At 45.6% G+C, this 72,089-nt stretch overlaps 1 protein-coding gene and 1 long non-coding RNA gene across 2 annotated transcripts; one reads left to right on the top strand and one right to left on the bottom strand.

The window, feature by feature from the left end:
• Positions 1 to 3,829: 3,829 nt before the first annotated feature.
• Positions 3,830 to 11,417, bottom strand: LOC146188963 (uncharacterized). The gene is made up of 3 exons (XR_014707258.1): positions 11,290 to 11,417; positions 10,049 to 10,132; positions 3,830 to 4,053 (listed from the first exon to the last, which is right to left on the bottom strand). It is a non-coding gene; the product is annotated as an uncharacterized LOC146188963 (long non-coding RNA).
• A 25,899-nt stretch (positions 11,418 to 37,316) lies between these two features.
• LOC146188962 (uncharacterized) lies at positions 37,317 to 49,911 on the top strand. The gene is made up of 3 exons (XM_084605143.1): positions 37,317 to 37,553; positions 46,653 to 46,765; positions 49,881 to 49,911. The coding sequence occupies exons 1-3, from the start codon at positions 37,317 to 37,319 to the stop codon at positions 49,909 to 49,911; spliced, it is 381 nt and encodes a 126-aa protein (XP_084461269.1).
• Positions 49,912 to 72,089: the final 22,178 nt, after the last annotated feature.

Here is a 72,089-nt window from a genome sequence, read left to right as displayed (position 1 = left end):
ATGCGTCAGTGGAAAGAGATGGCAGTAGACACATGGCACGCCTGATTACGGTCAGATTGTTCACATGGGGTAGACAATTTAGGATTTGTTCCTACGTATATTCACAGCTGCTTTTGCTGGAAACATCCACAGAAACAGGGAAGATTCTTGGGACACTTAACACCTCTTACGAGCAGCAAGGCGAAGTCGTTGAGGCTTGCTCAACTGTTGTGTTTATCAGACAGAACCCCGATGATCACACAGTGCAGGACTCTGGTTCCTTTATTGCCGTATTCGAGGTGAGTAGCTCCATGCGGCGACTATGGCACGCTAGCGGCAGATGGCGTCCACTAGGCTACCTCCAGTGGAAAATTTTCAGAGTAACGCAAAGGTGCCCACGAGCACCGTTTCCCGTCCAGACAACCGAGCCTAGCCGCTGCCTGAGCGGCGAGTGACCGCGTTCGTAGACTTGAAACATGTTTTTAAGCTGAGCAAAACAGGAAAGCAGGGCCAACAGTGACTGTACGGTCGCTAACTTTAATAGCGTATTCACCAATCGATGGGAAAAATTAAGTCTCTCGGCAGATCGGCGAAAGCTTCAGGTCGCCTGCACTCTCAAATCCGCGGCCGTCTGGCTCGGACCACATCGTATTCTACGCGCAGCTCTGTGGTATTATAAAGCGGCACTGTGCGTGAGGAGAATGTGTGCGAAGATCACAGGGGCGTGTGCATGTTGTTAGGTCATGGAGAATGCTCTATGTCGACTGCCGCTAGGCCAGAGGATGTGAACTTGCTTATTTTATTGCGCTCTGAAACGATGACTCGCATGGTACGAGCAATATAAAGTGAAGCAGAAGGCTCGCCGAGACAGGGTAAAGAAACCTACATTTATTGTAGTAGAGTCTTTGAAGGTATCAGTACCATTTACATTGCTTTTGCTGCACCAAGAACACCGAGTATATAGCTGTCAAATGTTTCTTAAGAGGAGAACTGCGAAGACCTACCCTTCCTTTGCTATCAGTCGCTTTCAATCAATGCCCAGTTATTGTAATCATCATCACTCATCGCTAAGTATTTTTATTCCTTTCCAATCCTTTGCAGCCATTGTAAGTCATCATTGGACACTCTTCGTTGCGTAGTCTTTAGCAGCCATGATGAGTTATGTCCAGTCATTTTACTCACTTCCAATCAGTGGAGGTCATTTCAAGTCGTCGTTCGACACATCGGTTGTTTCGTAGTCATGATGAGTCATGTCTAGTCACCGTAGTCATTACCACTCACAGCAGAGCATTTTACTCATTTTAATTAGTTGCGGCCATTGCAAATCGCCATTTGACAAGCTAGTCGTTTCACAACCTTTAGCAGACAAGATTAATCAAATCTAGGGACTGCAGTCATTACCTCTCGTCGCTGAGCATTTTTACACATTTCCAGTCAATTGCACTCGTAGCAAGTCGTAGTTTAACATATTGGTATTTACAAATCAATTTTCAGAAATTATAATAATCTATATTAGTTATTACCATTAGTCATTAACTCTAGCGATGTTTATTTATCACTGATTTATAACCTATCACCATCAATCGTTTTCATTCTTAATATCCCTCTTCACACGTCCGCGTTCGCGAGGGATACATGAGTGCACAGATACGACCCAAAGATCGCGCGCAGAGTTCCCGCACTCAGATTTCGCTCTATGAGCCTAGGAAGGCTTTCGCCTTAAAATGTGAAACCAGTGAAGCATTGTATCTCGCACAAAAGTGTTGTCTTTGATAGCACAAATTTTCCAGGACGATTTTTGAACCCAGAGTGGCCGCCATTGCAGATGAATTTTTTTTTTCTATCCGGAACAGAGAAAGCACCTTTCCTAACTTTCTTGTTGCCCCACCCTAATGCACAGCAGTCAGACATGCTGGCTGTGTCTGCGTGTGCCCAAAAATTTCCATCTGACGAATAATCGTAAAACGTGGATCTCCCATACTAGAAACGTAATGCACGCGCAGGCTTAGAAGGGATAAGGCGGCGCAGAGTCACGTGACCCGCGTCAGCCAGTAGCATGAAGGTAAAAAAAAAAAAGCTATGGAAATAGCGTGGCGTCATGCGATCAACCTTTGCAAGCCAAGCGTCAAGGAAGCCGTACCTAACCCCGTTTTTTCGCTCTCCGAGTCTGTCCCTAATGTTTTGATCTCCGTATGTTTTAAAGCGCCCGTCTGCCCTGGCGCGGGCGCGCGGCTGTCTGCTGTGGCGAGTATGGCTTACTGCGCTGATACCGCGCAGTTGCGCATAGCTGCACGCGCGCGGTGGACCCCGCGCGCATGCCCGCGCGGCGCCGATTTGCGCATGCGCGCGCACTGCGGTAGTATATATCATCGCATGCTATCATGTGGCTTAATTACCGTGAGACCGACTCGCTACCTTTTATTTTTTATGACTAGGCTTCAAGGGTATTGCCGCGCGCTCCCTCAGGTTTTTTTTTTCGTCCATAATAATAATAATAATTGATTCACAGGAAGGGAAGGGCTCAGTATCTGTCACACTTGCTCTATGGACACCTGAACCGCGCCTTAAGGGATGAGATGAGGGTGGGAGTGAAAGTGGAAAGAGGGAAAGGGGAGCCGTAGTGGAGGGCTACGGAATAATTTCGACCACCTGGGGATCTTTAACGTGCGCTGACGTCGCACAGCACATGGACTCCACTTCGTTTCGCCTCCATCGAAACGCAGCCGCCGTGGTCGGGTTCGAACCCGGGAAGTCCGGACAGTAGTCGGGCGTCTTACCACTGCACCACACGGCCGGTAGGCAGGCTGGAGGCGCGTTGAAAAGAAATGTGGTGGTCTAAAAGTTTTTAATCACTCTACCGTTCTGGAGATCGGAGTGAAGGCGTCAAAGTCGGACCCCTAAGTTGTCATGGAGAAAGCAGGAAAGCCAGACAAGGAGAACTAAGGTATGTTTCTCACGTTCCCGGAGTGGCGTAGTCGGTCAAAGTGTATGAATGGGGATTGAAGACGTAAGAGTTGAACTGTCAGTGGATGAGGGCTTTTTTCTAAAAGGTTTCCCAGAACTCGTCGATATCCCGCGGACTCTCGCGAACAGACCCTACCCACGCGAGATTTTCACCATGAAAAAAGGTAAGACTTTCGGCTTTAACGAAGCGTGCCTTATGACGAAGGATGGAGTCCATGCTGCGGTGTTGTAGGTATACGTTGCATTGAAAGAAGCCAGCCGGCCGGAGGCAACATTAGTGTAACTTCGTCGATTAGTAATAGGGCGGAAGATAATTTAAACAAAAAATAAAGCCAATACAATATATTAAAACAGTAGTACAAAATTGCGCGTGACTTGTTCGGAGACGAGCTCCCGGGGAACAACCAGATCGTGGTCGGCACTTTATTGAGTCTCGAGACCGAATCCTAGTACCTTGGTGCCAAACACCTTTCTTTAATGGTACTACGGGGAAAAGTAAGCGCAAAAAAAGATAAACACAAGAGAGGAGACAGGACAACGCGCTACTGGCAACTGCCAGTAGCGCGTTGTAGTCTGTCTCCTATCGTGTTGTGTCTCCTCTCTTGTGTTTGTACGATCATGAACCAGCTAGCCCAGCAACAAGTTTTACTTCAGTAACTTTAATGGTCCCCTTTCTCGCATTGTGCTGACAACAGATCAGCAAAACACAATGAAACGTGTTTTCCTGGCAAGTCGAAGATTAAAGCATTCATTTTACTAACGTATTTTCTACCCTGCGGTTACTGTCTACTGCCTATGCCGCTTTATTGGTTACTTTACGAAGGCGTGTGATGCAGTTACTGCTATATAAATGATCAGTTTCCGACAGATCCCATAAAGCCTTTTACACGTTTATTAAAGGCCATGTCGGTGAACGAAACTGAACATTTTTAAAATTGATAACCTCGTTTACCTCCTCCACGTGAATTTATTCCCTGCAGATTCTCTCTTCACTGCAGTCCTGTCTCCCCCACAGAAACGTTGGTGTCAGGCCAGAGTATTTCTGCATCTTCTTGAGGCATTTGTCATGGGCGGAACTACCGGCGTTTGGGTTATAGAATATGTAGTATGCTGGAAGGAATAAAAGAACCAGATTTTATTGCGCATTCTTCCTATTTACATTCTTCCCTTATACACTTTTAATACAAACCAAATATCCGCAATATGAAAAATTGAGACAGAGTATTTTGTGTCATCGCAGGGCAACATTGAACCAGGTGTAATATGTTAGAATATGTTATCAGTCTTGTAACACAAAAGAAGTGCATTATAACTCATCACTATTTCCATTTACTTCATTGTTCAAATATGAGCGCTAACTTTCGCTTGCATTGGGATTTCCGCGTGCGATATCTCGCGCAGCAAAGTAAATCACTTTGTTGTAAACTTCGTGTTGCGACAATTGAATGCGCGTTAGGCGTCGGCTATGAAGAGACTAAGAGAAGATGGCATTCATTAGGCTTTCTCCCATCATGAAGCCTTAGGCACCCCCTACCATTACTAACAAGTTCATACTTATTGCAGCGTTTGTGCTTATGACTACAAAGGTTCTGGGCCCAGCCAAGGAATTCGATAATGTTGAATACTGTCATTTACCAGAACATAAATCATGTCTTTTAATAATCCAGTACTGCTTCGCACTATCAAGCCAGAATCCTCAGCGTAGTGTAAAATTTGCGGGATGCAAACAGATATATATCGCATAATAAAGGCCTGGTAGGCTAATAGTGCCTTCGTTACTATAAAACAGCAAACGTTGAAAGATTGGGAGACAGCATTGTCGAGCTCAGTTCACGAGGGCCAACTAGGCTTCACGGAAAGTGACAAGGTAGCAACTTTAGCCAACGGTATCCTGGTTCAATGATCAGACCAACCATTCCATGATTTCAGTGTCCTTTATCTTTAAATAAAATATTTTCATTATTGTCATCCCGCCAGATAGGTTATTTTTGATAGAGATTATGCCATTTGCGCTTTGCAGTGCATCAGCTACCTCTCAGGACGCCGTGGACGAGCACCAGCAGACTTCAAGCGGCAAACTATCTCGAGAATACAATGTAGGTCTCGCGCCGTACTTTGAAAAAAACAAACAAAAACAAACTTGAATATGGACTGAAAAATGTTCTGGGCGCAGTCAAGGCCTCTGTGCTATAGCTGAAGCCCGAGAAGCACCGCTTCGTACACAGAGAGCTCCTTCTCGTACACGTTAGCAGCAGAGACGGCATATGCCCTGAACCAGGAAAGACAGCAGCTAGGTCCTGCAGTTGGCCGACAAGAAAGCTGTCAGCGCGTTTCTTCGACCATGCGTCGATTACTGAAGATTAGTGAAAACCTTTTCACCTCTCCTTTTTCACTTTCTCCAAAAGCAGAGGCACAATTTTAGATGAGAAGCTCCGCAAGTAGAAGACAAGGAAACATCAGAATTGTTTACTACCCCCTCCAGTACTCTGGAACTTTGACAAAAAATGCCGAAACTGATATTCATACTCGCTCAAGGGTCATGGGTCCATTTGGAAAAATCATAGTACCGAAAAAGGACGGCCTGGAAAATGTGATTCCCTACTCTAACGTTCCCCTACCAAATACCTATGTTCACTATTGCACGACAGATAAAGAGTAGAGTATTTCAAAAATTATTGTGCTGTATGAAAATCCCGCGTGTACATGTCTGCGCACCCATTCAAGATTCTGAGCAATCACCACGCCATGTGTTGCCTCCGTAATTCGGACTGCTCCGACCGCCTCGCTCGAGGGAGCCTGCCTCTTCTGAAGTTCGACATGACCGACAGCTTTAAGTCTGGATGCAAGCACACAGATGAGGACTGCCTGTCGCGAGCCCCTGACCTCTATACGTCGGAAGAAGACGATGCCGACGCATTTTGAGAACCAATAATGCCATCGATTTTAATTAACATCTGAGAAACAGACCCAGAGCTACAGCGCCTAATCGGCTCCCCTTGGAGGCAAGTCCGCCTCATCCCCCCCCCCCCCCTCCCAACCCAAGTGTTTCATCATGGATTAGTCTGCCTCGCGCTTCCTGCGCCCTTATCACGAAAATCTCACAGCCAAGAATGCCGCCACATTCTTGTCGGCTCCGCGGGCCTTCCTGATGGAGGTCGACTGGTGACTTCATAACGGGCCATCTCTCAATTATTCGTAATCTCTGCCTCATTTAAAGCAGATATTATTAGCCTTGCTTGTCCGCAGACCTCGCACACTACATGGAGTTTACGCGATTGCGAACACGACAGGGTGCTGTCAAAAAACCTCTGCAGGATTTGACAGCAAATCCGAGTACCAATGGGAGAATTCCAACAGATCGGACTACAGCGGCTCGGCTCTTGACCATATAAACATCTCAAAACAAGTGCAGAATAGTAGCAACTATGTAGCCTGCCACAACGTCGAATCAAAGGATCTGCTTACTGAAGCAAAAGTAGTAAGGGTTTTTTGAACGTGGCTGCTTGCGAAGCGGCGCCGCCGAAGTGCGCATCACGGACATGCCAACAGCATTTACGACGAAGCTGATGCAAGCCTTCTTCAGCTACAGCGAGACAAACTTCTTAAGTAAAACTTATTACCCAAGGGGCTGAAACGTGGAGGCTAACCAAGAGAGTTTTACTTAAGTTGGGGACAACTCAGAGGGCTATGGAACGAAAAATGGTAGGGGTAACATTAAAAGATAGGAAGCGTGCAGAGTGGGTCAGAGAAATAACTCGTTACCGACATTGTAGTGGAAATTAAGAAGAAGAAATGGGCGTGGGCAGGACATGTAGTGCGAAGAGAGGATAACCAATGGTCGCTAAGGATAACAAACTGGATTCCAAGGGAAGGAAAGCGTAGCAGGGGGCGGTAGAAAGTTGGGTGGGTGGATGAGGTTAAGAAGTTCGCAGGGGTCAAGTGGATGCAGCTAGCACAGAACCGGGTTAAGTGGAGAAATATGGGAGAGGCCTTCGCCCTGCAGTGGGTATAGTCAGGCTGACGATGATGCAGGGGGATATTAAATCTCACCAAGAGGCGCCAGAGCAGCGACCAGCAAGGATACTGAAACCTTCGCAGAAGGGATATTTTCAGACCTGCAATCTAAATTTGTACGCTTTAACGGGTGCAACAAGACTCGCACCACAGAAGACAGCGATAAGAAACGTTTCGTGCATCGCAAACTTCATTATCTCCGTTGCCTTGGTTACCTCTGGTTGCCGACTTCCCAAGAACCTAACAAGGCTTGGAAAGTTTCATCAAGACCGATGCAATATCAATGGGGCGCGATAAGAGGGTTACAAGAATAAAAAAAATAAGAATGTCTTAATAATGTCCTAATTCACAAGCAAAGTTAACCAAATGTCTATTCTTCTTATGTTGACTGATGCTTTTTAATTTGTAGTAGTATAATTTCTTAATCTTAATTATAAAATTCCGAGCGCAGGCCATCTTTACTGCTACAAACTACTAATATTCATACAACACCGAAAACTGTACGTCTGCGACCGGAGAGAAAATCCTGTTTATCCATTGCGACATAATAAAAGACGCATGCCAAAAACAAGAACGAACAATGCAAAACAAACATTCACATACCAAAAGGTTGTTGTTCTTAACTAATTACAAGATGCAATAAATTTCGAAGCTAATATAGGTAAGTTTAAAAAAAGCACATTAAAGATGTATTAATATCAACTGGAGTTCTGCATGAGGACCGATTATCATCTTGGCCATATTTCTGCAGAAAATATACTAGTATTGTATGCTGACCTGCTATTTAATCTATTTTGTCTCGTGTTGTGTTCCAGTATATATTATCTTTATTTTGTTATAAGTGACTAGCTATAAATTGTATAGTTATACTGGAAGAGATCTCTGTTGGATATCATTTCATCTTTGTTGTATTTATTGCTATGGCGTCGTACAATGTCATGTGATCCTGTTATTTTTGCTTATGCACATTTTTGTTTTGTGTACATTGCATTCTGTTATGCGGTAATATGACTGCACTTCAGTCGACTGCAGAGGGACAGAGGCCTTCGTCAGGCGCCACCGTATTTAGCCTCTGCCCCTGCAGCAGTTGCTGTATTTGCTTTGCTGAAATAACAATCGAAGGGATATGAGAGAAGGCTTTTAATTGCAGTAGCTGAAATCAAGCAGATGAGGATGATTTTGATTGCATGAGCAGAAAGATTCATCGCCCTATATATCATGTTGCCTTACACGAATAAAGTCAGTTGATAGAGCTTGTGTGTGTGTGTGCGTGCGTGCGTGTGTGTGTGTGTGCGTGTGTGTGTGTGTGTGTGTGTGTGTGTGTGTCGCCTTTCTCGTCCTTGTATTTGTTTGCGCAAAACCCCCTACATCAAGATTTTTGCAGGCTAATGCGGATTCGCAAGGGTAGCCCACACGTGACCCACCCTTAGAAACGGAGCATAAGTGAACCTTATCTTAATCTTCTTACTTTACCTTTACCTCGTTCCTAACTTTGGCCCTGTCGGCGTTCGTTGCTCCCTGCCACTGGCAAAATGGCTCTGTATATTTGAGAGAGTGGAGAAGAGGGGAACAGGAAAAGAGGGTGGGATGGGACAGGCAGCCTAGGTGGTTGGCTGTCCGCCTTGACTTCGGGTTCTGACCGGTTGAATCCCAACGCCGGACAAGACAGGGAACAACCATCCCATGACCTGGAGCCCACTTTCGTTACGATGCACGCTTCCAAACAACTCTGGAAACCTCACTGCAATGGCTAGCAAAGGTGGTGCGTGTTACCGCATTCGCAAGGGTTTCATGTTCACGCTATCTAGCCAGCCTGTCCAAAAGTTAGTTGTGGTTTAGCTCTGGTTAGCCTTATTTGAATTGCGAAAGCAACGGCCGAAGCTTCTTCTGCCTGCTGCATTATTCCCCTATCATGCCCTATCAGTGTAAGGTGCTACATTATTGGCGATACATGAGCTCATTCTTTAAGGGTATGACGCCAGAGCGTATGCTACCAGCGAACCTATAAAATCACGCTTCAACCAAGCCGTATAGAGGTGCCTGCGTGTCATAGGGGTAGCGAGAATGCAAAAAGTTCTGGCAGGCTGATTCTGATATCACCCTCCCATATGAAAGGAGCGATCAGAGTTGGCAGCTCCTGCCCGTGACGTGTGCGTCACGTAAATTCGAATGACATGGTAGGTTGATGATCTTATGAGGAGACCGCTGCTATACACCTTTTCACGCCTCTTCACCGCGTAGCTGCGGCCACCCGAGGTCTCGCTTATGCTGTCGTAGTGTTGCTTTCGCAATAAAAGACGTAGAGCTTAAACCTAGACCACATGTCCGGAGACGAATTGGCCGTCGGGTTTTGAGTTGTAACGAGTGCACATTACATGCAGGATCTTTCAACATTTTCAAAGTAAAGTGAACCCACTGGAAATAGTATTCCGGGTTGCACACGCTACTAATAGGACTCGTTGAACCATTCAAACGCCTTGTATGGGACGTATACTTGTATCTCCGTCGGATAGTCTTTCGCACAGTGCATTAGCATTCGATTATATGCTGATGATAAATGTTGTATAATAAAGGCTGAAATTTAGAAACTAGGGAAAACCGACCTCCAGAATGCACCTGTAAAAAGAACACAAAATGAAGCACCCGACGGGAGCCGTTAAAGCTTTCGTGTCATATCCTGAAGCCATAGCATAATTCTACTCATCCCCAATTTTTATCTTTCTGCCATTGCTCTCTTTGGAGGAACAGATTCTATGTTATAAGCTTCATTGGCTGTGCAACGGATAACAGCTAAAATACTAATGTTTACGGTAGCTCAGTTGATCCCTGTAAGGCATCAATAATGTTTTCTTCCTAAAGAGACGAAAAATGACTTGCAGCTAAATGGTGATACGGTTTTCGGAAGCACTCTAACGCCATAAACATTTTCTTTGGCGTGAAACTGAAAATTTAGTTTTTATTTTGAGCGTTTCTTCATTCGCCTTCGAAAACATGTAAACTTAGTTTGTGTAGGGTAAGTTTCAACCTGCATTCTCTACATAAGGTGTTCGCGAATGTATGCTATATTTACCCGAGATCCGGAATCACTTACGATTCTTGGTCGTATTCGCCTGCACTAAGAAACAATTGGTACCATCTATGTACACCAATTCGTCGGATGTAACAACATCAGGATCTGAAAATAAAAGAGTAATCAAAAGGCCTCGTATTTTTTTCCTCATTCTAGGCTAGCAACACTTGTGGTACGATACTGCTTGTTATCAGGTTACTGCCCCGTTTAGCGGTGCCTTTATACTTTACATCTAATACTTCAGTGGTTTCAAGTGCTTTTTCAATGAATCGAAATTCTCCTTGAAAAAGATTATCATTCACCTGCAGGTCTCACTAATGAGCGCAGTGTCGCGGCTTACATATTACGGAGCGAGCTGCCGGTATCAAACTCCTCTCAACCTAACCTAGAAAAAAACTAAGACCGATCTTATCTATTTGATATAAATGTCACTTATGCGTTGACGTACAGGAAAAATTGTCTCAAGTATTGTTTTTCCGCACTGCGACAGACTTAGACACAAATCGACGCTGTCCTGGTTTAGCGGGTTTGTTAAGCGTGAAGAAATGCTTATTTGCATATGTAATTACTTTCATATGCTGTTAATCGCAATAATGGCTATCTGATTATGTAGGCTATGCAGTACTACACGTAACATCCTACGTAAGAGAGCAGTGTCTGTTGTACGGATCTCGGACGCACAGCACTGCGGATTTCAATGGTGACATTGGTCGGGAGGAGCGATTGGAGAAACTGAAAAAAGGAAATCGCTGCTTCCGATGCACCTTACGTGGGCTATTACTTAAGGTATACGCATTTTTACTGTCTCTAAGCGCTTGCTCATGCGATACAAATTGTATAATTTTAACTAAGAGCTGGCGGAAATTGAAGCTTTCTGCTTAATTAGTAATTATATAGTGCATGATGAATTTCATTCAGTGTGCCTAAAAAACTCCTAACATCATCTGCACCGTTAGAGGGATCACTATGAACTATAGACGCATGAGAGTAGCCTGTCATTGGCTGAGTTCGGACGTATTTCTTTTAACGTACTGCGAAAATGCGTATGACTCATAACCTTAGCAATCATTCTGCATGGTTTGTTCTTATTCTTACAGTGCTGCACGTATGCCCCAGTTCAACCTCATTAGCGCCTGGTATAGAACCGTGGTGCATATTTGAAATCCTGTAGGTCTGTCAGTGTGCTTTATTAGGTTAACACGAGTTAGAAGTACATCATGCAGCCTGGTTACAATTGTGAATAAGGGTACGCACTCGCTCACCTCTCCTTTTGCTGAACCTGATTTCTAGTACATTGGCCTCTAGTTTGTCAATGCTTGTCGGCGTCCCGTCCTTGATGCCCTGCTTAGAAGACGATAGAAGGTCTAACTTCTAGATCTTTCTTTAAAAGGGCGAGCATGCACAAAGTGAGCGGCTAATAATCAGCGCTTGCTGCTTTGGTGAATTTGAGATTTTTCAGATTTACATAACAGATGGTCGGCATTATTACTCATGGCAGCAATGTATGCTCCCGCGATTATGCTAAGCAGTTGAGATCGAGACGGCGCACACTTGCCCCGGAGAGTATCTTTGTTTCCCGCATCCTTTCAGAATCTCTGGAATACATGTTACGTAATTATGGCTCAGAAAAGAGCTGCATATAGAAGTGAACATCAGATTTACGTTCCGTTTCAGTACAGACCTAGCTGCGTGACTATCCAAGCTAAAGGAGCATGGGAGTGGTTTGTTTAGGGTGTAATTATGATTGAGTGCTGGTTATAGTAGTCGGATTGGCACAACCTACGAATTAACGGAGTTTGACTAGTGGTACTGCTGGGTGTGCACTTGAATCTGGTGTAACGAGGACTGCTTCGCTTTCAAACAATGCTCAAATTAAGTGTCGAAGCCACTAATGGCGTGAGGTGTAAACAATACTCAGGTGCAGTGAGAACGCTAGCTTGTAGATCAAAGGCCATGCGGAGCTTTCGCACTTCAGGCTCGAGTCCTGCCGCATTTGTACTCACTGCTTTTGTCAATGGCGTATATGATCGTGTTGCTGGCAGCTATTAGCACAGTTCTGTCTTCTTTTCTGAAAGAACCAAGCAACGAGCACATAAAGTCGGCAAATGAATAAAGGAACAATGCACCACTGCTTCCAGCCTTTTTCTACAAAAATGGTACCGTAAAATTCAGGCATGGTGCTAGCGCACAAGAAGGACACACACGGCGGGTAGGCGGACAGGACAAACGCTAGACTTACAGCTGAAGTTTATTCCGGAAAAGACACATTTATACTTTTTTTTCCTCCTCCTTAACATGCTCGCTGGTGCCGCCTTCAGTTGCAGTCGCGTCAGAAGTGATAAAAACGACTTAAAATGCCACGTTTACAGAATGCACTGAGAAGATTAAATTCGATAATTCTGAAATGCAAATGGCACGAAGAGCATGAGGAACACAGTACGAAAAGACCTTAAAGAACCAAAATATAAACACAAAATAAAACCGTTGTGGCGAAAAAAATCTTCAAAAGGTGACGTGAAAGCTAAAACGGACATGCGTAAAGGCATGCCGAGGTGAGTTAGATGAAACAGATAAAACAACCATAAAAAGATAAAAAGTACACCGCGATAACCCAGCAACAATATTGTTACGATGAAATAGCAAAGGGGTGTTTATTTACAGTGATATGGCAGTGGGATAAGGTGAAGCCTACTAGCCCCAGGCACCAACGCTTCGTCTTCTTCTTCTGCCTCACCATCACCATCCCTCATCGTCGTCATTAGCGTGACATTTCCCCCCTACTCAGACGAAGCCCTCTGGGCGTGTTCGTGAGTCGTGCGAGGCTGACACGGCTTCAAGCGGGCAACATGACACAGTTCGGTTTTGGCAGACCGGCGACCCGATGCTGTCAGGCGGGCTATCCCATAAGTTAAATCACTAAGGCGTTTGATAACCACATATGGGCCGTCATAATGGGCCAAGAGTTTTTGATGTAGGCCACGGCGCCGAATTGGACGCCATAGCCAGACTAAATCACCTACAGAGTACGTGACCCGCCGGTGACTGGAATCGTATCGCACTTTGGAACGTTCTTGTGAAGCACCAGACCGTAATCGGGCGATTCTCCGAGCTTCTTCGGCGAGACAGAGGGTCTCAGCCAGGCAGGGGTCTTCACGGCTTGTGAAGGGCAGGATAGTATCCAGAGAGTAGCGTGGCGGTCTGGCGTAAAGCAGAAAAAATGGACTGTATCCAGTCGTCTCATGCGTGGCGGTATTAAACGCATACGTGATGAAGGGCAGTATGGTGTCCCAGTTCTTATGCCCTGCGTCCACATACATGGCTAGCATGTTGATAAGCGTTCTGTTGACGCGCTCAGTCAAGCCATTTGTCTGGGGATGGTATGGCGTCGAGTGTCGGAAAGTTACGGCGCATAAACGCATGAGCTCTTCAACAACATCAGCAGTGAATTGTCGGCCCCGGTCAGTGATGACAATTCGTGGCGGCCCGTGTCGTAAGATGACTGAGTGCAGCAAGAAAAGCGACACCTGATGCGCCGTAGCAGATGGAAGAGCGGCGGTTTCACAGTAACGTGTGAGATAGTCCACGCAGATTACAATCCAGCGATTTCCATCCACGGACTTCGGAAACGGACCTACGAGGTCAATGCCTACTTGATCAAACGGTGCTGTCGGGGTCTTCACAGGGTGCAGCAAGCCAGACGGAGTTGCAGTTGGACGTTTGTGGCGTTGACATTGCTTGCAACTGGCAACGTATTGTTCAACCGTCGAGCGCATTCTGGGCCAGTAAAATCTTTCTTGAGCACGGTGGAGTGTTCTAACCGATCCCAAATGCCCAGAAGTTGGATTATCATGCATAACACGCAATACGTCCGTGCACAACGTCTTGGGAACTACGAGTAGGTATCGCTGGCCGACAGGCGAATAACTCTTTTTCCATAGGAGGCCATCATGCACACAAAAACGGCTTGTAGGTACGTTGGCTTGGGCAAAGAGAGGCTGCAGACTGGTATCATTTTGCTGTTCCGTTTTGAAAACATTCGTGTCGGGGAACGCTGGCTCGAGGGTCGATATATAATTGTCGAAATCGTCGCTTTCAGGTCCAGTCGTGGCCATTGGCATCCTAGAAAGACAATCTGCGTCTGCATGACGCCTCCCGCTTTTGTAAACCACGGCAAAGTCATATTCCTGTAACCGGAGGGCCCAGCGTGCGAGGCGACCACATGGGTCTCGAAGGTTCCGCAACCAACAGAGTGAATGATGGTCAGTTACGATAGTAAACGAACGTCCGTACAAATATGAACGGAAACGCTGCACAGCGAAAACTACAGCTAGGCATTCCTGTTCGGTGACTGTGTAGTTTCGCTCCGGCTTGCTCAGGGTACGACTTGCGTACGCGATAACATGCTCTCGTTCATTGTGCCGTTGGACAAGGACTGCACCAAGACCGATCCCACTAGCGTCCGTGTGTACTTCTGTCATTGCAGTAGGATCGAAGTGACGTAAGATGGGTTTCGATATTAAAAGAAACTTCAGTTGACGGAATGACGCGTCGCAGTCTGGTGTCCAGTTAAAAGTAGAGTTTTTGTGGAGAAGGCACGTCAATGGGTAAGCAACGTCAGCAAAGCGATGTATAAAGCGTCTAAAATACGAGCACAACCCTAGAAAACTGCGCAACTCCTTCACTGTCTGCGGGGGTTTAAAAGACTCAACAGCGGCAGTTTTCTGGGGATCCGGCATTACACCATCACCATTGACAAGGTGTCCTAGCACCAGCGCTTGGCGCTCTCCAAAGCGGCACTTTTTGGAGTTCAGAATTAGGGCGGCGTTGTGCAGGCAATTCAAGACACGTACTAGACGGTCATTGTGTTCTTGGAAGGATTTCCCAAATATCACGACATCGTCCAGATAGCAAAGACAAATGTCCCATTTTAAGCCGCGCAATTTTAAGCGTGACAATATAAACAGCAACAATTAGATGAGACAGACAAAACAACCATGAATTGATAAAAACTATACACCACGACAACCCCAGCAACAAAACGAGCACGTCACGTCACTTTTTGAAGATTTCGTTTGCCACTACGGTTTTATTTTGTTTATATTTTGGTTCTGCAAGGTCTTTTCGTACCATGTTCCTCATGTTCTTCGTGCCATTTGCATTTCAGAATTATCGAATTTAATCTTCTCAGTGCATTCTGTAAACGTGGCGTTTTAAGTCGCTTTTATCACTGCTGACGTGACTGCAACTGAAGGCGGCACCAGCGAGCATGTTAAGGAGGAGAGAAAAAAAAAGTACAAATGTGTCTTTTCCGGAATAAACTTCAGTTGTAAGTCTAGCGTTTGTCCTGTCCGCCTAACCACCGTGTGTGTCCTCCTTGTGCGCTAGCCCCATGCCTGAATTCGTTCACCAACTAGCCCAGTAAAGAGTATTGATGGTACCGTAAAGACTTATGCCACCCTGCAAGAAAACGTGAATAGCGTTTTCTGCAACTTGTTGAGAAATGCATTATTTTCTATGCATTCCTAACGCTGCATTTGTTCACCTTACTCGGTAAATGTGCCTCAGCTAGAATAAAAGTATAAATAGCCGACATTGCTCTTTGCACTCCTTACGACACAATGTTGAAACCACCAATAAGAAATAAATATTGTGAAATCCTCTCCTTTATTACTGCAGCAAAAGAAGTAAAATAAAGCCCGGGCATGGTTTCCGCTGTTTCCAAATAGGCGTTCTCGTCATGAAAGCTTCTTATTCAGGTCATGAAGCATTTAAACGCAACTCTCATGCCCGAGTTCCTAAGGGCAGCTCTCCGCCAAGCCAGTAGTGGACGACGTCCACATACCTGCTTGACGCTGAGAGTGCAAATTTACATGGAATATAACAACTGCCCAGCCGAAAAAAACGACAGAACTGTGTCAGAAATACGACAAAATATCCTGTAGTTCTGTTGTAACCATCAGATTTTTCTGTAGTTCTGTAGTTTTTCTGTAGTACATTTCTGTTGTCTGTAGTTCTGTAGCACTTTTTTGTTGTAACCACAGGAATTTCTGATGTTACGACAGAATGTTCTGTTGTCACAACAGGTTTCCCGTCAAAAACCGCACAGAAATTCTGTCGTAACATCAGAAAATTTTCTGTAGTTTTTTCCGACTGGGTGTGTACCGTATATCATTTTTGGATTAAGAAAAACCTTCGACGCAGGACGTACTCCTGCCAGTACAAGAATATGTGCTCCGCAAAGTACCCTGAGCGAGTGAAAGTGTCATGATGGCCCCGGACATCAAGGGGGCATTCAATAACATCAGCCACAAAGGGATCCTTACAGGTCTAGATGACCTGGACTGAGGGAGCAGAATCCACGGATACGCCAAAGCTTTCTTGTTTAATAGAACTGCCACCATAGGTATGGTAGACGTATCGGACAAAATTCACGCGCCAAAGGAACACCCCAAGGGTCAGCCTTCTCACCCGTCCTTTTCAACATAGCTATAACAGACCTACCTCAAAAACTAGAGCGGATCGAAGGCTTCAGGCACACCATGTATACCGGCGACATAACAGTCTGGACGAACACCGGCCCCCTCAATGACGCAGAAGAAAAACTACAGGAGGCGACTTCCTGTGTGCAGCAATACCTCGGAGAGAGAGAGGGCCGCGTGCGCGACCAAGAAATCGGAACTGCTGCGAGTCTGGAGAGGCAAGCAAAAGCGGACCATCCCAACGAGAGAGGACAAACGCAGAATCTACATGGAAGGATTGTCCATACCGAAAAAGACAACAATAAGAATATTTGGCATGTGGGGTAAAACCACTAATGCAATACCCACACTTTTACCCTGCTAAAAGCAACAACGCTACAAGTCACACGCATGATCACCTGCATTACCAACAGACGGCACTGTATGCGTGAAGAGGACACTCTAAAACTAGTCACAATACCCTGTACTTAGCCGAATTGTGTAAAGCCTGCCTTACCAGTACCTAAACAAGAGCGAAACGCAAAAAGCGGATGCCCTGCTATGCGAACCGTATAAGACAGCGCTCCGACTAGCGCAACACGTCTACAGTAAAACGCGACACTTTGATTGTCGCAGCTTGAGTTACAAAAGCTCAGGCTGCTGCAGACAGCGACTGGAAGAGCGCTTTCTTTTGAGAGTCTCGAATACCGCGAGCAGACGCGAGAAATGGCGAGGGCAGAAACAATCCCCGACGAGCTCCGCAAGTCTATCAAGATAGCGCCAATCCTGAGGAACATGAACCCCAACTCCCACTGAGGCAGAAGAGAAGCGAGGACCGAATGAATTGAGAAAACATACGCACCTCAATACACGACCGTGTATCCAGAAGCGTCCTCGAGAGGAGGAGACACCCAAATTGCAATGGCTATGCTGGTCGACTCGTGGCTACGCGAAATGACCAGCGAGTCTATGCGAGACTGCACGTTATCAGTGGCCGAGGAAGTATCCGTTGATCAAGCGGTGGCGGAGGGCTATAGAACCAGGCAGTCGTTGACAATACTTACTTACTCTCACACAGCCGGTCAAAATTACATGAATGGCAGGATACGTCGTCAGGCGCTATGTATACTCCTCGAAGTGAGCGATAAAATTAAAAACCAGGAAGAAGAAAACAAGACCACGAACAAAATTATGAGGGTCCCGGGGCGCACAGGGGTGGTAGGGAACCAAGAGGCCGATAGGATGGCTCGAGCATACACTAATTTCCGAGCATCCGACGAGACCACAAAACTTCCTCCAGCACCCAATGAATACTCAGCCATGGTATTATAGAGGCAGAATAATGCCATATACCCCATCGCACAGACCTCTCAACAGAGAGGAGGCTGTCATTTGCAAACAGTTACAGACAGGTTCATACACAAACCTACACATACTAAAAGAAATGCGCCCTGCGATATACGCAGACACATGACCCTGGTGCGATGAAAAACCCAGTCTATATCACATCACATGTGCCTGTCATAACATGGACGGGATCCCCAAAATACAAAACGCGAGTACAGAGCCATCGGAGACTGCTGCGCAGCGACCGCTGCGAAGACGATCAAGGTCAGGTACAGCGAGCTGTACGGGCAGCTGTGGCCAGCGGATACCTAGACGGAGGGCCAAGGACCATTGGTTAGACGTGGACAAGGTCAACGGTAAAAAATGCTGGGAATGCAAGAGAGAGGTACCTTTTAAGACACACCAATACCGCCGAAAAATAACATAGAGCCAAATAAAGTTTTTTTTTTTGTACTGCCTTTCCAATTTCTCTTGCCACTATTAAGCGCTCATGTCACATTACACGACAGCAGTTACCGACGGTATTACTGCAGCAGTAGGCTTGCAGAGACTGCGCTTCTGAAGGCACCAGCGAGTTCATGGAGCATTGCTGGTTTTCCGGGCGCTTCGACTCATGCGAAGTCTGTCTTCGAGGGGCTACGAAGGTTGCGTGTGATGCATCGATCTTTCCGCCACCGCCAGCTCGCCAAGCGCTCATTTCTGCGCGCTCTCCGTGAAACCATAGACTGGAAATCTTCAATTCGTGCTGTAAAATCCTGAATTAAACTGTGTGTCGAAGCAATTTTTCAATATCCGTATAGTCTTTGCAGTGCACACATGTTTACAGCTGCCATTGGGACTGATTGGCATTGCGATGGATGGCGCGTGCCACGTCAATTTCAATGCTATTTAGTTTGCATGTTTATTTTTTCGTGTATGTGGCGTAAGGATGTCAACGAAATCCCGCTGACACAAAAACGCTGTCCAATCAAATACTGCGGTGAAAAACGGCGGAATCCAATGGGTGTTGTGTGTTATTGTAATATTGTTGCAAACAATTACGGGAAAAAACACAGCCTGCACTAATAGGTGCTTTCCTTTTGTCGGTTTTAAAAAAGGCCTGGAACGTTGATAAATCATATTGTGTGTATTTTTTGTGTTCATAGTACGGTACGTAACAATCTAGAATATTTCAATTGGCTAGAGAATTATGTGTTATGGGTTGATAACGTGGAAAGAGACAGAGAAATAATATTTATTTGCACCTGTCAAAAGAAAGGTTGGCGAGGATCCTAGGCACAGCTCTGTCCCACCTATAGGTGATTTCCGGCAGCGGGCCTGGGGTGATAACGAAGCACTACGTTGTCTGTTTGAAGGGTTGTCCGTGGGGTACAGACATTTTTATTCGTTTAAAGTTGTGAACTAAAATAACAATAATTGGTTCGAAGGAAAGGGAAGGCGCAGTATCGGTCACGCTGATTCTGTGGACACCTGAATAGTTCCATAAGGGAAAGGATGAAGGTTGGAGTGACAGCAGAAAGAGAGAAAGAGTGGAGGGAGTGGAGGGCTCCGGAGTAATTTCGACCAGCAGAGCACATGGACGCCTCTTTGTTTCGCTTTTTTTCTTTATTTCCTGTTAACAATGAAAAATGCAGAGGGAGTATATTACCACCAAGAGCGCTAGCAAAAAAAGTAAGGCTTCACAAAAGTTTCAAAAGCGCTTTAGGTTATCCAGCCCAGCCGAAACGCATCCGTTCAGGTTTCTCACTTTGGGCCTTATCGATGGCCTTCAGATAGCTTCACTTTCAATGAAATGCTCTCTCGCAGAGCGAGCATCGACATCCTCGTGTCTCACAGCCATTCTAGTTTTCTGTGTAGGCAGAGCAAAATGAATAAGTCGTATGGCACACCCACTTGATTATGGACAGGCAGGAACCGAATACCATATGGTGTAATTGGCAAGTCCTTTATTAAGGTTCTCTGGAAGATATCTGACAGAAAGTCTGCATCCCAGCTGTCAACGAAAATATGGTCTATATTTCCGGTTTGCGGAAAATCAAGCAGTCCATTCACCACGGGATGAAGTCTTTCTCCATCAACCACGGTTTAACAGGTAATGTAACCGTGTGTAAAGAAAAATTTTTCTGAACACCGTACAGGCATCTTTTTAACTCCTTTTAAGACATCTCCTACGCAGTGCAATGACCAATACTGGCATCATTACATCAAGCAAGTCCTTATACAGGTGTTTTTGGTTACAGCGCTTAGGTATTACAGTGAGAATCTCACTCCTAGAATGTTAAAGGAATCTCCGCAAAAAACACTAAGTCTTCTGCGTTTGACGTTGCTAGAGGATACCACAAAACCGGGTAAGTCTTGGCACATTCAAACTTGTTAATCCGCAAGCAGAAAAGGGTCAGTTTGCTTACGTAAGAACAAAAGCCTTTTAGTCTCGCACGCATCAAAACGGAGTTGCCGGCGGTCGGGATCGAACCGTGGTACTCCGACGCCGTGGCAGGGCATCTTAACCATAGCATCACCGCGGCGAGGCAATGTTGGGAACTCCATGAATTCCAAATTCGAATGAGGAGCGTTTGTGTTTCGCGAACTCTGCCTACTGCTTGCTGTTTATACTGTAGTTACCAAAAAGGTTGCATAAAAATTTAGGAGAGCGCTTAAGCTTCGCGTTAACAGCAGACATGACAACACCTGTAGCACCGCCTTGTCATTTAGCGCATCTCTGACATTTCGAGACCGCCACAGTTTTTGACAAAGTGTTAAAATTGTTTAATCGGTTTGGGTTTTAAGGAAAAGAGGGTGCAGTGTCTGGTTCACTTTTCGGTGGGTGGACACCTAAGCATAAAATTAGCAACACACCATTTTAAATACACATGGCATTGGTTTGAATCAGTATCACAGCTTGCCTTCAGCTTGACTAGCCAAAAGATATTAAATGAGAGGCGAAATTTTATGGCACCATTCTAAACGCTGCTCAAAGAACGATTGCGGAACAGTTTTGAGACGAAATAATGAGCGCACATTTTTCGGCACGTTTTACTACGCGATATCTCAGTTGTGGGATACAGCGAGGCCGACTCCTTTTCTGCCGACAGAGCCCTAAAAGCTATCGCGTAAGAGAGCTCTTTACACTCCGGTTAAGAATGCGACAACAAATACGTAATGAAGCACATGTTGAAAGTGGAAACGGAGAGGGGGGGGGGGGGGTGATAGACATCAAATATATTACAATGAGGCTTAAAGCTTCCCCTGCTCTTTTGATAGTTCGCCTGACCTGCTTGCGACGTGCGCGCGGAAGGACGACACCCTAACAGTGCGCGGAGGCAGGTTCTCCCAGCGAGCAAACTGGGATCTTCCACCGCCGGTGCTGAAAGTGCAATGGTCTGCATGGCCTGATTTCGGTAAACATTAACGCTTTAGGACTGAAGTAGCGCCGAAAATCCGGCATCGGTGTCACTGTTGTGAGCGCACATCCACAGGCATGGCGCTGGCAAGGTGTCGATGGCAGCTGGCGTGGACGAGCACTGATTCTTAGATGGCTTGTGTGACCTAGAGCGGCCACATAATATTAAAGTTTAGACGCGGAACAAACTCGGGTTGCTCTTTTGAGGGGAGAAGGTGGAATAAAGATCAACATTCCAGTGCTCTTGGATGACGAGTTAAGCACGCTAATCCCTGCGCAGACAGGAACGTTCTTGAGGTTCGAAAAGGGGGGGGGGGGGGGGTGCATATCGGATTGTAGCCTACGTTATCGCATCACGCCCTTACAGGAGGAGCTAAGCCACCCCTCGTAATTTTATGGAGCAGCTGTTTGGCACCCTGGGTTTCGTGGCGCCGTCGGCGTTGTCTCTCGTAACCAGATCCACTTTCACTCCCACGTTCCTTCCTTCTCGTACGGCACGATTGAGGTGTCGTGTGACATATACTGAGCCTTTCCATTCCTGTGAACCAATTATTAAAGGCACGCTTCAGAGCTCAAGTGGAAGACGTGACCATACATGGTACACACTGCGAAGATAAAACAATAAAGAGCACTGCAGAATCTGCATTGAAGTAATGCGAAAGCTCGTATGCTGCTTTTGGTTGCTTCTGGTTCCTTCTCGTTGCCTAATTCACTTCTTGTTTGCCCATTTTAGTCTTCGGTAATTTAAGATTGCACGCCAATCCCTTCCTATGCCCTTTTTCGGCTCTACTTCCGGTTACGGGACGTCACATTCTCTACATCCCATTATTTCACCTCTTGTTTATTCATTTCAGTTTTTGGTACTTTCAAATTGCGCACCAATTCCTTCCTATGCCCTTTTTCGGCTCTACTTCTGGTTGCGTGACGTCACATCCTTGACGTCAGATTAATTCACTTCTTGTGTATCCATTTTAGTCTTCGGCATTTTCAAATTGCGCGCCAATACCTTCCGATGCCCTTTTTCGGCTCTCCTTCTGGTTGCATGACGTCACATCCTCTGCGGCACATTAATTAACTTCTTGTTTATTCATTTTATTGTTTAGTACTTTCAAATATTCTGCCAATCTCTTCTATGCACTTTTTCGGCTCTACTTTCGGTTGCGTGACGTCACATTAATTCACTTCTTGTTTACCCATTTTAGCCTTGGGTACTTTAAAATTGCGCGCCAATCCCTTCCTATTCCCTTTTTCGACTCTACTTCCGGTTGCGAGACATCAAATCCTTGACCTTGCCCTAGTTGAGTGATTTAATTAACTTTTAGTATTTGATACATTCAAATGTGGCGCCAAGCCAGTCGTTAATGAGACCGATTTCGCCTCTACTTTTTCATTTTAAACCTGTAAAGGATTACCTAATTAACCTATTGGTCTAATTATTTTTTCGCACACAACATTACATCACCCTCTATCAATTGACACCACTCATTAACCTCTCCGACTTCTGAATTACTCACAACTGCTGCAGACAAACTTTTGCGTGTTTTGCCTCGAATGAATTACCTAATTACCTTATTGTCCTAATTACTGCTTCACACACACCATTACGTCACCCTCTATTGACTGACACCGCTCATTAACCTATATCTCTTCTCAATCACCCGCAACTCCTGTGGACAACGTTTACACTTTTTGCCTGTAGCTAATTACCTAATTAACTTATTCGCCTAATTATTTTTCTCCAGAAACGTTACGTCAGCCTCAATCGATTGACACCATTCATTAACCTCTACTTCTTTTCAATTACCCGCAACTGCTGCGGACACGATTTCGCGGACGCGGCCTGCGGACAGGTTCTGCGGACACGGTCGGCGGACAGAAATCTGTGAACATAGCGAAGTAACGCTTTCGCGTTATTAATTCATCAATAATGCGAGCGTCCACATAGAACTAACTGCAGGTAACATCAGCAGTAAGCGAGAATTCACACACTCTCAGAGAAAAGCATGGGCCAACGCGCTGCCTCCCGCAACCTCTCGATAATTTAATTACTCTCTTCATTTCTCCGACCCAGAGCTTCCTTCTTCATTGAAGGATTGTTAGTGGAATGTTTCTTGAAGGAACATGTGTGAAAAATAGAATAGTGGTCTGTAATTGTAAATACATGTCTTGGTCGAAATCTTTGCCCCAATCTTTCGAAAACGGTGACACAGCTGATGAGCTGCGTTCAAATTTCGCATTAGAAATTAACATAATCGTCGGCAATTTTTGTTTTCTCGAGATAGTGTCAAGACGCAGCAAGAACCTTTTTGTACCAAAATAAGTGTATTCAGAAGACAGTGAAAGTGCTCTTTTCAGCGTAGCAGAATGGACAAAGGTAATACGAACGTACTAGTGTGCCAATAACAAACCTGGTTTTTCTCTGCAGTTCGTGCTTTATAAAGGAAAATTCTTCTATTGACGACTGCTTCTATTCGTCGTATTGCATCAATGGCTCCGCAATATAGTAGAGAACTACTTTGCTGAAAACCACGCTTACAAGCTGTCAGCCGTCTGGGAACGAATAACTGTTATTTCCGTGGAGGACATGTTTCAGTGGCGTTGCAGGGGTGGTGGTCGGGAAAGGCATAAAGACGGGCCTTTGTTAGCATACCACGTGAAGCGGCCTACCCCATCACTTGTGACACCGCACGGCATATTCATTCATTCTCTTGCAACCGCTAACGCGAACATGAAGGGCTAACTACTTTCGAAGGCACTGTAGCGTTCGCTGCAGAGCCACAGAAAGTTATCCGCTAGTTATACGCAGTAAGCTAGCTAGTAAGAAAGGTATGCAGTACGGGCTAAGCGCTGACCTTAAAAAAAAAAAAAAAAAAAACGCTCCAAGAATGATTGTTTTATAGGAAAATGCATTTTTGTGTGCCCTTGACTGCATCTGGCCCTGAATAACTTGGTATAAAGGAGGGAATGAAATGTAGACTGCTAAGATGTGTTTGCTTCTAAGCTTGCATTCAGGAGGTGCCTGCCTTCTTTGAAATTGTTCTTTGTAACAAGCGATAGAAGAAATAACTGTATGTCAAGAAGCGACGCCTTTCAAGGTGTCTGCCTGTTTATATGTATGGCGTCTATACTTTGATTTTTTCAAGTGTTAAGATAGGATACGTAAAGTTCCCGGGGGGAATACACTCGTCTTATTATTTACAGTGTTGTGTGTATTTGGTTGTCTGCAAATGACCAAACTAACTGCTAGATACTTTCCTTCAATATTTTGTGGCAATAAAGATATCGTTCAATAAAGTATATTTGTAATGGCACTGACAGATTCACTCTAATACATATAGAGCTCGAACATGATTGCATGTGATTTCAGGGTTTAAAATTGGTTCCTTCAACAACTGAAATGTACTCTTCTGGTATTGTAACTGTTTCAGTACAGTACAAACATTTGCCAGTAAAATTTCCTCTATAAACTACTTGAAACCAGCTGAACCAAACTATAAATTGACTGCATATGCAGCTGAAAAGGGGTATGTAATAGCGCTGTTGGTTACATGCGAATTCAGTCAAGCTGATTATATACTCCAAAAAGACCACTTGGCTTGAGAGAAATAAAATATATAACTTTTTCAACACTATCCTCTCATTTCAGAATAGTGGTAATCCTGGAGAGTAAACGAACCACATTTCCGCGAGTGTGCTGGCCGACAAGCAATCTATTCATTTTTGGGTGGATTTATGTTCGCAACGTGCCATAATGAAAAATTTGGGTAGTTGGTTTGCAGCTGAGGTTTTAACTTTAGGCTTCACCTAAAGCCAGGCACGCTTAAAACGGTGTTGCTGCAGTTCACATAAACGCTGCAAGCTGGCCAATTTACCCACCATATTTTCAGTTTAACTATAGATCTGCGCTATGTTGTACCAAATACTTGCCTGTCATTACTGTCGGCGTTCTTGAAAGCGTATTTGTACACGCACTTGTGATTGTCCCCCGACAGCCATACATGCTGATAAGTCTCGCAAAATCGCGTCGGCTTCGCATCTGACGTGAAGTAGACGTAGGTGCAAGGGAATTCTTTCAGAACCTGCATTTGCACCACAGTAACATATGCTCAATTGGAAAATCATAGTTTTATGGTAATAGTACTGGTTATGGCTATGTACCAGGATACATCACAGTTTTTGGTGATGCTAATTTGAAACTAATACAAGCTGTATGCACTTATGTTGGAGTGAAATACCCAAAAACATATGACTGCAAATAGGGAAGACAGTTGCAACGCATTTGGGGATATTCAATGCCGTTATTGCCATTTGATATGTCTTGATGTCGACGGGACATGTTTTTTTTTTTGGGTCTAGTTAGTGAAGACAACAGTTATCGCTTTATGCAATGAACCAGAATTTATCATAGGACGTTGTATATTCAAACCCATAACAAGAGAGTGAACACCACAATGTGTCACACTAATATGGGCCAGAATTTGATTCGTTGATTAGGCAGCGCGGCTAACTGACCTAATCTAGTTTTTAGGGTTAGACCATTGTAAGTTATAAGAATAAAAAGGCTCTGCCTGCGGTACATATGTATAGCAGGCAAATAGCCAATTTGAGATACAAGATTGAGGTTGTGAGCTCAATAATAATTTTGAAAACAAAAGCAAAAGAAGCACTGCCGACGTCACTACTGGGGAAAAAGAACCGAAACATTGGTGTTGCGCAGCTCTTGGGTCAACTTTAATTAAGAAAGGCTACTGGTCTCGAATTGCAGACATTTCTCATTCCTTCGAAAGCTGCGTAGACTAATGTTCGCTAGTTTGTGCGAACAACGCGGTAAATTATTTCCTTTTAGTAAAGCCAGCAATGAAAAAAAAAAAAAACGTCGACTTTTACCCACTCTACTGGGCTGCGCTAGCTGCTGCGAGTTTCCGACTAGAAAGCACAGGGACACACATATATAGCAGGAGTCGCCATGGCCACTTAGAGATTTCAATGTATTTATTTACTTATTTATTTATTTATTTATTTATTTATTTATTTATTTATTTATTTATTTATTGTACCCTCAGGGCAAAGCATTACAGAGGGGGGTAGGTCATAAAATACTGACAATAAGAACAATAAGATGATTAGCTACCAAAACATGCATAACAATTAGAATAAGTGTTCAAAATATAACAGGCACTAAAAATATGTATATTAGACAATAGAAACTGTAACAGTAGACCGAAACAATGCAGGTTCAGAAATTGTGGCAATTGAAGAAGGGAAGGTGGTTCCAGTCATATGACGTGCGAGGAATAAAAGAATCCAAAAATGTTTTAGTTTTACATGTAGAAATGCCTACTTTATGTATGTGATCAGTGCGGCGTGAAATATATGACGGGGGAAAAGTAACTCGTTGCGAATGGACTCATGATGAAACATATTGTGAAAGAGACACAGGAGTGCAGTTTTTCGTCGTGGTGCAAGTAAAGCCAGGCCTAATGTATTCTTCATGGCAGTTACACTTGATGTGCGCTGAAAGTTAGACAGTATAAAGCGAGCTTATTTATTTTGTGTCATTTCCAGTAGGTCAATCAAGGTATTTACAGCAGCGTCCAATACGGATGAAATATATTCTGGCTGTGAGCGTACGAGTGTAGTGTATAGTAAGAGTTTGATGTTGGGGCTGTGTGAAAGTTACGTTTCAGGTAACCCAGCATGCGATTAGCTTTGTTGATAATGTGCTCAATGTGCGCGTTCCACGTAATATCCATTGCCAGGTATTTATATGTTGTAACTGGTTCAAGTGACACGCCGTTTAGTGTATATAAGGGAAAATCGCTACTGACATAAGGAATGCGCATAAGGTTGCACTTGTCAGCATTCAACTTCATATTCTAAGTGAAGAGCCACCGCATAAAACGTTGTCTTTGCTGCACACCGTATAAGCTCGCGCTCGACAGCTCACACCCTCCTCTTACAGATTTGTTATGTTTACGGATTAATGTACGGATTTGTTAGTTTGATTTCTAACTCGCCACAATTTGGTTTTGTTCTGCAATAGTATTCTGGCAGTTATACCACGATATTCTGCGGCGTGAGAAATTCACGATCACATGGTGTCTTATATACGCTTCCATGTGTAAAACCGTAGACGCCTACCCTTGCGCCACCCATCTCCGTATAGTTTCACGCAGATGCTTGGACATACTTCATCTATGCTCAAAATTTTCAACCAGGCTGAATAAGCGATCTTGTGAGATAGGATAATTTGGCACTGATATAAAGCAGGTTACACGGTTTAAAATAGATGCTAGTGATCAAGGAATACCGTGACGCACGCCTGATTTTTCTAGGAATACGCACTGTAATGTCATTGCATTAATAGCTGTAAAAGGTATAAGCCGTGAAACAGATGTTTTCGATAGACAGCCTATAAATATGTGTAGAGGGGCTCATAATCATGGAGAAAATGCAGCTGGTGCTTGCTTTAGAACTTTTAACGTTTTCCGCGCATTCAAGGTGAGTGCACAGCGATGGAAATTAGAGACTGTGCGCAAATAACACACCATATTGCTTCAGATCATTGACCTGACAAAATTTCGAATTGATTGCGCCTATCTTTAAGCGTGGCGATTTGGCTGCGTCTTGTGTTTGAAATTGTGCAGTAAATTTTCTACACACAATGGAGGTCAATATCGAGTAATAAGAGTTTACAAAATGTTATGCAGCGACCGATTAAAGCAGATTATGGATATATTTTCTATGTTTTACACGCTCACCGCATAACCTTCAAAGAGCTTAAGCAGTCAAGTTTCCTAAAGCAGACGGGACCTGCGTACGGTAATTGATAGCGAAGCAGTTGTTTTTAAACTGACATTTCTTGCAAATAGATTTACCTCTCCAGTGTTTGAAGCACAGAGATGGTTTATTTCTTTTCGTCTTTTAATTAATAAAGACGTAAGCGGCGTTTATATATTTTATTCCTCCTCTACCACGCATGTACACTGAAAACTTTGCGCTTAAATACCGCCGCTTATCAGTGCTTGCTTCCATTTTGAAAAGGTGTGTGCCTTGAACATTGTGGTCAGGACACCAAAGAATCAAATCAGATTTTTATTTCTGATTGCCTTAGGAGAGGGAGAATAAATTGCAAAGGACGACTTCCGCTCTTTCAAAGCACCAATACAGACCCTGTTTCAGCCTTGTCCAAAGTAGCAACTGTGGGCTGCAAAAAAAGAAAAAGAAAATACCTAGTCGCAGCTTGCGGTTGTTTTAAAGGTAGTAAATGAAGACAGCGGTACACGTGACCTGTTTTATGTACCACTGCTCACGTTCTGGTGTTTCAAAACTACTTTTGTATAGCGTTCTGTTCATCTAGATCGACCTATTATTTGTGTTATGTATTACTTCACTACGACGAGGTTATTTCTACTCTGGTAGATAAATATATATAAACATAGCCATCCCTCGCAAGCATGTGGTAGTTCTGTGTGCCAAGTGGCCAGGGCTACAAGCTTTGCTACAAGGGGGCCTATTTCCCCGAGTATTATCTTATACCTGCAGGACAATAATTGATTTTCTAACAGGTCTGCCATAGCGACAACCTGTACCAACATATTAAAATAGTACCCTCGGAATCAAGACTAGTTCGGGAAAAAAAAGAAATCATGTTTGTATTTCAGCACGTCTTTGCACCGTGTACATTGTATAACCATGGTCTATCCCTTTTGGACGTAATGAGTTCGATACACTGATACGACCTTGTCTTTCTTCTTAAAATGCACACATAATTGACACCATGTTTTTTGAACCAAGCGTCGTCAACACTTATTCGATAAATTTCAAAGAACCTCAGCAGAATACTTTCTTATGCTGCCAGTTGAAAACTAGAAGTGCGAGTATTACACCGCTACACGACGCACAAAGAAGCGAACTTAGCCCATACAAGAAAGACGCCTTAAAACAGGTTTCTCGGAAAGAATGCATGAATATATAGCAAGCGCTAACTAACCAGCATGGTAACAATTGGCCTCCCGGGTGGGCAGCTTGAAAAACTTACATGTCAGTGAGAAGTACATTTTCTTCGTGTTTACTTTTTTGTCTGTAAAACACAGAGCTTTGAGTGTGTTTGTTTTCCTTTTTGCCAACATAGCGCTTGCTAGTATGTTCTCCAACTTTAACACTGCGCTTGCCTGTTTGGTCTTTCCATTGCCTTTAAAATCGACACATCTCAGCATGTTCCTTTTCATTTCATCCTATTTTGTTCACATGTTTTCCATTCAAAATAGACTATTAGCAACTATTCAATGTCTACATGTTTCTAGGCATAAATAGGCGACATTTGCTGACATGAAAGGCACTTCAGGATGAACTTCCTGGTAATATCGAGATGGTACAGCAGATGATACTCCACAACGCTGAGGTGAGATTCACCCACGCAGGAACAGAGCCTTAGGGGACGAACGTGAGGGATATATGTCCCCGTCAAGTTCCGTACCACTAGCGGATGCGCCCTAGTCCTTCGAGCGAAAAAAAAAATCTGCTTTCCTGCAGGCCGTTGCAATCTGAGGCACAGGCGCTAATATTCTATGGTTAGTATAACCACACAAGATGGTGACAGCGAAATTGAGGGGAAAATACCAAGAAGTCGAGTCTAACGGCACGACACCTCTATAGGCACTGGCGAAGCGTTCATACTCTGATCAGAGATGACCCTTGTGTTTACTGTTTGCAGGAAGACCTTCTAATTTATCTCATTTTAAGTTTACAATGTGCTTCGTAGCCCGGAATTGTGCAGCAAATAAACACTTCAGTGAGCAACTTACACTTACCCTTTTTGTGTCGCATCTTTCCGGACTTTGGCGGCAGTCCACTGCACCAGTGTGCCTCAACTCTGACACTGTTCCACGCAGCGTCACAAGAGTTACAAAGAGCCCGAAACGTATAACTAAACCTTTCATTTCAAAATTGAGAAACGAGTACAAGTCGGCTTAGGTGAGGTCTTTCTAAAGTAAAGGTCACAAAGCGCAGTAATTAGTGCTTAAAACTGGCATTGAGCAGTCAGCGGCTGCGTAAGAATCACGTTCAAATGAACCTATACTAACGAAATGAAAAGGACGTTCAGTGTTGCAGCACAGCTGCCAGGATCCACTCGGCATGTGACGATAGGCACATTCACTGAGAGCTCCGTCGCTAACCCAAAATCCTTGACCGGTTGTTGCAACCAAGGTGCTTCGTATCCTGCCAGAAAGTAGGCTAATGGGCGCCAACGTTCGCATGCTCTCAACAGCATCAAGCAGCACCTGGCCGTATTCTGGGCCGCCATGTAAGAATGACATAGGGTTCCATAAAACAGTGTTTTCGGGCAAGCGCATGAATTGTCGTGGATTATATTTCATTTGTCCCACCTTGGGTAAAAATATTTCGAACCCGTAACGCAACGGTGATTTAATAAACTCCCCATCGAGGTCGTCGTTCAAGCGCTCTAGACAGGTGTGCGGTTATATGCGTGCACAGGAAACGTGTGGCGGCATTGCTATCAAGTGCGTTCACGATCGTAGGCACCGGACGGAGGGATAAGGGTCGTTGACGTTGTTTTACGGTAATTTGGTGATAAGGTATCTTTGTACCTGAAAGCAACAAAAGCAGTGCGGTGCGATGTCAGGGAACCATGCTAGTTCCCGCATTCGATTCCGTTAACTGGTGAATGAGAGAGAGCGTAAGTGTTGGTTCTTTTTGAAGCGAAAGCTAAACTACTCCAGCTTTTATAGCCGTCAGCGGCACGGTGGTTTTCACCTTAGGGACCTTGATAGATACTGCGTCTTTCCTTTATTACAAACCAATTTACAATGTAAGCAAAAGTTTCACTACGCTAGGTGTAGCAGGTCTTCGTGTGACACTATATCTGCCATTTCAAGGGACCTTGACCTAAGGAAGCTCGTGTGTCCAAGATTACGTGGTGTCCGCCGAAATGTATACTGCGCCTTCCTTTCCTCTAAACCTAACTTAAACGGAAAGGCAGCCCTAGGTTGGTGCGATGTCCGCTCATGCTAAAGGCCCAGAGGTGCCCAAATTACTCCGTAGCCTTCCAATACGGGACGTCTTTCTCACAGCTGCCACTCCGATCTTCCTTCTCTCAAGTCTTGCAGACGTTTCACGATCCCTTTCTTGTAAACCAAGCCCCGCCGGGGTGGTGCAGTGGTAAGACGCCCGACTGCTATGCTGGAATACCCGGGTTCGCACCCGACCTCGGCGGCTGCGCTTCGATGGAGGCGAAACGAAGAGGCGTCCGTGTGCTGTGCGAGGTCAGTTGGTTGGTTGGTTGGTTCACAGGAAGGGAAAGGCGCAGTATCTGTCACACTTGGTCTGTGGACACAGCTTAAAGGTTTCCAGGTGGTCGGAACTACTCCGTAGCCCTCCACTACGGTTCCTCTTTCTCTCTTTCCACCCTCACTCCCACCCTCCTACGTTCTCTTACGGCGCAGTTGAGGTGTCTACAGCGAACAAGTGAGACAGTTACCGCTACTTTCCCCTAATATAAATCAATCAGTTTTTTTCTTGCAAACCAATGTACAATATACAAGCAAAAATATGAAAACATGATCTGGTATGAAAAAAAAACACGGATCGAAAAGCGGGTGTTAAAGAGGCTACCACTTCAAAACTCAGTTTTTTTCTCTATCATTAGGTTCAAGCTATTTTAAAACCCCACCATTTTTTGCAGTATTTTGGAGTTTCGTACACATTTTAGAGAAAGTATTTGGTCCATGTGTCTCTGAGAAAACTGTACCTAAGCCCAGCTGGCTTCTTTTAACGTTTAGCAATACCAACGCGTCACGGTATTGTAAAACAAAAAAAAAAGAAGTGGTGGTGGCTGCAGGATAACAATTTGGCGGTCTTTTATATACAAACTGCGCATTGTTCCGGAGCAGCAATGAGAAAGAATAACCGCGTCTTTACGAAAGACTGAGCTTCATCGGTTCATCATCAGTGTGCTAAGGCAAGCTTTAGCTATTACTTTGGCGTGCCTTTGGTAGGCTTAGACAGCTAGTTGTCAGGGATCTAAACTTTGGGCTGTTAATTTGTTAATGCTCATTGTTATTTTTTGTTTTATGAATGAACCTGAATCCTTGCGCAGAAGCACTAATTTCGAGGCTAACCTGTCAGTCAAGCTCCACTCGTATTCCTTAAGCAGAGGCTTCTCCAGAAATCAGGCACAGATTTGACAATATATATTCATGGATGGTTTGTACCAAAATCGCTCCTGGTCACAGAACTATTTATCTCCCCTGAGCATAACTGCACTACTTCATAATACTTTACCCTAATGGTTGATTTCTGATGACGATCAATCAAGGCTATCAGTGTCCGCCGAAGAAACGTCTTACAAAAGCTATAGCTAATATCCGAATGATTGTAGACGTAACGAAGAAAAAACTAAGTATTGTGAGCCTTCTGTGGACGTTCTTTAATTTGTACATGCCATCATCTTCCTTTCATTTGTACATACCATCATCATCGTCCCGCGGCGCTGGCTCCGGCACGCGCTTGGGCTTGGTCATCGGAGTAAAACGCCAGACACGGCATCCTTGCCTTGCCGTCTCGACCTGGTCTTCTTCCATAGTATTTCGGTTAACCAAGTTTGGTACATGATTAACCAGAAAATAACTGGAAAACCTGCCCGCAGTTTTGCAAGTGCTCTCAGCTTGGCGGCTGAATGCGAGGAGCTCGTCGATAGGGGCTATGAAGAAGGGTAGACCTCGCGTTACTGCTTCTATGGAGCATTGAAATGGCGGTTCAGAGTTACGGAGGTCAAAGGTCACGCGGATATATTCAGAGGCCGAATGGTGTAATTATTGCACTTCTTTGTATATCGGATGGTTATACGGATATTCGGCGGTAAATCTATCACCAGATATGAATGGTGGCGCCATTCAGCGATGCTGTGAAAGGTGTGATAGGGGGTAAGTGGCAAGAATCCGGGACGCTAAAGCTGGAAATGACCTGGAGGAAGAGGGCGTCGTGGAGCGTGCATGGGCGGGCCACTAGTTACGATGTGGTGCATTACCTTGTGCTCAGTAAAACGTTGGATGGAACGAACAGAGGAGGGTAGCCGCCCAAAATGACATAGGCCGACTTGCATGGGACGGACGTAGTGACAAGCGGTTCTCGAAGGGAGAGGCTAGGAACAAGGTATCACCACATTCTGCATGAAGCCTCCCAAGCTGCTCAAGTAGCAGCTGACTTGAGGCTCGCAGCCGAGAATACGACTGACCTGATGCATACCCGGAGCTTACGAAGCCACAATAACCGTGCAGCTCGGGTGCAAAATGTGATTGACTGTGCCGGTCTTTCGAGAACACTTTGTTTCTCGATTCACCTCGGAGCTCCCAGGAGGACCAGACTTGCATTCCTGAAGTTTCAACGTTCTGTGGCACGCTACCATCACTGCTAGATGCCGAGTGCAACCATCTGTGCACCAGCATCGCGTGCAGAAGTATTTCAGGTTATGCGCGATATGTCCCAGACATGTGCACCTGGTCCACATGGTAATATGGCAGTTTTTTACGGGACATTATTTGAAGTACTCGGCAGCCTGTTCACGCGCCTGGTTAGCATGGGTATCCAGCATGGTCAAAAACCCGATTCCTTCTCAAAAGGACGAATAATCTTGATTCCCAAAGAAGCGTCGCTGTTATTTCCCTAGGCATGGAGACTAAAACGTTGTTGAACAGCGATTACAAGCTGATTGTCTGCCTGGTCGCCAAGCGTTTCCGGCCATTCCTGGAAACTCTAATTAGCCCTTTTCAGTTTCTGCCGTATCAGGACGCTCCGTGTTCGCATCCCACATTCACGCGAGACGTGTTTGCATATGCACAGAATGGCTGAGCGGCGCGTCCCTATCATTGGACCAGACCAAGGCCTCCGACTTGGTAGAACACCCATACCTTGATAGGGTACTAAGAGCCTATGGACTACCCGAAGAGATCATCGGGACAATGCAACTCCTTTACGAAGGAGTGACGTGCGAATTACTCGTGAACGGGGAAGCGCTCCCTAACACCCTCTTTTACGCTTAACCGTGGTTACCGAACTTAACCACGGTTACCCGCCAATCGCGGTTAGCTGTGGTTACACAGCTCGCCGCCGTTCTCGATTATGGCCGCCATTGCCCATAAAGTACAACCGAAGCGACACGGTGATCTGCGAAACGAAGCAGAATTTACAAATATCTTATTTTTAACGCAGTTTCCGTAGTTCCGTCGGGCAAGGCGTCAACAGCGCGGTCAAGCCCCGCACGATGGCAGCACCTCATCGACCGCCGTAAACACCGCCGCGTTGGCCCCTCTCCCGAAAACCGCGCGCGAACGGCACGGCGGCTCGCTAGCGCCGACGTCATAAATAAAGCGTGCTAAATTTATTGGCATTTCGAATACTGAACCGAATATCAGGATTGAATCACTCTCGGGGACCACTGACCAGTGCAAAATTGGTGGTGAGACCGATAACCGCGACACTATCAAGTTTCTGGTCAAGCCAGCTGCCGCCGGTGCATTGCGGCTTGCCGCTCTGCTTATACTAGCTCTGCGATTAATGCGTCGCCGATGTTAATCATATTGTTACGTTAGGCGATGCATACGCTGATAAGCGCATAAGAAGCAAAAAAAAAAGAATTTCGGTCTTGCGAGTCCGTAATTATTTGTGTAGTAGCCTTCTCACCCTGGTGGGTGATAGCGAGAGCGATTACCGCTTCCTTAGCGTTGAGAATGTTGTTGCTCTTGATCGAGGTGCTGTCGATTTTCCTAAAATGGGGATCAACTACGCTGGCTACCGCTCTGTATTGTTATTTGTATATGTGGTCGCGTCGACGTACAATGTTTCTTTCCATGCGAAGCTTCTTTCGTGTGCCTCCGATCTTGCCTCTCTTCTGGCCATGTGTATTTTCGTACGCATGTTTTTCGAAATCGGGTTGACCTTAATGTTCTCTCTTATATACTTCAGAATGCTCCCTGTGCTATTTATTTCTGCGCAAGCATCTCTTATGACTAGTATTTTCAGCGCGTTCCTTCCCGTTTGCGTCTGCATGAGTCTTATTTTCTGCGCGAGAAGGGCAGCGTCATTTCCAGTGACGATGATGAGCGCAACAAGCCTATTCTTTGTTCTGTTTCCACTTCTGTAAATATTCCTGAGTAGGATGCTCCGCGTGAGAACGCACCACAAACGTTCAGTTATTTCCGAAAAATTAAATTGTTTATTATGCCACTCACCACATTAAAAATTACTTTTCTCTTATTGTAATTTATTTCAGTCAAAGAAATAGTGCACGTCTTTAGTTCAGCTTACGGTGTTACTGGAACCTTTGAGAACCACCCCCCCCCAAAAAAAAAAGAATAAAAACTGTTACCTGCGCGCGAGCTAGGGCATAAAGAAAAAGAAGACTGGCAAGGATGGACTCGTTGAAATCTTCAGTCCAAAAACAGGTGAGCCTTCGAAGAGTAATCATGACTTTATATCTCAATTGTTCAGATTCGATGGGAGCCGACCCGCGAGTGTCAGCTGCTCTGCATATTTTGTGCTTGCATTAAACCACTGACTGGGAATAGTGGTCCTCACGCTGTTGAACGGCTCCGCTGTCTCAGATGTACAAAACATCATTCTACTGTTATTCTGCACCACTGGGCAGCTAATAGGACATAGAGAGAGAGAGAGAGAGATAAGAAACTGTTATGATGGAAGAAAATATAAAAATATTACAGGGGTGCACCTAAGTCTCCTTACGTGTAGAAATGAGGAAGCATTATGAGTCCCGAGCCTTGTTTCATTTTAATTCTGCGTTTCATTGCTTGGCACATTTGCATAGTTGCCGTTTTTCTTGGCATATTTCGAACGAAGTCAAATTTGGGGCGCCGTACAAGAGAATAAAGGGCCTGCTATTGGCTTTGCAGCTGAGCCGCCTCCGCTACCTCGTGCGGACAGAAGATTGATGATGATTGATTTATAGGGAGGGAAAGACGCGGTAACTGTCTCACTTGTTTTCTGTAGACACCTCAACCGCGCCGTAAGGGAAGGGAGGAAGGTGGGAGTGAAAGTGGAAAGGGTGAAAGGAGTAGCCGTAGTGGAGGGCTACGGAGTAATTTCGACCACCTGGGGATCTTTAACGTGCGCTGACATCGCACAGCACACGGGTGCCTTTTCGTTTCGCCTCCATCGAAACGCAGCCGCTAAGGTCGGATTCGAACCCGGGTACTCCGGCGCAGTGTAGAAAATAGATAAGAAATGAAAAGTAGAAGGAGGAAAAGACGCGCTTCGCAACAGCTGTCGTCCACCACCGAAGCGGTGGCGGGTGCAATGACGGCCTACAACAGATCACGATTCGGTGGCAGGCTAGCCCTCGCCGCAAGCGGAAGTGCCGCTAGTCCAGTTATATGTATCTCGTTGGTAACGTGTGTCAATATTTATCAGGAAAAACAAAACTAATAAAGCAACGGAAACCCTCCGTCTGGATGCAGATGTCGCTAAGATGTACAGCTATAGTGCCTAGAATATACTGGTACAGCCTCCCAATACTTTGACCATAACGCACGAACGTCGACCGCTGAGTCTATAATCGCATATGACTAAGCACAACGCCCAATCAGCAAGAATACGCTCATGCACGCAATGAATAGTCCGGTGCACTTCTTCGGTCCGCTTGTTATGGAACCCGGACCAAACCCGATCTGCTTTTTTGTGCTTTATTGCATTTTCCTACGGTTTCTGCATGCCGCTGGAAACGAATTAGGAGAGGAAATGTGCTTTCTTTCCTGGAAGATAGGAAGGTGCGAACTGATAGGCGACATAATCCACTTTTTTGGTCGTTGCTATTGAACATTGCATTTTGCGGCGCCTTTCATATCCTTGTCTTTCATACCCACCTATTCTCGCACATTTATTCGCTCCTCCGTTATCCGGCGCTTATCAACTTGGCGGTCGACGCACCTTCGTTCCGGTCAAACAATTGGGAGGGTGTACACCGATATTCCAGGCAGCAACGTACCATGTGCTAGCGCATCCTTCGGCGCTCTCTATAGTGTGCAAACGCTCTAAGCATTGATATGACAAAATGCACTGGTTATTCGGACCACCTGAAATACTCGTAAGCAGCAGTCATAAATGCCGCTGCCCGCAGCCTCCACCCGAGCCAGTGCGCCGCACCGCGGCGGAAACCAGAAATCCGAATAGCCCGTTACGCGCGCCCAGCCTGATCCTCCCTACGGCACCGTCTAAGGCATGCAAGACGGCGGGCACCGCTTCACCTAAAGGCAACGGAAGCCCACCACGGAAGCTTATGGGAATCGGGGTAGGTGCATCAAATTAATTTTTCGCTGACCTCAGCTTGGGCGCGAGCGGGGCTTTTCTGTAAGTGCATGCATCCGTTAGCGTACATGCACTTTTATACCCGCTTTGTCCTGTCCTCGTCTCTCTAGTCGTGTCTTAACGCTATGTTTTTCGCTGAACTTTGTCATAATGACCTGCATTTGATCCAATATTATGTCGCGCAAGGCGGCATGCAGTTGTACAAGATAGAATGTTATTTAAAATGTCAAGAGGCAAGATTTCAACACCGTTTTAACCAAGCAGTAAGATCGTACCTCTAAGGCCTAATAATAGCCCATTGGACATGGCATCCAAAGAGGGTGGAGAGTTCGATTTCAATACAACCATCCCACCATAAAGGAGTATGGTGCGACTTTTCAAAGCCCGCACATTCAGTCGTTTCATGTAGCCTCGTGAGGTGACGCATAACACCGCCAAATCAATGTCCACGCTAGGTCACCCGCGAAATACCACCTCATGGAGGCTCGCTCATCAGTGTTTACTCACAGCGCTGACGGCGACAGCGGATGGTTTAACGAGCCATACTCGATTCAAAGCCTCATTACTAAAAGTGCAAAGCTTTAGAAATATTGGTTTTGAAGATTACATTCAATGAGGTTAGTCTTAGCAATGGCCATGGACTGCGAATAAGCATGCCCGTATGCAGGCAACCGGCATGGGGCACGGTTGGGGAAGCGCGGCACTGACCGATTGCCACGCTTCGTATTAATTTCAGCCCAGTAGGCATGTGTCGTCCCAACATTGCTAATTTGCCGTTCCTGGTGCCTAAGTCCCATGCTTAGAGACAAGACTTGCAGTGTAGTTGCACTTGCAGTCACGTCACACGGGGCAGCGTTAGGTGGAGCCTGTCGGAACTGCGCTTCGTTCTGAGTGTGCGATCAATCGAAAGTGACGTTTATGATTTAGGACCTGTTTAATGTCTCTGAGGCTTCCACATGTCCCATTTTTGTGAATGTCCGGCGTCAGCGCTGTCGGCATTGGGAGCGAGAAATCACAGGCATGCCGCTGGAAGGTGGTAGTTGGCTGGTTTCATGGTTAGGTAGTAACACGTAGGCGTGCTGTGGGACTTCATCAGACCATGTAACATGATCGAACAGAAAGGATCTGTCAATTCGAATAGTTTTTTTTCTTTCGCTTAAGAGGCAGGGATATGAACTGAATCATGGAACCGTGAATGCGAAGTCGCACTGGCTACTCCTAGGCCATGCTGGCGCATTCGTATGGTTAGGTTTAATCGCAGCTTTATTTTTATCTACTACTGTCGTTAAGGCAACGTGGTAGCTAACCGCGTACTGTAGTCCTGTCCCGTCTTTGAAGCATCGATTCTGTGGTAATTGAATTAAACGTGCTTCTAAACAGGCTTGCATCCACCAGCATCACTGAAGTAAACAAATTGGCACGGGCTGCATGCAGCACCGCATACTGCGAGGTTACCGCAGAGGTGCCATTTGCGAGTGCTGCGAGCGACGTACGACACTCTGGCCGTGCGCTGCTCCCTGGTCGTCGCTGGGACTTGTTTATTTTACATCGAATCCACGGGTGGCTAGGTTGGGGGAGAGAGGAAGAGAGAGAGAGGAAACTTTGTCAGTGATTTAGATGGTTTTAGCTTTGGGTTGCATTCAGCTGTTCCAGATGACCGGCAGTCCAACTCTGTCAGCGACCTCTTGCTCTCTTGTTGAGGCCCGGGAATGGACGTCTGAGTCCCGGTTGGCGAACACAGCTTCCCAAGGTTCCAGCGAGGGAGATGGTACTAGATCTGCCGGATACTTTACAGATAGCAGATAGCGGATAGCAGATAATTTACGCATAAGGCTGATTTAGTGTGGAGTATTACTTCATAAATATATACAAAAACGGTTGAGTTCAGCGACACCGCAGGAACTGCGAAAGCATAAAACCTGACCGGGTGAGCCGAGCCGCACTGGCGACAGCTGCTATGCCACTGCCTGTGTGTAGAAACTTGCTTGCATCACAGCTCTCATTTCTACTAACAATTCAGTGCGTATCAGCGGAATTTCAAATAGGGTTACTTTGTGGTTTAATTGCACTGCAAATAAGCATGCGATGTTCGCAAATGCAGCTTGAACTTCTATGCCAATGACCGCGGCGTTGCAAGGACAACAGGTCAGCTCTGTCCCTAGCAGCGTGTTCGCGCAGTTCTGGCAACCGTGTCACACCGCATTGACATCAATTCTCTGGAAACACGTCTCTTTCGTCGGCCATTAGGTGTCGTGAACAAGCTCCTGCGCGAACGGTATTCGAACTCCTTGTTACTGCGGGAAAGCACTTTCGCAAAGCTCCTCCGCTGCCTATATAGCGTATAGCCGCTGGCGTGCTTTCTTCTGTGCGCGATCCTGCGCGTAGCCGCTGAAATCGATGACATCCTGCGCTGCCGATCAGCAAGCGCAGACCTGCTTTGCCGATGTTTTGCGCCATCGATTCCGGTTGGGACGATGCATACATATGTAATAAAATTCCTGTGCACGTAACAACTTGGTCCTTCCTAAATTATGTGCGAAAGAAATTCAAAAACCGCAATATTACCCTCCTGTTAAGCTCAGTTCTCAAGATTCCCGAATATAGTGAACTAAAATATATTCTAGTGGTGCGAACGCCGCCGCACTGCCGGCCCGTTTTCTCGTGGACGCCATGAGATGGCACCACTGCAAATTTTCATACTGCTGTGGCGCGGTGGTAAACAGTTTCTGGGGCTTTTCAGTGCGTACACATTTCAAAGTAATCATAGCTCCTATCTTACATTTCATGCGCAGTAGATTTATTTCTTTTACACTTCTGGCAGTGAACCTGCCAGTAATCGAGCCTATGCTCGCACATAATTCTGCGCCCTCAGTTGCTGCCTGAGAGCAGAAAAGGTTCATTCACGTTGTCACTTGATTGTAAATTGGCCATCCAATTAAATTTATCGAGCAAATACAAGCTCTTCATCGACAAGAGCATGCAGTGTATGACCAAATTTGTGAAAACTGCATAGTGTAAAGCCACCAGGAAAATTAGTAAACATTTGAATGGACACTTTGCAAACAATTAAGCTTGACAGCATGGGCCCGGAATTCATATCGCCTGGGTCAGAGTGCTTATAAAAGTATTCCATAACAATGCACTTGAAATTAGGCAATTCAGAATAGCCCACAAAACTTCATATTTGTGTTTTTTTCTCAGCTTTTTATATATTAAAATATATGCTTGCTGATGCAGGCAGCAATTTTTCAAAAGGTTGGACAGTAGCTAAATTTAGTGATAAAGTAGGCCGCACGTGTGAAAGCTGGGCTAAGATAAAAGCATCAAACTAGTCATTGAAGTAAATCTAACTAGTTTAATTGTCTTAATTATAACATCAGATCTCCGACTGCCCCATTATTTTTTCACAAGTGGCTTAGTGTAACGAAGCGCTCAACACATGGCAGGATATGCTGCTATGCTTCGTGCAGAAATCAGAGGCAAAAGGAGGGTTGAAGTCTTGCATCTACATATCGCACATGTATCCTTTAAAATATTGCTTACATCGGATACGAAATTCACTGCTTTTTCAGTACAGTCGAGCGCGATTTGGAAGGTTATCGCGCGAGCGTCGACCGAGAGCATGAACAGCGCCATGGCATAGAATTCTCTGCCGATGTGAGGGAGATATCAGGCAAGCTTCCCTCACTATTTTTGCTGTTCCTTCAGTAGCCGCCACTCCCTGCTGGGCTATCAGTTTCTTTTTTTTTCGGTTCTGCGAACAGGCAATGATAGCAGTGCGCACGAAGTGTCTTTCGGTATTATCTGAAATTGGGCACTTTATCGCAACAAATAGAAAGCTTACAATAGAGAGAAAGGGCGGTGAGTTTGTCGCGAGGGTGATGGTTGTTGCATGAAACAGCGAACGAGGGAGAGAAGAGTGCGAAATTAGGATTTTTTCCGGTTCCAAAACCGGCTGCCAGGTGCCTGGAGTGCTAGGCTGGTCGATGCTCTCGCGATAACCTTCAAATCGCGCTTGACTGTACATATCGACCCTTAGATGTACACCTTTGCAGTAAACGCTCCTTTGGCACCAAAATACAGCTTTTTGGTGCCATATATATTTAGTACGTTTCCGATTTTGACAGATGTGACAAACATTACAGCCTCGACACTCTCCAACTCGATGCTGCACCATTCCTTGAACAGAGCTTCTATTGTTTGGACAGTGTCGAGGGAGAATAAATTACAATTGGCTGCAAGCGCAGCTATAGAGCACGGGCTCGGGCTGCCTCGAACGCCTGTACCCTTTCCCGGATTCTGGGCCGGGCTGGGGACGCTCGGCAGCCCTCTTCCTCGGGTTCTTGACGGGCCAGGGCCGGGGTATATTCGTCTCGTACACTCCGACCACGAACACGTGGAACTTTTGGAAAAGCGCAAATATGGTCATAGTACAATAAGCAGAATGCGCAGCATTTCCCCGCGTCCTCTCGAAGCGAGAGCTTCGGAGTCCTTTGCCCGCGTCGATCCGCCTTTCCTCCCCGCCTGCTGGACGAGATCTTATCTTTGGTAGCTATCAGTGACCGAGCAGAGGGTCCAGGAGCCCGCAAATGCATCAAATAAGAGCATAATTTGTTGTTTTTGCCCATATCTTGCAGTTTTGCAGTGCGTTTTTGCAGTTATTAGAGAGATTTAGCTTACCGTGATCCGCGATCCGCCACCTTGACTTTTTACCGCGTGTGGGCGGGGCGCTCAAGCTGATTGCTCCCGACACGGCAGGTCTGTGTGCCGACATCCAGTATGTGGCGCCATCTGTCGGCGTGAAGGGGATCTGGGCATGCGCAGTGGAACGCGCGGTGGCGGATCACGGTAGCGGATCGCGGATCTCGGTAAGCTAAAACTTTCTATTTTTACGTATTGTCTCTCTATATATATTAAACAAATTTTTCACTTCAAACGTAAGAATTCAACATTTTTAAGATCTTGTTCAAAATTATCATCCTAAAATTATTTCCTTCTGTATCATCGCTTTAGCTGCAACTATGGTATGACAGGCCGGGCCGGACTTTAAATCTGAGCCCCGGAGCGGGCTCGGGCTCAAACGTTTGGCACGTGCACACGTCTAAGCGCAGCCTCATGTTTAGCGCCCCTGCTTTATTATCGAAATGGTTGGAGCAGCTTTGTTTCGACGCTCTCGTTTTCGGCACTTGCGTACTTACTAAATAAATCTCTATTCTTTCTTTCCTCTGTCAGGGCGTTGATGAGAAAAGGTACGCTGGGCAGTCTGGAAGCAGTGTCGGTGCCGCGCCACGGGGAAGCGACGGTTTCCCTCACGGAACCCGCACTTAACCGTTTTTCACATGCACACAGTCACTTAGAATAAAGCGCAGCACAAAATGACGCTCACATATCGCCCAAGAAGCAGTGAAACACCTATCCTTTTAATTGCGCTCTCATTTAATGCGGAGATCACCGACGTTCTGGATCCGCGAAAAAACGACGCTTTGTGTCCGCTTGGGTAGCCCGTATACGGCAGCCCGGGGCTAAACAGTGAGTCTTTCTGCCGCTTCGTCAAGCCGCGGAAAGCAATGCACGCCGCGAAGATGTACAGCACACATGGTCAGCACGAGAACATGATACAAAGCCAAGGGATGGGCACAAAACTACAGTCCAATCAAGCGCAGGAGAGGTAGCCGAACAACTTTCTCTCCGGGCCCGGCACGCAGCGATAGCTAGCCGGCCGCGCCGCAGTAGTATGTTGTTGTTGTGTCTGTAGGAAGAAGGAAAAGAAAATGCACGGGCCTGCTACTGGCTCTGTAGCTGAGCCACCTCCGCTGCCTCGTGCAGACAGAAGAGAAAATAGAGAAGAAAGAACAAGAAGAGGGTGAGACAGACGCGCGCCGCAACAACAGCCGTCGTCCACCACCAAAGCAATGGCGGGTGCAATGACGGCCTACAACAGATAAAAATTGGTGGCTGGCTAGCCCCCGCCGCAAGCGGCGCTGGCCCACCGTCCCAGCCCAGACCAAAGTCCCATAGAAATTCGAATTCAGGGAAGACAAGTACCACAGGTTCATACCATCCGCATTCTGGGACTATACCTGCAACAGGATGGAAAGAACATCGACACAATTAAGCGGCTCAAAAAGGCCGTTGCAAACACCACACAAATCATAAAAAGGGTGACAGGACGCGCACATGGGCTTCGAGAGGCGGACACACTTCGAGTAGTGCACGCCTATACCCTCAGCAGAATTCTTTATGCTACACCATACCTCAAACTATCATGCAGTGAGGTCCACCAAATAGACTCATTAATTCGGCAAGCAACAAAGGCAGCACTTAAATTACCGAAAAGCACTAGTAACGAGAGACTACTCGAACTTGGAGTCCATAATACCATACATGAACTTCGAGAGGCCCATTTACAAGCACAATACCTCAGATTAGCTGCTACAACTACCGGGCGACATATACTCACTAAGCTAGGCATCACTATTCCTGCAAACAATTCATCCCTATTAACACTCCCTAGCCAAATTTACACTTCAATCTATGTCAAACCATTACCGCGGAACATGCACCCCCACTATGACCAAGGTCGCAGGAAGGCGCGCGCGGCAGCGCTCCACAAATGGTACGGGAATGAGCCCGATGCCGTTTGGGTAGATGCCGCCTGCGATGAGAGCGGAGCCACTGCAGTTGTCCACAACCCCCACATTTCCCCCTTAACTATTGAGCTTCCTTCAGGCACGACCCCTGAAGAAGCCGAGGAGACCGCTATAGCTATTGCTCTGGCATACACCGATGCCAGTTACATACTCAGTGATTCAAAAACTGCCATTCTAAATTATGCCAGGGGCCGGGTTCATCCTCCGGCGCACCGCTTGCTGCACATGCCCACCTCCCACCTCCCCCGACGGATTGAGCTCATCTGGGTGCCTGCGCACTCGGGAAATCCCGGCAACGAGGCTGCCGACTCCTTAGCCCGAGGGTCTAGAAACCGGGCACAGGCGGACCTCATGGGGGATTTCTCGAAGGATCGTATGCACTCGTTTGCTGAGTTCACCGCAAACTCCCGCGCTGAGCGCCTCATCTATCCGTCACCCCACCCATCCCTCACTATCAGAGAACAGTCAATCTGGCGTCGTCTACAGACACGAACTCTACCGACACCAGCTCTACTTTCGAAATTTCAGCCGGTATCCCCCCTATGCACTTTGTGCTCCCACCCCAAGGCCACTCTTACCCACATTCTTTTATCCTGCCCGGCGTCTCCTCCCCCCGCCGGGCCGGTGCCTCTCCGAACCTGGGAGGACTGGGAGACCTCACTGCGATCAGCGGACCCGGCCAGGCAGAAGATCGTCGTCAGCCGGGCCGCATACGTCATGGATAAACATAATATGAACGTTTAGATCGTGAGTGGGGTCGTGCGGAGACCCAGGAGGCCTGCGTGCCTCGAATTCTTCTGCAAATAAAGTTTTTCCTCCTCCTCCTCCTAGGCCCAGGAACAGCCACCCTTCACCACTAAGAAGACAAGCAGCGCCTCTAGTGGGTTTCAAGAGCGTAGCGGGCCGCCGGAAAGCTTTGCGCGCCTTGTCGGGCGTGCCACTAGAATATATTCTCACTATATTCCCGGACGAGTAATTTGTGCTAATCCGATATCCAAACTTATAGCAATCTCTTTAAATGATCAATCCATTCTCACGTTGATGATCACGTACATTTCATTCCATTCCTTGTGCACAAGAAGAGGGGCCTCTCGCCGACTATCGTAAATGGCTTCGGTCTGGATAACAACGACGACGGCATGTTTGCACGCGTACAACTCGCATTCTCGTCTGCCACCATCCACGCCAGTCCTTGCTGGCTATGGCGCCTGCTAGGCGAGGATACTGGCCGCCGTTGGTTAAACCACAGATAACGGTACCGATGCTACAGACACTGGAGACTAATTGGAAGTGTGAAAGAAGGAAGGGGTCGTCTCAGAAGCCGCGCTGGGCGGGAGTGCGCGCCAATTAGCATTCAATGAAACGAAAAGCGGTAAGGGTAACATTAAGAGATAGGAAGCATGCAGACGAGGTCAGAGAAATCACTCAAGTAAGTGACATTCTGGAGGAAATCAAAAAGAAGAAATGGGCATGGGCAGGACATGTAGTGCGAAGAGGATAACCGATGATCGCTTAGCGTAACAAACTCGATTCCAAGGGAAGGAAAGCGTAGCTGGGGGCGGCAGAAAGTTAGGTGGGCGGATGAGGTTAAGAAGTTCGCAGGGTTCAAGTGGATGCAGCTAGCACAGAACCGCGTTAATTGGAGAAATATGGGAGAGGCTTTCGCCCTGCAGTGGGTGTAGTCAGGCTGATGATGATGATGATGAAACAAAGATATGAAGGAAGTGCTTCTCCGCGGCTGCCGTCTGTGTCGACTACAGTATGCTCACCCGCATGCATACTCTCGCGAACGGCCCATTCGGGCGGTTGTCGCACACAATTCCGAGAGCTCGAGACACTGCTCAAGCCGGCTGCTGAGGCAGACAGAAGACAAGGTTGAAAGCTGTGGAAGCGCAGAGGAGCAGGGCAAGGCAGAGCCCAATAAATGTCTAGGTGGTGTTGGAGAGAGTAAATGCATGGTCGGGAAAACGGTCGTGACAACCGGAACTCCTCGAGCCGAGCGTCATTCAATGACGTTTTCATGGGCGGGGCGGAGGAGTCCCCGAGCAGCCTTCCTTTTTTTCTTTTGGTGTCTCAGAGTGTCGACTTGAGGCGGGACAAGAGGAGAGCCATTTTTTTAGCCTGTATATCCGGTGTTACAAAGGTAGCTCAAAACTTCTAGCGATGAAGGGATTAATGAGGGGGCACCCATATCTCGATCGCTTTGCTTTACGTAATATTTGACATTACATATTCTCTTTAATAAATACGTATGAGATTAGGGAGACAGTTCTGAAACCTAGCGATTATGTGAGCAGCTGAGTACATGTGGACGAACGAGCGTTTTCAACGTGAACCGCAGACAGGAGCCATTAACGCTGCGCCCCAAGTTGTATTTCTGTGTGGCCCTCCTTTCTCAATTTATATCATGCGGCTTTTCGGCGTGTTTGCAGGTGGTGCCTCCTTCTGAATTTTCTCCGCGTGGGTCGCCCACTCCTGAAGTGGTGGTGCAACAGGTGGCTGATCCAGCTGACGTGGCATCGCCAGAGATGCACGAAGCGAGAAGGTAAGCGAAAAGTGGCAGTCATTCACGGAGTTGTTTGCACCGCCGCGCCCTAGAGAGTTGCGAATCTTTAGGTTTGCGCCTTTTAGATATAGACGTAATAAACGGAAGCCCCATCGATGTCTACAAGAACAACAGCGCATGCGGTCAACGTTTGGTCTTGTCGCGTTAAGTAAGTTTGCCAATTACGTGACCGGACGTTTACCAGTCATCATATCTTAAAAACAGTATGATTCTCCTATCACACAGTGCAGTTTCGGCGCAGTTCACGCTGACGGGCACAGCGCAGTGATTTCGCTCCGAACAAAGGAAGGCACAGTTCATTGAGAATGTTAATGTTGCCTACGCAGTAAACTACAGCACAAAACACTGTATTTATAGACAGACCTCAATACAACCCATTGTGCAGCCTCTGCACCCGAGAGCAGTGTCACGGTGGCGTAATCGCAGACAAAAAAAAAATCCGAAAGTCGATCGTTTCGATCGTCAATGGCTCAAGGCTCATCGGCACTTGCTCTGCCGAAAGTTACGAAGAAGCGTACCAAATCTCGCCCCCCCCCCCCCCCCCCGACTAAGCAGAATCAACATCTTACAGGGGGGGCGACAGAACCCCGTTCGTGAGTGGACTCGAGGAAGCATACAAGGTGCGTGTTTTATCAACGCGCGCCATCCCCTTTAAAAAGCCGAGGAACGCGAAGGAAAGCCTCTGCGCACCCTGCGGCTACCCGGGTCAGCACCGGTGTCCCTATTCGCTCCCCGTACACTACCTACCCAAGAGGTAGCCCGAAAATCGGTAGAACGGCAGGGATTGTGACAATTACGACGATTCTCGGAGAATTTTCCTTTTGGAAGGGTCCAGCATGGAAGGGTCCAGCATAATGCCTGTCGTCCCTCCGTCTCGTTTTCGACCCAGAGGACGCCTTTAACGAGCTGATCAATAGCAGTGGCCGCGCGTCCTGATTCTCCATGAAGCGCAGCTTGCACAACAGTCACATGGCTGCTAAGCGTCATGGCGTGACCAGTGCCATTTACGTGGCCGTGTCCCCGTGGCGATCATTGGGGTAGGCTGGTAGCTGAGACTGCCGAAATATCTGCAGACCGTTTGGCAACTTTGCCATCGGTATGTTATGTCAACATCGCTGTAGTCCGACGCTGCTCATGTCCACCGTGAAACTGAGCGGTACTTTAGTTTCGCTGATGGCGGTGCTTGATTTTAATTTAAGCACTAATCTGGGAAACATTGAACGCAACCGACAGAAAGGATTGATACGCGCGGTCATACGCGGACAACGGGATGCAGTCGAACGTGCCCCTACAAACTTACAAATACTGACCGAATAGCGGCTAGCGGCATCTGTGACTCACCCTAAAATAGTCTACGCTGCTCCTTAGTAGGGCATACATCATTCTTAGTCCCCAAAGACCAATGGCTATGAAATCTGTTGTGCTGTCAAAGCAACTGTCAGTGTTTGATGCGTAGCTAACGTGCCGCGTTGCAGATACGAAAATGTTTTCTTAGATTATGTGTAAACTTACTTATTATGAAACGTATTAAGAAGGGAGTCTCGACAATTAGTGCGGAAAGCTTAAGGCCTATTACAGAACTTCTATTTCATGAAATTCGTTTACCTAAGTACGGTAAAACTCACACCTATCCTAAGACCCCAAATACTGTGGTGTAACGCGTGTACTTTTATAAGCCCATTTAGTCATAATCAATTCCATTGCTATGGACAATCCGTGCGTGCTTTCAGAAGAGAAGTAACAACACGGACTTTAAATATTTTTCAGATAGAACCAGGCTATGGACTACTGGGCAGGTTGCTTCGAAAATTGCTCACCGTATCATGGCGAAAGCCTTTAATGGCTCATACTGTCGTGGACAAAGTGTGACCCACTTTTGCGGTGGCTGCCGCATAGCGTTCCTTGGCTCGCGTTCAAGTGTGGGATTGCAGATGGCAGGAACTCTAGAGAAGTTGAGATTTTTCAGACTTTCGCCTTTCACTACTTTAGCCAAAATCTATCGCAATTTCTTATTTTATTCAAATGTGTTTGCTATTTAGAGTTGTATTCGAAATTTCTGGCCCTCACTTTAAAACTCTTATGCACACTTTCGTCGTTAGAGGTTTTGTCACTACTAGAAAGCATTAAATCAGTTATCAAAGGAATTGGGTGGTAAACGAAAGACTGCTCGTTTTAAAATGCTGCCAGTAGTAACCACTGAAGGGCAGAAAAAGTTGTGAAAGCTTTCCCTGCTGATAAAAGCATAAAGATTGTTCATGTTTCAATTACACTTCGCATTTACAAAGCGTGTGTGCTTAGCTATTGAAATGGGGCTCCCGGAAGATGTGACACGCCACAGCCTTAAGAAAGTTGCGTTATAATCTGCCGTAGCTTTCCTGCTGTAGCAGTATTTGCCCTACCTACATCTACCCACACCTCCCCGTTATTCCGTTTGCAGTTTTGCAATGCACCGAGGTATTACAACTCACATAAGAATAGGGGGATTAGCATGTTCGAAGCAAACTGAATTGCATGTGTCATTGTACTTTCTCTTACACAGGTCTGCTACAGGATGATGAAATGGCTGACCGTTCAGGTTGGCAATGAGGATGTAGGGCTGCATGTGTAAACCGACGTGCTCTGTCAGATTTTATCTTCAAGTGATTTCCCGATGCATCATCCCGGTCTTCCTGCTTATTCTCTTTATCGTACTCAGGGGGCTTACGTAAGATATTGCTGGAACAGACTATTGCATGGCTGATGTTGATGCATAATGCATAGTGCATTGTCTAGGGAGTCTGGCACTTTAGTTCTTAGGCCGTGTTATTATGCAGAGTAGGCTTTCTATGACCGTAAATGCGCCCAGTTATTCCTGAGGCACTGCGGCTACTTCTATTGGTGTGAGTGTTGGTGTGTCACGTGGCGTTGTCATTGCGTTAGCCATTTCGCGAACCAATGCTGCGTTGTGATTCGTCGTACCACTAGTGTAAGTAGAAATATTAATCTTTTCTTATACCGGCCTGTGTAAGTTCTGACATAAATGAATGTATCCCTTACTTTTCTTGCCTATCGAAGCAGCTAAATGAACTTGCGTCTCTTTCTTATGTATTTTCAGGAGATCACGATCTGGCAGCATAATTGAGTAAGTAAAAAAAAAACGGTTCCGCCTATTGAAAGTGCTTATATACCATGCCACATAGGAGTAAAATTGTATGCACTATAATTATTGCACCCCGACGGGGAGGCGCAGCATGGTTACGGCGCTCGACTACTATTCCCAAGGATGTGGTATCGAATCCAGGCCTTAGCGGTAGCTTTTCGTTGGAGGCGAAGGGCAAGGCGCCCATCTGCTGTGCGATGTCAGTGCTCGTTAAAAAACCCCAGGTGGTCGAAATTTCCGGAGTCCCCCACTGCGGCGTCTCTCATAGCCTCTGTCGCTTTTGGTTGTTAATTCCTACAAACCACAACATAATTGCTGCAGTGCCAAATGCCCTGCTGGGAAGGAAAAAAACACAATAACCTGGCCAATTCCATAGGCTTGAGTGCTGTATATTGACGCGTGCATCGTTAATCGAAATACTAATAGAAATGCTAAGCAGCCTTCGAGTCACACAATGGAGATGTTCTCCTACGCCAGAGAGTCCTGCTGCGAACCCTGAGCGGGCTTAACGCATCGTTCGTTTTGCAAAAACAGGTTTCTATTTACGGCGGTCTCTTTAATGCGCGCGCCTCCTAGGAGATCACGTATGGCTTAGCAGGCTGCATCAGCCGAGCACGGTTTTAAGAGTTTCACCTTCGCTTTCAGGATAGCAGCACTCATATTCTGGCATCTATCATTTATGCGAAACCAACGTAGCGTGTGCAGAATTTTTGAAAATATTCTTAGAGGTGTTAATGTACCACGTTGCCCTCATTCAGAGATGTGCATGCGTGGACAGATGGCCAAGCGAGGAGGTTGTCTCCCTCCGGAGGGTGATTCTATTTGCCATTTGCACACGGATTTATTTCATAGCTAGGCGGAGCCCTCATAGTCATCATTCAGCGCATCGTTTTATATATTCGCCAGTCAGTTTGCGCAGTAGGCATTTTATTGTAGCTTGCAGAGCTGCCTATTCAGCAATGGAAACATGTCGCCTGCCCCCTTCTGTCATTTGATAGCGAACGCTACAGGTTCATTTCAGCAAACAGATTACAGCTATGGTAAATCCGTCCAGTATGTTTATTTTGTCTAGTGTATGTTTAACACTAAATGATAATATTGCAATCGCCGAAAACAAGCGAGTGCATCAGTTAGCTGTTCTGAAGACGTTGGTTACTAATGTTTTGGTACTGCTAAAATGTGTGACATTACCTTTACTGACCTTTACTTGATCTTCAGTAGGTCGCTTTCAGATGACTGGAAGATTGCCATTGTAGTACCGACTTTCAGAACAGTGGATCCAAATAAAACGTGTCACAACCATCAGCTTATTATAAAATTCTCGAGCATATCCTATATTCAGCACTAATGAGACATCTTACTTCCCCCGGCTTTGTTCAAAAATAGTCAACATAGATTCATAAAAGGAGTTTCTTGCACAACTCAGCTCATTGAACTCTGTTATGATATATCCTCTGCAGTTGACAATAAAGACCAAATCGACTGTTTATTCTCGGAATTTCAAAACGCATTCGGTATTATATGTCGCACAATGCTGCTACCAAAGTTTGGTCGCCTAAACATCAACCCTTCCGTGCATAATTGGTTCGAAGACTCCTTAAAATGCAGCAAACGGGGGGTATAGGTAAACGAAAAGTGCTCTAGGTATCCTTGTGGCGGTCAGGTCTTGAGTGTCCCAAGGATCTGTCCTAGGGCCACTCTTGTTTCTTATTTTTATAAATGCTATTAGTGGCGGGATTAAGTTGCGGATGATTGTGTTTTGTACATTAGAGTGCCATGTGAAACGGCAGTCTACACAGCTCAGCGATGATCTCAGAGGCATTGAGAGTTGGCGTAGCATCAATGGAATGTTCCTAAACGTTTAAAAATGCGTTCACATATGCTTCACCAGGAAAACTAAAAATAAATTGCTGTGTCAGCAATCCTTTTATAGGGAATTAATTCAATCAGAAGGTACGTATAAGTATATAGGTGTTATTCTGTCCGAGGACGGTAGATGGTGCAGCACATGTTAATAGTGTAACGAGAAGGGCAGGTAGATCCCTTCAACGCAATTTAAGGCATGCGCATAGGAGACTAGAGAGACGGCATGCCAATCATACGTCAGATCCATCATAGAGCATGCCTGCCCGGTTTGGGATCCGGTTTAGAATATTCTTGTACAGATGCTTTAGCGCATATTGTTTGCCGCGACGCGTTTTCCTCGGCTTCTAAAACTGCTTCTACGACGGCTCTACGTTTAAAACTCTTCTAATGGCCAAACAGAAGTTTCAACCCCATCATAATTGCACCGCCCGCATTATGTATCGTCGCGAATTGATTATAGCCACAAAATGGGACCGTATAGCTCATGGACAAATATTTTATTGTGCTCATTATCAAGGAATGGAATGCACTCCCAAGTGAAGTAGTGAGACGAAGCAAGGGGGTTGTTGTATAGACTTTTGTCCCTCCCAATAATACCTTATTGAAGCTGCAGGTATTTACTCAATAAAGAACCCATGTGGTCTCTGGTACCATATAGCCATATTTGGCGCTTGCTCTCACGAGACGGTAACAAAGAATTAAGAGGCTACAAGGGTTCTTACAGTTGTTAGATTTTTGCAAGATAAGTTCTTATCCCAGCTGTGATAATGAACATTATGTTTCGACCTCAGAATTCTGTTCTGCAAGTTACGTGAAACATTGGCTCAAAAATAGGTGGCCTGGCTGTTCACGCCTTTTTTCTAGATGAATCAAAAATACAAATATAATATGCATCAAGTAGTTTTACAGGGCCAAGCAATAGAAAAGGGAACGATCAGTTTTCACAAACGGAGAAACGTTTTCCCTGTTAATCAAAATATTACTCTGGGGTATAGCGCGCCTTTAAGACATCTACTTAGAAAGTAGAAAAAAAAAACGCGCTTCTAATGCATAATTAGGGTGCAATCAAGTACCCAAAGCTCTTACTTTCTGCTCTTTCATATTGAGCGGTCATATACTTCCAGGAATGGAACAGCATTTAACGAATGATGTTTCTTTAAAACTTCCTCATTACCCCGTGTCACTATAAAACATTTTTTGGGGAGCAGCGATGTCCGTCCGCTTTCTGTTCCCTCTTCTTATGGTTTGGCAGCTGTTTTTTGCTTACCTTGTTTCTTTTTATTGTCTCTTCTGGCTTGGTTTGAGTCTGCTTCGCTCTTTTCTGCTCTTCTGTCGTGTTGCCAACTAAAACACTGAAAACTTAACCAGTGATCTCCAAAACCCGCCAAAAACCGCTAAATGTTGTACTGGCGCGACACAGCTACGTTTTAAGATTTTTATTTTTCGTTAATCTATCTGCAAATCTTATATTTACTGTTAAAGTATAATAGAAAATACCTTTTCTTTGTGACTAGAATCCGCAGACTAAAGATACTTTCCTTTTATAGGAATACCCCGCCTCCTTCTCTATAGTGATCAGTTAAAGTTGCAAGAGTACCATTTAATTTCCTGACTGAGCTGCTACTGCAGGCCTAATCACTCGCAAAAAGACGTAGTCTGCTTCTTATTGGTTTCCCAAACATTCTGCGCACTACTGTTCGCTCGTACCGTCGGTAGGAGGGTTTACATTAGGGCTGCAACGTAGATTGCTGGAAAACGTATCAACAACCTTAGATATGCGGATGATACCACTTTAATGACAGAAAGTGAAGCGGAACTCAAGAGACTTCTGATGCGCGTACAAGAAGAGAGTGAGAAGTTTGGGCTTAAACTGAACATTAAAAAGACAAAGATCATGGCGTCTTGCCCTATCAAGTCCTGGAGCATCAAGGGACAAGAAGTGGAAGCTGTGACAGATTTTCTCTTCTTGGGCTCCAAGATTACCTCGGAAGGAGACTGCAGCCATGAAATTAGGAGACGCCTGCTTCTGGGAAAGAGAGCAATGGTTAGCCTTGACCGCCTAGTAAAGAGCAGAAACATTAGTCTGCCAACCAAGATCCGTATAACTCGTGCTATGGTCTTTCCAGTTGTGATGTATGGATGCGAGAGTTGGACTGTGAAAAAGGCTGACCGCCGAAGAATTGACGCGTTTGAATTGTGGTGCTGGCGAAGACTCTTAAGAGTTCCTTGGACTGCCAGAAGATCAAATCAGTCGATATTGTCGACCATAAACCCTGACTGCTCATTGGAGGATCAAATTCTAAAGTTAAAGCTCAGCTACTTTGGTCATCTGATGAGAAGAGAGGAATCGCTGGAGAAAGATTTGATGTTGGAAAAGGTTGAGGGTCGCCGGAGAAGGGGTAGGCAGCGAACGCGATGGTTAGATGGCATCCTCGAGGCACTGCAGATGAAGTTATGTGATGTTAGGAAGGTAGTGAGAGACCGGAAAGCGTGGCGTGACATGGTCAATAGGGTCACGAAGAGTCGGACACGACTGAACGACTGAACTGAACTGAACAACGTACATCTTCACATCATGCTGTCTCCCACCTGGATTACATCTGCGAGCGGTTAGTTATTTCATCTGCACTTTCTCTGCCTTCGCAGTCGGGCATGGTTCATTAAAATTTAATTCGCTCTCTCTCTTCACACGGGTTTCCCTGTGTACATTTAATAATTATTTGATTGAACATGCGTCCAAACTCTGCATTTTACTATATAGCTCACTCGGCCAACTCGAAGAAGGGATTATGTCGGAAGCAGCGATGTAGTTGCTCACTTCGTCTCAGAATGTAGATATGTGCTGTACTATCGCGACCGCTCCAGCTGGTAACAGTGTGGTTCATTATTAGCAAATGAATTGCAGCGATTTTTTTTTGCGTGCCTCATGAATTTCATAGGTGTCACCGATGCATTTTAACTACACAAAGAGCTGTCACTTGAATTTTGAATTTGCATTATTCACTCTCGACGCTTAAGGTCTTGCCGCAACTCTTTCCTGCATTTCCGCACATACCTAACAGAGTGCACTCTGCCGGATCGGGTACACGCCCGGCAGCAGCAGGCTTGACGACTGTGTTAAAAATTGCCGCATAAATCAGTGAAGGATTATTGGGCGCTTTCCAATACATGCCACCTTGACACCTTAGTGACGTCATGCGTGCACAAAGATGTTACCTTGCAGAAATTAATATTGCCGCATGGAAGACGACGCAAAAGATGAAGACTGGGACTACAAGCGCGAGCCTGGAAGAGAAGGAAGCTTGAGCGCAAGAGTCATTCTAGTCGACAATAAACCGTCTTATCTTTCGGCCCCCTTTGGAGTTCTATCGAGACCTGATACTGGTGGTGGTGCTGGGGTATGCATAAGACTCCTTCCAGCAGTCCACAGCGGATCCCAGACATCGACACGCCTGCGCATCGCGCTAGCCGCCGCTTTTTAGGCCTAGCCCCGGAGTTCATCCCCTGCAGAATGACTCTTCAAACGCCCAAGTTCATGATGTCTCCCACGCCATGGCACATCCTAACCCTACGCCGGTGACTCTTCAGAACACCAAGGTGCCAGAGGGCTTTCGAAGCGCTTGAAGATGTGGAGGACTAGCTTAACCAGTTTGAGCGAGTGGCCAAGGTCAATCAATGGAGCGCAGACCAGAAGCTTTCCAATGTTTATTTTCCCTTCAGGATAATGCTATAACGAGGCTTAAAAACCACGAAGCCAGCTTATCCACACGAAATGACTTCCGCGACCAGCTGGTAGACACTTTTGCGAGAAGTGATTGACGAGACAATGCGCTACGCCGGCTTGAAGTGCGCGTACAGAAGCCGAATGAGAGCGTGGTTATGTTTGCGGAAGACATGGCTCGCCTTTTTCGTCGTGTCGACCCTGATAGGAGTGAGCCAAGAAAGCTACAGCATCTCATGCGCGTTGTCAAAGAATAGGTGTTTGCCGGCTTCTATGCAACCCACCCAAAACCGTGAGTGAGATCATTAAGGACGCTACGGCTATAGAGCGAGCCCTCCAAGACCGGTGCCGCTAGTACAACCGACCTATCAAGTGTACTGCGACGACTGCGGCGGCGCTGACTGCAACAGATAAGACCACCTTTTAAGACATAATTAGAGAAATTGTCCTTGAGGAGTTGCAGCGAATTACGGCTATGAAAACTGTCGTCAGAGGTCCTCATGCAAGCTGTGAAAAAATGAAATTCGGTACGCCCTATCACCGTCTGTACCATGCAACGAGTCCCATCCAGTCGACAACGCAGCAGCCTTTTCCGAACCATACCGCGTTCCACAACCAGTCAGCTGCACGGCCGACATTCCTGCACCTCACCACGAGCCGCAACCCGAGACCTGCGCCGCGTTCCTTCGTCGCCCGCATGTCAGTGCACGTTAAAGGACCCCAGGTGGACGAAAATTCCGGAGTCCTCCACTACGGCATCTCTCATAGCCTGAGTCGCTTTGGGACGTTAAACACCGCAAACCAACCAAACCAGCAATAGGAAGGATCATTGTGCAAGATACCCGTAACCATCGTCGATGTGAGCCCAAATTTGTCTTCTTCAGAACGGGACCGCCTTTTGGATCTCATAGATCAATTTAGAGACTGTTTTGCTTCAGAATCGCGGATCGACCAAACACCTTTGACAAAGCATCGAATTGTCACAGATGACTCGATTCGCCCGATTCGACAAAATCCTTACCGTGTGGCTCCGAAAGAACGCGAAGCCATGCAGCGCCAGGTGGCCGAAATGCTTGGAGACGACGTTATCCAGCCGTCACAGAGTCCCTGGGCTTCCCCCGTGGTGCTTGTTAAAATGAAGGACGGCAGCTTACGATTTTGCTTCGACTATCGCAAGCTCAACCAAGTGACCAAAAAAGGCGTGTACCCTCTTCCTCGCATTGACGATTCGTTGATCGCCTGTGAAATGCACGTTACTTATCATCAATGGTCTTGAAAAGTGGATATTGGCAAATCGAAGTAGATGAGACGGATCGGGAGAAGACAGCATTCGTCACTCCCGACGGATTGTATGAGTTTAAGGTCCTTCCGTTCGGTTTATGCTCGGCACCAGCAACATTTCAGAGGCTGATGGACACTGTGCTTTCGGGACTAAAGTGGCGACTTAAGTGGCAAGCATGCCTTGTGTATCTTGACGATGTGATCGTGTTTTCGGGCACATTTGAAGAGCATCTACGCCGTTTGCTAGCTGTGTTTCAGGCAATACGATCTGCGGGCCTCACACTAAAACACGAGAAGTGCCACTTCGGTTACCAGGAGCTACGGTTTTTAGGTCACGTCTTTAGCCAAAAAGGTGTCCGGCCTGATCCTGAAAAGCTCTCCGCAGTCGCCAAATTCTCCCTACGGACAAAAAGACATTGCGGCGCTTCCTGGGTCTTTGCGCCTATTACCGTCGGTTTATTGCTAGCTTCTCACGAACTGCCTGGCCATTAACTTCACTGACGCGTGACAACGCTGTCTTTCGCTGGGGTGAAGAAGAGCAACAAGCTTTCATTGAGCTGCGGAGGCGTCTACAGACACCACCTGTCCTGGCGCACTTTGATGACGACGCCCCTACACTGCTTCATACGGATGCCAGCAACGTGGGCTTAGGTGCTGTGTTGGGGCAGCGCCAGGGTGGTGTGGAAAACGTAATTGCTTACGCCAGCAGGACCCTTTCTAAAGCAGAAGTGAACTATTCAGCAGCCGAAAAAGAATGCCTTGCAGTGGTATGGGTGGTTATAAAGTTCCGCCTTTATTTGTACGCTCGCCCCTTTCAAGTCGTTAGCTAGCATCACTCTCTCCGTTGGCTGACGAATTTAAAGGACCATTCAGGGAGACTCGCGCGTTGGAGCCTTCGATGACAAGAATTCAACATGGCAGTTATATACAAATCTGGAACGAAGCACGGGACGTGACAATATAATTTTAAAGAACTTAAATCATTTTACCATATCTTGCAGGACCCTCCAAAACTGCCAGAAAATAAGCCAATAAGACCTAAAAATCGCTAAACATTCCACCTTCCACAACACAGTAATTTAGCTCGCTAAATAGTGGGAAAACGTGCTAAATTTAGTGGGAAAACCACTACATTAGCAACCCTGCTCAGAGTTCTAAGACGCGTGTAATGGGTTACTGTGCTTCAACGGTTAATGCTGCCTTTAGGTAACCACTGGGTTAGGAAGTTCTGTTGTTGTTCAAGAAGAAAAGGTTTTGTGGTAAGACAGGAAATCATTTAATTAATGATATGCCCACATGTTCGCTTAATATTTCTATGCGTCAGCAGTGAATGTCGAGTTGCCCTGCTCTCTGGCATTATACCGCGATTTTTCACTAATTTTACAACGGGTCATGTCGCTTGCAGAGAACTCATTGAATTCAACGAAAACCGAACTGTGGCATGCATCAGTCTGTTTCTCGTGCTCGTCTCCCTGGGCCTCTTCCTTCTCCTGGTCTCGCTTATAGTGCAAGATGGTAAGTTTCGCGCATGTAAGGTGGTCCTTTGCATACACAATGCAGCTTCCAGCTGAACTATTTAGCGCCACACTGCTGAAAGCCAGTGCTATTTATAGCTCGTCAGTAATGGCGGTTTTCGTGAAATAAAAGACATCCCTGTGAGGCCTGCTATGTGAACAACAAATGCGCCCAGTGTTATTCGTCATCTATGCCTGATATTTCACTTCAGTAGAAGAAGCAAATATTATATCATGCATGCAACGTGCCATACTGCCTCTCCCACATTTTGCTCTCCTGTCCTCACCTGAAGTTCAGTCTGCAAGACAACGTAATCGATTACTCTTAAATTGAACTGAGTAAAAGTACCTGACTCAACCACCGCAAGCATGCTAACTACGTCTTCTAGGCGACAAGTTGATAAACGCAAATGGAAAATAAGAATAGGAGGGTAAACTAGCCCTCCCCCCTCCCATGTATTCCTGTAGTAAGCTGTTTACGCGCACATATCTGCTCGGTGGCATAAGAAAACGACACAGCAACAGCTATTCTGTGAGATGATATTGATGGACACTTAATAATCATGAACATCCCCACGACAGGCACGAATAGTTCGGGAAACATGTTTTATATGTTTCATTACGTTGAGCAGAAAACTAGCAAGTGAGAGTAGCTTGAGTTTATACGAAAATCTCCAGCTCGAACATGAAATGAAAGCTTGAAACTTGCGTAGTGGACAAACTCCGGGCGGTGTTTTAGATTGCTGAGAAGGAGCAGGAGTGCGTTTAGGATCAGACGGTCTGCACTACTGTCAAGCTTTGAAATGTGGTTGATAGATCAGCATGGTCTCGTGCTAACGTGAAAAGGATACAGCACGTTCTGTTGAAAGATTTTGTATCGATTTGGAGTGATCGGATTTTACCAATCGCTTTCCGCTGCGACTTTTAGTGCTCGCTGAACAACTTGAGAGTAAGTACTATGCAATATTTTACTGTTATTTTCCTGGTATCTTGTTCTCTTCTTGGGACCAACGCGTGCGAGCTTCAGGTGAAATCGTTGTTGTTTGAAGTGTTGCAAACATATTGAACATACAATTTTAAATGATTGCCCTCTGAAACTTTATCCATAAATTTACTTTACAGTTCATTGTCACTCGTTTTCAACTTGAAAGGCGCCAATAGCTTTACATAAGGAGGGAAAAGAAAGTCAAGAACAGAATAGATACATAAAAGACGTTCGGGAAAAGGAGTTCATTAGGTAAACAATCTAGAAAATGGTCCGAAAAAAGTTAGAATTCGTTGGTGACCGCAGACAATATAAAGGAGGGCAATAAACGTATACGAAAGAAACAATTCAACCACTCTGTAGGTCAGTGAGCAGAGATCAAAATGTTCACTTTGGTTGCGCTAATATCTAGGCCAGAGAATGTGCTTCACACTGTACTTCACCTAATTATTTATTTGTTTATTTATTATTTGTTACATTAGCCCCAGGGCCACATTCGGCATTACAGTGGGGAACCGTCATAGAAACAAAACGTTCGCACAAAAAATAAATCGCCATAATGGTGTAAACGCTTATTTGTCATTAATATTACCGGTAGATGCAGGCAAAGAATTACATTCATGAAGTCTGGTAAAACACAATAATTTGAACAGATTGGTTCGAGCCCTGAATTCAGATCTGTGATGTGGGTCAGAAATTTATTTTTCTCCTGGATTTTTAGCTATATTATAACAGAGATTATATCTTTGTGTCATCATTAATTTTCCACTCACTTCCGGAGGTTGCCAATCTAATTTGTCATACTGGCTTAAACTACTGGCGTCAGATAGATGCCAAACACGGTAGGTGTTGAAGTGTAATCGAAAACTACCTATACTATTAGATTCTTCGGTAGGATATAAGAACAAAACTTCCTAACAAAACAGACTGGCATGTTTAGACTTACTACTGGCATTCTCAGCAGTTCGTTTACTGCTGGTGTTCAGTGCGCAAGAATGCACGAAAAAAAAAAAACGTTTTTTTTTTTTTTTTTTTTTTTTTGCGATGATAGCACAAATGTCAACGTTTACACTCAAGGTAGAGAGAGAGTTATTTGTACCTCCATATACAGGATTTCTAACAAACTTCCCGACCGCATGCGACCGCTTGATCATTGCAGTTGTATGTTCGGCATACTTCAAACTTCCAAATTTTATGGAGGGTTCAAGAAGCATCGTTCATAAAAGGAAGACCCTGTATCTAGGGGACTTAAGAAGCGGTCGTTAATTATACCTAAGCAATTCAAGACAATCTAAATTATTCATTTGCAATAGCAACATGGTACTGGGAGCGAAAAAAGCCAACAAAATCTTCAGCTCGACGGTAACCGCGTCCCCTTTGTAAGCATTGGGAAAAGCAGGTTCTCGACTCTTCTTGCAGAAGTAACTATATTCTACCGCTGCACTGCAAGTTGGAGGATTAATTTTCGTGCTTTTCATAAGTTTTATTGTCTTTGGATCAACCGCATCCTCATGAAATAAAAATTATAATTGTCATCTTTTATAAACTTGCCCTCTTTCAAAGGCCCCGCTATAAAGCAAGGACCCCGCTACAGACTTTGGTGAGCGGCTCAAGCAACAGTTGGCAATTTTGAATTCTTATTTATTGCTCTCTATCGGACTGAATACTTTCGAACAGCGAATAAAAGCAGGATTCATATTTTTGGCTACATCTTTACCACACCAGAGGATTTGGCTTTCTAAGTCAGTTTCAACATCAGTCAGCAAGGCATAAGTTTCTAGTATAAAAGCAACTGAAAAATTATAATTATTGGGTCAAAACAGTTAGGTCTTCTCTGTCAGTTCTTGCACAATCCTAATTTATTTCGATAAATGAGGTCATGGTAATTATTGGTGTTTATCTGGTGTTGATGGATACTGCACGTTCATTGCGAATTTCTTTACGGCCACTAGAACAGAATAAGTGCGGTAGACATTTACCAGAGCACACATGCTAAGAATGAATGCTGAAATACACCTTGATACTTTTGCGGCTGAAAAATAAAAGCCATTTTTAAGTACGAAAAGCCGAGAAACTTCAATTCTCTAACTTGTGATCTGTAGTGTTTCATTTCAGCATTACTTTTGTTTTACTGGCAAGCTCGAGCTTCTGTATAAATGAAGTACTAAAAGACTTGGAGAACATAAAACTAAACGGAGAGGGGCTAATAGATAATATTCTCTCGCAAAATATAAGCGCTCTTGTCTGAGTTTCAGAATAATACGTTTCACGTGTTCACAGGTACCCCTCCCAATACTCGTGGTAAGTTAAACATCTTCACAATGGCAGATTGAATGCTATAAACGGTAAGGTTTTATTTGCACGCTGGAGTAAATGGCTGGTTTTCTCTATGCTTACAAAACCATTTTGAGTGGTTGGTCTTTGGCATCCTCAAGCGCAAACACTTAGGTGTGTCTTTAACGTTTTCAGATACCGCTCTGTATTTCTCAACGCTGGAGCTAACACTGCTTTCGTGCGTTTCGTGTGGGTCCTTGAATGCATGTTATTTTCCTTGTTACGTGGACATAATATGAAGACTGCTTCACAAGTGAAAGTAAAATTTTGATGCTGTAAGAAAATACATAAGTAATATTTTTGACCCAAACATTGAGATCGTTTTCTCGAAAAATATCGAGTGTTTAACTACATCAGTACACTAAAAACGGTGCGGAACGAAATCATGGCAAATCAATGTTTTTATTTTCTAATTTGAAGAGTTATTCGATATGAAGCCACACATTTTGCTGAGGGAAAATCGGGGAACGTTACTAAGGGCAATCTAAAACTGAGCTTGCAATCAGCATATCTTAAATCGAGGATGGAATTACACGTTACTAACGACTACTGCGCAGCCATACAGTTACAGAAGAAAGCTTTTTAGAATCCTTAGGGTCATCAAACGTGACAAAGAAGTGTTCCTTGTGCAGGGACTCAAAAAAAAAAAAGTGTGCGAGCAGCTATCCTCGTTTCCCGTACGGTTGCGCTCACATGGGGAAAGAGAACTGTCTATTGTAAGGAATTTGGTCCCCTTAAATGTTTTCATGTGCTAAATTGAGCGCCCACGATTGAAACCGGCGCTATTTTGAGCGATTCCCCGGAACAGGGAAGCGTGGAAATTTCATATCTGCGATGGCTTAATGCGTTCACGTTATACCACTGAGTGAAATTTTAGGGGATTCGGAAGCGGCGGCTACTGTGCTCAGGAGAACCCGAAAATCTATAGGTTATCCTGGACCCAGCATCAGTGTCATCCCTTTTGTATATAACACCTGAGCGCACGATTAAGGCGCGTTAAGCAAAATCGTTACTTTATTTGCAAGGTGAGTACAAAAAGCGTTTTATGCACTGATAGCTTTTGTTTCAAATGGCTAAACAAATACGGCCTGCCTGCACGCAGTAAAGTCTCGTGTAAAGTGAAGTTCGTAATAGGCACTGGACCCTATACTGATCGTAGTGCACGAGAGGCGAGAGATCATCCCAAATAAGCCGCCGTATACTAAATAAAGTTTATTTATTCAAAATGGTGCTATTTGCATTGTATTTCGATGCAGAAATTGTTTTTGTTTTCTTCAGCTCGCCCTGGAATCACCTCTAAGCTGTCCGCGATTGACATATTGTGTATATCGTCAACGGTTTATACGGGATTAGGCAAGTGTCACACTTCAGTAAAAAAAATTCCGAGAGCACTGTGGAATCTGCACTGCAGAAGTGCGAAAGCCTAAGCGTTGCTGGCGCACATGATGCATCACGTTTACTCTCCTTATCATCATCAACTAAATGCACCGTCATTATCATTCCTAATGTCACCATTGTCATTATTACTAATAGCAGCTTGATTGTCATCGCTACTATCATCTTCAAGGTAGACAGGGAGAATTATGACGTGCGTTTCACGATCCCCGGCGTATGCTGTTGGTAAAGCGCTCGGCTGGGGATTCAACGGATGGAGGCTCGTTTCTCCGTGGAAATAGAATTTGTTCTTAGCTATCTACCAAACGATAGGCACGGAGAATTATGATGAATTATGATGTGCGTTTCGGTTGATGACATCATTTGATTGACAGCTGTAGTAGGGCAAGACGCCGGACGCCGTGAGTATTAGCCGTTAAACCATTCGCCTTAAAAATGTTTATAGCGCAGACCGGCACAACGCTAATACCGGACATACTACGTTGGGTATGGAGGTAATATCGGACACACCATATCCAGTATGAATCCTGAGGCGAATGGACCTGTCTGCTTAGAAACTCATACCGTGTCTGGTATGCTCGCCAAAACAGAGAGGACATGTTCGATATGAATCTAAACCGGACGGGCTGGTGGCGTAGAGCTCATACGGGACAGATTCGGGACAGATGCCCGATTCGGAACTCAAAGAGGACGAACCAGTCCTTTATGAAGCTCATACTGGATATAGTATCTCCGCTCCGTAACTGAAAATGGACCGACCAATGAAGCTCAAGTTGACCGGAACGGCCATGCCAGCGCGCTGGTCATGAAGTCATGCACATTACTTACATTCTTACATTACTACGTCGTCATGTTTGAGGTAAGCGAGTTTTTTTGTTTTCATGCCATCGATTTTCTACTTTTTCCCGGGATCGTGTGCGTAAGTTGCAAGCAAGAAACGCTGCAGATCGTCTGCATTTGTGGTTCACCTTCATATTAGCGACTGAACAAGCACCTGCAACTTGAAAATGCAGCGAAGAACGTAGCCTTTCGCAAGGAACGTGAACCGCTACCTGCACCGATATCTGCGTCTCGGGTGGCGCGTTCTTGAGTGATTACTTGTGCAAACTGCCGAGTCGGGAGCTAATTATACGCATCACTGTACTGCTAGAAGCATCTGGAGCTAGAACATGCATTATTGCACGCATTAATGAGCGAAGTATTTTTTTGTATGAAGAACTGCATGCGTTCAAAGATGACAAAACAGCCGCAGTAGTACTTTATAGGATATTATGAGATGTTCCTGCAAAAACGGATGCGTGGTTAAGAAACGGGGCATTGTAGTCCCTGTGATGGCCAGGAAAAAGTCCTCGGGTGTTGACAGTGTGATTTGAGAACTACAACCGCGATGTCTACATTTGAGGAAAAGGTATAATGTCCGAAACAGCAAAGTTACGGTAGGCAAGGCAAGGCGGAATATTCCATATAAAAATGTCTCAAATGTTCCATGGTCAGCTAATGGTGATTCTTGCTATGCTAAACTATCAGCTTTTTTCTCCAAATAGCTTTAGCCGTTCCTATGGCAGGTTTTAGCGTTTATTATCGTCTCTGCTAGAGAATTCTTTGTTCTTATCTTATCTTTCATCCTGTGAATTCCTTCAGCTGTCGTGTTGTAATATTCTATACGTTTTCAATATATATCTGTGGTTCTTTAGAGACATTTTTACGGGTCGGCTATGGGGTATGGTGTTGCCGACTATTGTTGCGTGTCAGGAATAGCAAACAGACAATACTTTTCTGTTCAGCTTTGTTACGTTTTTGTAGAGATCTTTCTGGTATAGTAAAGGCTGTTTTTGCAGACTGTATAGGGTTTTTGCAGACTGCGCACCCCTTCATTCCTTGTAGTTAATAGGCGTAGTTTCCAACCGTTTCCGCAGCATTTTCTATGCATCTTTAATGTTTAGACGCAAGTAGATTTCCAGTCTTTATGCTCCTTCTGCAGCCCGGTTAATAAAGTTGTACATTTTGTTTAATCAATAGATCATATGGATTGCTAAAAGGTATTATGTACAAAACATGCAACATATTTTCCTTTAATCAGCATGCACGTTTGTTTCGCACAAGTTTCTAACTTGCACATTTTACACACACAGGGGCGGACATAAATAAGCGGAGCACGCTTCTCTGTTCAAATTTTATGAATGAATGAATCCTTTATTTCAATGAAGCGATGGCTCTCGGTCGCTTTTTGGGTAATTAGGGAGTTAAGAGGGATGGGAGTGTAGCTTCTTCTTCACGGTTCTTCATGATGTTTCTCGTTGCTTGCCGTGCTGCCCATCTGCGCGCTGTAAGTCGACCTCTCTCACAGTACTAGAAGCAGGCCGCTTTCACTGCCATGGGTGGCAATGGAATGTTGTATTGCGGTGCTTGATAAAGTCTGATCTGCTAGGGGGGGTGGGGGGGGGGGGGGGGGCATGTCGTCGTGTGGAATATTCGTAATTTGGTTTGTTCCTCGTGAAAATGATGCGCATTGCCATATAAGGTATTTTAGGTCTGCTGTACACTGTTCCTGACAGTGGGTGCATATGTTGTGTTTGAATGTTTCGTGTCTGCCGAGAAACCACTTGTCATGTATGTTTTGATGTATAGGCTGCGTTTATTATTATTTTGCTGAGAAATATCTCTTTTGGTCGAGTGAGCAACTCGACATGTAAAATTGTTCCTCCAGGTAGGTGGCACGTATGCTGTACATTGTTTCAGGCGCTGGCATACAAATCCATGCCACACTCACTTCCTAATCAAACGAGAAATGAAGAGCTGCTTAAGCTGTTTAGCATATCACCCTTACGAGACATTATCAGGGAAGTAAAAATCGAAATGCTATCCCGACAAGAATACACGACGCAAGGGAAGCAGATCATGGCGTGGTTATCACGCCTTCTGCCCTGGAGATACGAAAACAATCTTTGAGCGAGTGAAAGGGCACTGGCGTCTCCGGTTCGCACAACTGCCAGATTTAATTATGCAACGTGCTAAAATTTTTAGAAGCTAATAGCGTGCTCCGTTTACTTTTGTTCGCACCGGTACATTTGTAATATGTTCCCTGACGATATCACATTTTAGTTTTCTTCAATATTTGAAGACGGCGGTACGGCTTGCTAAAGACGTACTGATGGAATTCTGCACTGCTCTGCGACCCCCATGTGACAATATATATATATATATATATATATATATATATATATATATATATATATATAATGTATTTAAACCCCTTTTACAAACCGTAACTGACTGCCATAGGCTGCTTTAAAGCCAGCTCAAACCGTCTGTATAACTTGTCTGTACTATTGCAGGCTTTCATCTCTCTATAGAGCAGTACAGAAAATTGCTTGCCATAAAGCCTATAGTTGTAGAACCATGCATTTTGCTATAGTTAGCTGCAACCGTTTGTAACGTCCAAAATCTATAACTTTAGAGGCACTCACCTATTGGAAGCTGCTGTAGAAAAATGTACCACTGCGATACTGTTGTTTGAAAAACGTAGGTTTCTATACCAGATTAGAAAATGTTTGTCGCATCAGCACCTTTAAGCCCGCATGGCGCAATATTTTCAACAGCTGAACATAGTTATTCTTATGGTACTTTTTAGCCTACCATACAAGTCCACAGGTATGCACAGCGGTCCCATAATATTTTTCACTGCTGCACATGAATCATTTTTGTATGGGCGGACCGCGTTTTCCAGAAGTCTGCTTTTAGTATTGGTTGCGTGCTTGGCTGATGCGCATACGGACGGTGGTTCCGATCGGGTGGCCGACTGCATTTATTTTTTCCAATTTGCCATGATTTTCCTTCTTTGAAATCTGATGTCGTTATTTTATAACTATGAAAAATGTTTAGAGCCCCGGGCCGCTTTTATCTCCAGAAAGCCCGGCCGTCAACTGATAGAGGAAATTGCAGAATGACAGCTTCACCCCCTTTCCTACCGGTTAAGCTTGTACAATAAACCGATATATCGAATCTGGTATGAAATTCATGTAGAAATGTTCAGTATGGACAGCTATTTGCTGTAGTATAGTTCCTGAGCTATTTTATATACTTCCCTTTCATGGAAGATTAAGTATTACCAAGCTTCTGGTTATACCAAAGATGAACATTCACCGGTGGATTGTCTTGCCTTAAGTACAGCTGCATACTCGAGGAAGTCTGCTTTCCAGAAGGAGCGCTGTTAAAGTGAACATGAAAATACCGAAAGTCTTTTGATGAAAAAGGAGGAGTCTGATATACTACATCAAAAGAAATAGATAGCCGAGTTGCGTCTGTGTCGATCTGGACATTGATCCTACACAATGAGAGCACAGCACACATCAAGCATGGCCGGCAAATGGGATCTTAAGGTAAGTTTGAGATGCATATTTTCAAAACTGACGCAGTATTCCCGTTTGCGTGACGTACCATCTCTGAGAAACGTTCGAAACACAGCTGTGTGCGGCTTACATTGCAACCATACAATCTGTTAGGGTAACGGCGAAGATGAACCGATAACTGTGGTTTTCCTTTGACAGCCCTTATTAGAAACCTAAGTACTTGCAGCCTTAAATATCCTTTATTTCAAGTTGCACGCATACGTTGCACACGCTGCTCACAGGTGCTTCTTCCTTGGTACTTTTGCGCCTGGTTGTACGGGGGAAACAATCCTTCTGATATGAATCGGAAGTACGCATTTAAATGAACGTCCTTCCATACGCAAATTAGCCGAAATTTGTTTGCTGCTTGTGGCATTCGTTTTGAGCATGCATTTTCCTTAAGGTAATATGTGCATCATGTCTGAAAATTTCTGAAAATTTTCGCAGCAACACTCAAAATGTTTTGAGTTTGTAAGAGACGCGGTCTTTTTAGAGATATGACTAAAATAAAGATAATCAAAAGCCTCTTCCTGCAGCCAATGTTGATAGCCCCATGTAGACGGGATCATGACCGCTGTATCGAGAAAACACCGTGTCGTGCCATGCAGCGACTTGGCATTGTCCATTAAACATGGTTGAGGCAATATTCACAAAATATTGTTCGGCTCTATACTGAAAACTTGTGGATTCGATACCTATAGTCATTGATATCATCACTTGTCTTGCACGGGATGGGCTGCAGACAGCAATGTGAAGCTCAGAGGAAGAACGCCGGCTTCAGCTTATGGAACGAGCAAGGTCTGCAACTTACGCCTTTGAAGTTCCGGACTGACGACACCACACTTTTCTTTTGCTTGCACCAGGAACTGGCATTCTATCGATGCAAGCCCACTTCAGTTTTCTCTTTAGTGTCCCTTTAAAACCGAAAGGGCTATGACCCCATTACACGAAAATTCGTCTTTCGTCTTTGTGAACTCTCTATTCCATCAAAAAGAAAGTGATGACGTCACACTATCTGGTATCCCACTGAGTCTCGCGGAAACTTCTCGCGACCGCAAGGGCATGCTGTTGAGGCATTGGCCAATTAAAGGTTTTCGCCTTAAAACGCTCCGAGAGCACTGGAGAAGCTGCAGAGTAATGCGAGAGCCTGAGCACTGCTGCAGCACTCAGTACGCCGCGCGCCCCTGCCGAACACAAATAGCGTTCCGTGGAATGCATTAATTTTCACCGGCATTTTATAATTGATTTACAGAAAAGGCAAGGCGCTGTATCTGTCACTCGCAGAATATCGCTGACGCATCTGGCGGGGAGAAATCTCGCCGACGCGAGATATCCACCATGAGGCTAAACTAAAAAGTATTCCTCCTTGAAAAAATTGCAGGGTCCCTTAGATGTCTCTTAAGAGGAAAATGGCGAAAGCCTATAGTCTTCCTCTCCTATGACTTGCCTATCTTCGTTTGCCTATTATCGCCGTTTGTTGCTGTGCTACATATAACTATAATTGGCTCACAGAAAAGGTTTGTGTGGTTTAATGTCCCAAAGCAACTCAGGCTATGAGAAACGCCGTAGTGGAGGACTCCGGAAATTTCGACCCCCTGGGGTTCTTTAACGTGCAGTAGCTGTCACACCTTCTCCGGCAAGTGTGTGTTTGGACAGTACATCATCGCTCTTGTCGTGTGGCATTCCTTGGTGCACTTTAAAGTGTAGCATTGCAGATGACAGAAACGCTTAACAAGACAACATCTCGCGGAATCTCGCGGAATATGACAGACCTCGCACATAAATCTCGCGCACAACTCTCGCGCACGGGAATTCGTTCCATGAGCTTTGAAAGACGTTTGCCTAAAAAAGATGGCGTCTTCACGCAAGGGCCGGCACAAGAGGGAGGAACGGGAGCGCGGGCTATGAGGGAAGGATGATGACAGGTCTCTGCATGCTGAATCAACATCATCTAGTGTTCCAAGTGTTGTTGGCTGATGCGGAAGGGCCGAAAGGAGGCGGGGCAAACCGGTGATACGTAGGCGACGCAATATATGTAGTTAGACAGGCGCAGTAGCGCAGACAGACGTGGACAAGGAATAAGACAAGCACAGCTTTCCCTTCATTGTTCCGCTAATGTATGTGTCTAAATGTTTTACTAACTAATCCAACAAAAGAATATATTGTCGCGTACACGGTGATTCGGGATACCAAGGGTAGCTCTTATGACAGGAGGTTAGCCCGGACACAATGGCAGCAAGCCGAACAGAGGCAAGGGACACTTCGTCGTTTTTTAAACTTCGTCTTCCTTCACACCTCAGTTATGCGCCACTTGGCAATGCTAGATGGCATTACCCTCCCCCCCATCCCCCTTCAGAAAAAAAATGGGAAAAAAATGAAGACTGCCGGTAAGAACTGTGTTGAAAAACAAGACAGTAGTCACAGCGGGCGGCCGTATGTTATCGTTGGTAGTACGGCTTCAGCCGCTCAATTAGCACGAGGTCCGAGCTGAACTTTCGACGTTTTGGTTGTGCAACGCCGTCTGGAATAACTTCATAACTGACCTCACTCACACGACGCAACACTGTACAGCCCGAAGTAGCAGGAAAGGAGTTTCTCTGAGAAGCCTAAACGGCGAACTGGTGTCCACACCCAGACTTGGTCCCAAGGTTTGTAGCCAACCTGGCGATGCCGGAGGTTGTAGCGGTGCGCGTCAGAGGTCTGCTGCCGCCCGATGTGCACACGGGCGAGCTGGCGGGCTTCCTCAACGTGGATGTCTTATTGCTGGGAGTCTGGGGAAAGCTGGTCATCATCTGGGCACAGGAGCGTGGAATCAAGCATGCTCTGAACTTCACGTCCGTACACAAGTCGAAATGCCGTGAAGCGCGTTGTTTCTTGTACGGCTGTATTATACGCAAATGTAACGTACGACAGCACCTCGTCCCAGGTCTTGTGCTGCATATCGCCGTATATTGACATGTCCGCAATCGTCTTATTCAACTTTTCGGTAAGACTATTGCTCTGTGGATGGTACGCTGCGGCCTTGCGATGGGTCGTGCAACTCAGCTCAAGTATGTGGTCGATGAGTTGCGAAGTGAAAGCTGTCCCTATGTCGGTAATGACGTACGAAGGGGCGCATACCGCAAGACTATGTTGTGCATGAAAAACTAGGCTACTTCGGAAGCTGTGGCATGAGGGACTGCCTTTGTCTCAGCTTATCGGGTCAAGTAGTCAGTAGCGACTACAATCCATTTGTTTCCCGCCTGCGATAAAAGGGAAGGGCCAAGAAGATTCATGCCGATGTGGTCGAACGGAATACGTGGTGCTCTAACGGATTTGAGAAATCCGGCAGGCTTCAGAGACGGTGTTTTACGGCGCTGGCATTGTCGACAGCTTGCTACATAGCGTTTCACAGCTGCGTAGAGTCCTGGCCAGTAATACATTAATACATGTTGCGCACTCGAGCAAGCGTCCGTGAGAAGCCCATATGGCCAAACGTCGGTTCGTCGTGGCAAGCGAGGAGAATATCCACACGGAGCTTGCATGGCACTACCAGAAGGTAAGCTCTTTCTTGGCCCTGAGAGTTCCTTTTGTACAAGACTCCTTGCTGCATTCAAAAGAAATCAAGGTGATGAGATAGGTGCCGAGGGAGGGTCATATCACGCCCTTCCAGATAATCGATGAGTGGTAGGATGTCTGGATGAACTTTTTGTCGATCCCTCAGTTCAGATGCGCTGAGGGTTCCTAGAAATCCGCTATCGTCATCGACTGCAGTGTCGCCAGTGTCAACTGGTGCTCGTTACAGCATGTTGGCGTCTTCGTGTTCGCGGCCTGACTTATAAATAATAGTTATGTCAAACTCCTGAAGCTGGAAACTCCACCGTGCAAGTCGTCCAGATGGGTCTCGCAGATTTGCCAACCAGCACAAACAATGATGGACCATGATGACTTTAAATGGTCGGCCGTAAAGATAGGAGCGAAGCTTCATATTGGCCCACACGACCGCCAAGCATTCATTTTCCTAGGTTTTGGCACAAAAGAGAGTGCGGCTAGCTTAAGCTATTACTCGCTCAATTCCGTCTTGATGTTGAACAAACACCGCGCCAAGACCGATACTACTGGCGTCAGTGTGCACCTCAGTTTCAGCCGCTTCATCGAAGTACGCCAGAACATGGGATGTTTGAAGGCGCTCGCGAAGTGAATAGTTGGCCGTCTGCTGCTCAGAGGTCCGCACACAGGAGGTGTCCTTCTTTGCGAGGTTCGTCAGAGGTTCCGCAATCTGAGAAAAGTCCGCAATGAACCGCCGATAATAGGCGTACCGGCCGAGAAAGCGCTGAACAGCCCTCCTGTTAGCTGGAACGGGAAACCGTGCGACGGCAGCAGTCTTATTGGGATCCGGGCGGACCCCATCAGTGCTCACAACATGGCCAAGGAACTTGAGGTCTGTATTCTCGAAGTGGCATTTCTGGGGCTTCAACGTAAGATCAGCAGAACAGTGGGCTTCAAGGACAGCTTTAAGGCGCTAGAGGTGTTCGCCCAATCTTTCGGAAAAAGCAACTACGTCGTCCAAGTACGCAACGCAGATCTGCCACGTGAGGCCAGTGAAGACGGTGTCCATCTTCCTTTGGAATGTAGCTGGGGCAGAGCACACTCCAAATGGGAGTACTCTGAATTCATATAGGCCATCTTTAGTGAAAAATG

The sequence above is a fragment of the Amblyomma maculatum genome, chromosome 5 (genome assembly GCF_055883805.1).
Source record: "Amblyomma maculatum isolate TAMU_Amacu chromosome 5, ASM5588380v1, whole genome shotgun sequence".
Classification (NCBI taxonomy): Eukaryota; Metazoa; Arthropoda; class Arachnida; order Ixodida; family Ixodidae; genus Amblyomma; species Amblyomma maculatum.
The sequence above is the reverse complement of the archived record's forward strand: the minus strand, read 5'-3'. Positions and strand labels throughout refer to the sequence as shown.

Excerpts from the sequence above, each read along its gene's own strand:
- LOC146188962 (XM_084605143.1), top strand. The coding sequence starts at position 37,317 with ATGCACTGGTTATTCGGACCACCTGAAATACTCGTAAGCAGCAGTCAT. Across the intron at positions 37,554-46,652 it reads GGAAGCTTATGGGAATCGGG|GTGGTGCCTCCTTCTGAATT; the intron begins GTAGGTGCATCA and ends GCGTGTTTGCAG. Across the intron at positions 46,766-49,880 it reads GAGATGCACGAAGCGAGAAG|GAGATCACGATCTGGCAGCA; the intron begins GTAAGCGAAAAG and ends ATGTATTTTCAG.